The sequence below is a fragment of the Petromyzon marinus genome, unplaced genomic scaffold, assembly GCF_048934315.1.
Source record: "Petromyzon marinus isolate PM22_M1 ecotype Great Lakes invasive population unplaced genomic scaffold, UKy_Petmar_22M1.pri1.0 PM_G_Scaffold_42, whole genome shotgun sequence".
Taxonomy (NCBI): domain Eukaryota; kingdom Metazoa; phylum Chordata; class Hyperoartia; order Petromyzontiformes; family Petromyzontidae; genus Petromyzon; species Petromyzon marinus.
Window position 1 is genome coordinate 1496747 of NW_027422994.1, and position 56420 is coordinate 1553166.

At 44.5% G+C, this 56420-nt stretch overlaps 2 protein-coding genes across 4 annotated transcripts in view; both read left to right on the top strand.

The window, feature by feature from the left end:
* The window catches only part of LOC142917134 (uncharacterized), an 8629-nt gene extending 920 nt beyond the window's left edge, over positions 1-7709 (top strand). The window contains exons 2-7 of one of the 2 annotated variants that reach the window (XM_076061834.1): positions 81-214; positions 3124-3233; positions 3992-4066; positions 4855-4988; positions 5318-5379; positions 5550-7709. In XM_076061834.1, coding sequence (XP_075917949.1) covers positions 3174-3233; positions 3992-4066; positions 4855-4988; positions 5318-5379; positions 5550-6127 — 909 coding nt within the window. In that variant the 5' untranslated portion in view covers positions 81-214; positions 3124-3173 and the 3' untranslated portion in view covers positions 6128-7709. The remainder of the gene's footprint in view (positions 1-80; positions 215-3123; positions 3234-3991; positions 4067-4854; positions 4989-5317; positions 5380-5549) is intronic. The other variant, XM_076061835.1, reaches the window with a different exon arrangement.
* Positions 7710-19676: 11967 nt separating this feature from the next.
* On the top strand, positions 19677-34008 carry LOC142917109 (dead end protein homolog 1-like). Of its 2 annotated transcripts, none has more exons than XM_076061805.1 (2): positions 19677-19925; positions 32389-34008. In XM_076061805.1, the coding sequence occupies exon 2, from the start codon at positions 32539-32541 to the stop codon at positions 33823-33825; it is 1287 nt and encodes a 428-aa protein (XP_075917920.1). In that variant the 5' UTR covers positions 19677-19925; positions 32389-32538; the 3' UTR covers positions 33826-34008. The 2 variants fall into 2 exon arrangements, with proteins under 2 accessions (XP_075917920.1, XP_075917919.1); XM_076061804.1 differs by lacking the exon at positions 19677-19925 and adding an exon at positions 19956-20216.
* Positions 34009-56420: the final 22412 nt, after the last annotated feature.

The following is a 56420-nucleotide window of genomic DNA, read 5'->3' on the forward strand; positions in this document are numbered from 1 at the left end:
CGTGGTGGTGAGTGTACTCGAAGTGAATCTATATTTGTGTGTTTCTCCCTTGTGATGGGACTTTGTTGTTGTTGTTTTAGGCGGCTGCGGGACTGTGCAACGTTGGTGAGTGGCATAGGAGCGGTGGGGGCAACATCCATTGTAGAGTACAATGTCACTACGCTCCCACGTCTACGCTACCCTCCTCCACCAAGCCGCCACACGGACGAGCGTGGTGAAGTATGGTGAAATCATGACCCGGGGCGGCGTGGGGAGACCCTCGTCCGGCAATGGATTAACAAATTGGCTCTTACTGTTTATCTCCATATATATAAAAATATGCAAGGTTGTGATTGTGTGTGTTGTCTGTTCAAAATGTTTAGCGTACTTCCCGACATGCAACAAACTGGAAATTTGCCATGTGGGTATTTCCCAGACTGTACACCGTGCAAACATTATACAAATACACTTTTGTGTTTTTTTTAGGGGTGGGGAGGGGAGCTCAATAATGCCTAGATTTTATGCACGGCAAGTGAGCTGTGACGTCAAATCTGTCACGTGACCCGTGCATGTGGAAGCGTCACGCATTGTAGTGTAGCGGTTAGCGTTGTCTGTGTGTGTGTGTCTGTGTGTTGTGGGGAGCGATAGTGTAGCGGTTAGCGCGCTGCGCTATGAACCTGGCGACCCAGGTTCGATTCCTGCTCACGGCCAACACCAGTGACGATTATCTGAACCGGTCCCGGGCCTCCCCTAGGTCGACTCAGCCTCAAATGAGTACCTGGTGCGGTGTGTAAACATTGCCACTAGGGAGACAAAGGCGGTCGAGCGTGGTGCTGGCCACCCACCCCCTCGTGTACCGTCCCGGCCTTCATAGGTGCTCGCTAACAGCACTTGCTCCTACAGTCTGTTAAGGCTATATGGGGGATCTTTTTGTGTCTGTGTGTGTCTGTGTGTGTGTCTGTGTGTTTGTGTCTGTGTGTGGAAGCCTAATGCATTGTAGGGTAGTGGTTAGCGCTACGCCGCGCTACGAACCCGGCGACCCGAGTTCGATTCCCGCTCACGGCCACCACCGGTGACGATTATTTGAACCGGTCCTGGGCCTCCCCTAGGTCGACTCAGCCTCTAACGAGTAACTGTTGTGGTGTGAACATCGCCACTGGGGAGACAAAGGCGGCCGGGTGTGGTGAATTCAAGCCTGGGTAGTACAGCTAGTCCTGTATATACCTACACAGCCTACATACAACAGAATAAGTAGTATCTCTTGGCCCTGTAGTTGTATCTACTGACTGTACAGTAGTATCTACTGAGCCAGTAGTAGCTACTGACTGTTTAGTAGTATTTACTGACTGTAGTAACTACTGACCGTAGTAGTATTTACTGGCCCTACAGTAGTGTCTACCGACTCTATAGTAGTAACGACTAACTGTATAGTAGTATCTGCTGACTCTATAGGAGTATTCACTGACTATAGTAGTAACTACTAACTCTATATCAGTATCTACTCACTCTATAGTAGTGCCTACTGACTCTAGTAGCTACTGACCGTAGTTGTATCTGCTGACTGTAGCAGTATTTGCTGACTGTAGTGGTATAGTCTGACTGTTTTAGTATCTACTAACTCTATATAGCGGTATGTACCAACTCGATAGCATTATTTACTATTACTACAGCAGTGCATACCGACTGTGGTGGATCCTGCTCTCACTACAGCAGTGCATACTTACTGTGGTGGCAACTGCTATCACTACAACAGTGCATACTGACTGTGGCGGTACTTGCTATCACTACAGACCAATTTACTCTGACAGAGACCCACAGACTCACACAGAGACCCATAGACTCACACAGAGACAAATTTACTCTGACAGAGACCCACAGACTCACACAGAGACCCATAGACTGATAGACTCACACAGATACCAATTTACTCTGACAGAGGCCCACAGACTCACACAGAGACCCATAGACTCACACAAATACCAATTTACTCTGACAGAGGCCCACAGATTCACACAGAGACCCATAGACCCACACAGAGACCAGTTTACTCTGACAGAGACCCACAGACTCACACAGAGCCCCATAGACTCACACAGAGACAAATTTACTCTGACAGAGACCCACAGACTCACACAGATACCAATTTACTCTGATAGAGGCCCACAGACTCACACAGATACCCATAGACTCACACAGATACCAATTTACTCTGACAGAGGCCCAAAGACTCACACAGATACCCATAAGCCCACAGACTCACACAGAGACCCACAGACTCACACAGAGACCCACAGACTCACACAGAGACCCACAGACTCACACAGAGACCCACAGACTCACACAGAGACCCATAGACTCACGACACAGGCGGTCCCCACGAGGTGGTCGTCAGCCGTGCCCGGCGGCTGAGCATTACTCACCCCCCCCCCCCCACCACGTCGCTGTCTCCACAGCTGCCGTGATGAGTGTCGCTGTCTTCCTGCTGTCTCCACAGCTGCTGTGACGAGTGTCGCTGTCTTCCTGCTGTCTCCACAGCTGCCGTGACGAGTGTCGCTGTCTTCCTGCTGTCTCACAGCTGCCGTGACGAGTGTCGCTGTCTTCCTGCTGTCTCCACAGCTGCCGTGATGAGTGTCGCTGTCTTCCTGCTGTCTCCACAGCTGCCGTGACGAGTGTGGCTGTCTTCCTGCTGTCTCACAGCTACCGTGACGAGTGTCGCTGTCTTCCTGCTGTCTCCACAGCTACCGTGACGAGTGTCGCTGTCTTCCTGCTGTCTCCACAGCTGCCGTGACGAGTGTCGCTGTCTTCCTGCTGTCTCCACAGCTGCCGTGACGAGTGTCGCTGTCTTCCTGCTGTCTCTACAGCTGCCGTGACGAGTGTTGCTGTCTTCCTGCTGTCTCACAGCTGCCGTGACGAGTGTCGCTGTCTTCCTGCTGTCTCCACAGCTGCCGTGACGAGTGTCGCTGTCTTCCTGCTGTCTCTACAGCTGCCGTGACGAGTGTCGCTGTCTTCCTGCTGTCTCACAGCTGCCGTGACGAGTGTCGCTGTCTTCCTGCTGTCTCACAGCTGCCATGACGAGTGTCGCTGTCTTCCTGCTGTCTCACAGCTGCCGTGACGAGTGTCGCTGTCTTCCTGCTGTCTCCACAGCTGCCGTAATTAGTGCCGGTGACTCCAGGTTGTCTCTGGCCGCTGCCGTGATGAGTGCCGGTGACTCCAGGTTGTCTCTGGCCGCTGCTGGAGCTCACAGGAACATTCTGGTGAGTCGCTTTTAGGGGGGCTCACCGGTGCTCTGTGTACTACTATACACTGTACACTACTATACACTGTACGCCATACTATACACTGTACGCTATACTATACACTGTACACTATACACTGCACACTATACACTGTACACTATACTATACACGGTACACTATACTATACACTGTACGCTATACTATACACTGTACACTATACTATACACAACTATACACTACATTACTATACACTACACAACTATACACTGTACACTATACACAACTATACACTACATTACTATACACTACACAACTATACACTGTACACTATACACAACTATACACTACAATTACTATACACTACACTACTATGCACTACATTACTATACACTACACTACTATACACTACACTATACCCTACACTACTATAAACTACAGTACTATACGCTACTATACACTATGCACTACTATACACTACAATGTAATATACACTACTATACACTACAATCGGTCCTGGGCCTCCCCTAGGTTGACTCAAAAGAGTAGCTGGTGTAGCAGTGTGTCGTAGTAAACAAAGCCACTGGGGAGACAAAGGCGGTTTGGCGTGGTGCTGGCCACCCACCCCCTCATGTGCCACAGTGCCGGCAGCCTTAATAGGTGCTTCTCTTCGCTAACAGCACTTGCCCCTATAGCCTGCCGTGGCTACACGGGGGACCTTTGTGTCTGTGTGAGTGATGACATGTGGCTCCGTGATGCCTCTGTCCGCTGGGATGCAGCTGAAGCCGGTGCCTGCGATGCTTCGTCTGCTGCAGTCGGTCGGTGTCGAGGGCGACACATTCACGTGGGAGCAGGTGGGTCCCATCACGACCACCAACACCATCATCATCTGCGTGGCTAGGAGATGTTGACTACCACGCCTGGTGTACAGGAGGTCGTGGGACCCACCATCATCATTATCAGGGTGGCTAGGAGATGTTGACTACCTCGCCTGGTGTACAGGAGGTCGTGGATTCCATCGCGAACCTGACACCTGCTGTATAATTTGGATTTGCAGGATTATCACACATGGCTACGTGCGTTGCGAAAGAAGTTCAACATAGTACAGACGTTACACTCACCCACCCACTCACCCAACCACTCGTCCACCCACTCATTCACTGACCTACTCACTCAGCCACCCACTCACCCAACCACTCACCCACTCCATTTACCCACACACTAACACTCACTCATCCAACCACTCACTCATCCACTCACTCACCCAACCACTCACTCGACTCACCCTCTAACCCATCCACTCACCCTCTAACCCATCCACTCACTGACTAGTCCATCTCTTCCGCCCATGCCACTAAATCAGTGATCCACCCACCCACTCACTGATTCTCTCACTGATCCACACACCCACTCACTCACCTACTCACTCACCTACCCACCCACTCACCCACTCAATCACTCAACCACCCACTCACCTACCCACCCACTCACCCACTCAATCACTCAACCACCCACTCACTAACTCATCCACTCACTCACCCACTCACTCACCCACCCACCTACTCACCCACTCAGTCACCCACTCGTGTGTGTGCATGCATGCGTGTGTGCATGTGTGTGTGTGTGTGTGCGTCCCACGTAGGCGCACCACTACGTGGGACAATACATCAAGCGAAGACAACTTTACGATGTAGAGAGGCCGTACCTGGTGAGGTGTGGCGGGGACCCTCTGGGGGAGGTGTTTGGTGTGGAGGGATTCTCACTCAGAGATCCCAGGTGAGGGAGATACAAAGAGGGTGGAGAGAGAGTGGGTGGGTGAGTGAGTGTGGGTGAGCGGATGAGTTATTTAGTGAGTGAGTGGGAAGGCGAGTGGGGGCGTGAATTATTGAGTGGATGGGTGAGCTGTTTAGTGAGTGGGCGAGTGATTGAGTGGGTGAATATTCTTTGGTTCTTTCACTAAAGTCACGTAGATAGAAAAATTATAATAAAGAAAGTGAAATAAAAATAAACAAGCACAAGAGAGAGAGGGGTGGAGAGAGAGAGAGGGGCGGGAGATAGAGCCTGCATCCAAACGCAGCCTGGATCTCCCTGTCTCTCTCTTCCAGACACTCGGTGGCAGCGCTGTTTGTGAAGTCATTCTCCATAGTGATGGCCGACAGCAGGCGAGGTGAAGTTCCCCTCCCTCCTCCTCACTCCCTCCCTCCTTCTCACTTCCTCCCCGGGTTCATAGCGCGACGTAGCACTAACTACTACTACACTACCGCTACCCATATACAGTCACACACTCACACACTCACACATTCACTCACTCACTCTCTTCTTTTTCTTCCCCTTCAGCCGGTGCCAACGTCACCACCACCTCCACCACTTCCTCTCCATCTTGCGCTCCAACCGGTGGCGGTGCTGTTGGTGTGGGTGGTGGTGGTGTGGGTGGTGGTGTGGGTGGTTGTGGTGGTGGTAGTGGTGTGGGTGGTGGTGGCGGTGGTGTGGGTGGTGGTTGTGATGGTGGTGGTGTGGGTGGTGGTGGTGGTGTTGGTGTGGTTGGTGGTGTTGGTGTGGGTGGTGGTGTTGGTGTGGGTGGTGGTGGCAGTGGTGGTGGCGGTGGTGTGGGTGGTGGTGTTGGTGTGGGTGATGGTGGTGGTGTGGGTGGTGGTGTTGGTGTGGGTGGTAGTGTTGGTGTTGTTGGTGTGGTTGGTGGTGTGGGTGGTGCTGGTGGTGTGGGTGGTGCTGGTGGTGTTATCGTGGGTGAGTGCGTGGTGTGCCGGAGTGAGCCGCGTAGCTGCACGTTAGTTCACGGCGACAGCGGTCACCTTGCCACGTGCCGCCGCTGCGCCTTGGAGCTGCAGCGGCGTGGCATGGCCTGCCCACTCTGCCGCAGGGAGATCCACTCTGTGGTGCACACGTTCCTGTCCTGACACGACACACAACAGACACACACAGACACACACACAGACACAACAACAACAACCGCCATTCGCCACTAAGTGGCGGTGACGTCACCACGACGCTTGTGCCAGGCTATGTGTACCCTGAGGCAACGTGAAGTGCAGAACGTCCGCTGGTAGGTCACAGGGCAGACCCAGGTGCCACGGGTCGACTGACTGAGATGACTGGCTGATGCACCACCTGTGCCTCCTACTGTGCCAACCTGCTGTGCTTTAGCCACCCGGCGCTCCGCTCGTTCTGAGCGTCGCTCCTCCGCCCTCCGTTGTTGTTGGAGTGCGACTACCTCCAACTGCCCAGTAGCATCCTTCACGAGCCTCCTCCACAGAGGCCGATCTTGACACCGCTGGTACCAGTCATCGGCAAGTCCACTCAGCTCCACGTCCTCCTGTACCACATCACTCCATTTCTTCTCTAACCCGTGCCGCACCCGCTTAGCCCCCTCAATCCGGCCGAACAAAAGCTGTTTCGGCATGCGGTGGCAGGGCATGCGGGCTACATGACCCAGCCATTGCAGCCTTGCCCGCTGGAGGAGCTCACCGATGGGACCTTGCCCAGATCTTTCAAGGATTTGTGAGCTCCTCACACAATCCAGTCTGGTTAAACCCAGGATGGATCGTAGGCAGGCCAGCTTAAATGTTTCTCACCGGCGAAGATGTTCCATTAGGGGGGTCCACGTTTCGCAAGCGTAGAGAAGGGAGGGAATGACCGTGGCCGAGAGGACCTGAAGCTTAGTGCGGAGCGACAGACCAGGTAGCTTCCACACAGCGTTACGCAACCGATGCAAAGATATTGCCGCTCGACTGATTCGGAGGGAGACCTCTGCTGTTAAACTGGAGCCAGTCATAAGCACACTGCCCAGGTATGGGAAACTCTCCACTCTCTCCACAACTGCCCCATCACCGATTGGGAGTTGTGGGGGTGGAGTGTCCGATGGTACAAAATACACAGACATACACACACAGACACGCACACACACAGACATGCACAACAATAACAACAACTGCCATTCGCCACTAAGTGGCGAATCGCGTCACCACGACGCTTGTGCCAGGACATGTGCACCTTGAGGCCACGTGAAGTGTCGAACGACCGCTGGCAGGAGGTCACGGGGCAGACCCAGGTGCCACGGGTCGACTGACTGAGATGAGATACACACAAAGAGACACAGAGAGACAGATACACAGACACAGATACACACAGACACACACAGACACAGATATACAGAGAGACAGAGAGAGACAGATAGATACACAGAGAGCGTTTGTTAATTTATGTCTCCTTAAGGACAATTTAATGTTCATGTTTTTACCTCAGAATGTAAAAAAAATGTTCCTCGTAATGTTCAAAATATTTTTTTGTCTACCTCAGAATGTTTATAAAAAAAATTAACCTCAGAATGTTATTTTTTTACCTCAATGTAAAAAAGATTTGCTTTTACCTCAGAATATAAAAAAAATGTTTACCTCAATGTAGAAATTCTATTTTTTTACCTCACTCGCACTCTTGAATGCGTTTATTGCCGTTTAATATATTAAACTTTTGCACATTTTACCTCATCGTTTCCTGTCATCACTTTACGAGTTCACCGTGTGTGCGTGTGTGTGGGGAGCGTTGGTGCGCCAAAGCAAACCCCTCCAGTGAAGGCCCCCCGTGTGGCCTCTAACAGACTGTAGGGGCAAGTGTCTCTTAGCAGCTCGCAGCAACTGCGAGCACCGTCACGACAAAATTATCTTACATCCACGTTCACCCTCTGTGAATATTCACACGCACGTGGGAGACGCGCTAACCCATCCCTAGCGATCCGAGCGGTGCGTCTTAAGAGTGCGAGGATTATTCTCCTGGCCGCTCTAACACCGTTGCCACGTGACGAGCGACCTGACGGAGCTGCTTTCACTTGGTGCAGGGCAGGCCGCTCGCGTGGACCAAGATTGGCACAGCAACTCAGTGGGGGGCCCCCTTACACCCTGGTGGCAATACACTTAGTTTAGTTTTACTTAGGTCTCTGTTAGTGTGGGTCTCTGTGGGTATCTGTGTGGGTCTCTATGGGTCTCTGTGGGTCTCTGTGGGTATGGGTCTCTGTGGGTCTGTGTGGGTCTCTATGAGTATGGGTCTGTGGGTCTATGTGAGTGTGGGTGTCTGTGGGTCTCTGTGAGTCTATGTGGGTCTCTATGAGTCTCTGTGGGTCTCTATGAGTATGGGTCTCTATGAGTCTGTGAGTCTGTGTGGGTCTCTATGAGTCTCTATGGGTCTGTGTGGGTCTCTATGAGTATGGGTCTCTGTGAGTATGGGTCTCTGTGGGTCTCTATGAGTCTCTGTGTGTCTCTGTGAGTATGGGTCTCTATGAGTCTGTGTGGGTCTCTGTGGGTCTCTATGAGTCTCTATGGGTCTGTGTGGGTCTCTATGAGTATGGGTCTCTGTGAGTATGGGTCTCTGTGGGTCTCTATGGGTCTGTGTGGGTCTTTCCCTCCCCCCCCCCCTTTATCCCCTGGCCGTCGCCTCCCCCTCGGGTGTCGGCCACGCCCACACCTCATCCAATCAGGAGTCTCTGGCTCACGGATGACGCGTCACCTCCAGCTTCCGGCGCTCAGCAGCACTTCCGGGGCGTGTAGAGTCCTGGGAGTCGGCGGCTGCGTCACGTGACCACTCCCACGTGGCTGCGTGCTGCCCGTTCCGTCCGTAGTTACCGTGAAAGACTTGAGACTTGCTGTATTTAGACTATATCGTGACATATTGAGGCGTTAAAACTATCACGGTTTGTTACTTGAACGATTTCCCTTCCCGCCGTGTAATAATGGGCAGTGTTTGGTAAGACTGTTGTTTTGTTTTTCATCATAACGGGACACATTTTTTACATTATTCCACATGCATAGCGGGGGGTAGGGTGTGAGCTTGAGACGTTTGGAAGCCGGTTTAGCATGAGCACTTTAAGATTTCGTCAATAATGTAATCGGTCTTGCTCAAGCAAATACATGAAATTTGCACACGTGTCAATAACGATTGAATTTTTTTACACGTGGAAAAATGTGTTCTATTTTTTTGCAAAAAATTGCAAATGCAGTTTATTTTCCAAGTGTTGTGAAAGCCTTTATTCTTAATGCTCTGTTGAGCACGAAGTGCCCGTGGGTATAACCTGTGGTAATCCCCATATATACAAAAGGCAAAGTTGTGAATGTGTGTGTTGTCTGTACTTCTCCACATGCAACAAACTGGAAATTTGCCATGTGGGTACTTTCCAGGCTGTACACCATGCAAACATTATACAAATACACTTTTGTATTTTTTTAGGGGGGGGGGAGCTCAATAATGCATTTTATTTTTTGCACGGCAAGTGAGCTGTGACGTCAAATCTGTCACGTGACCACTTGTGTGCACCCAGCACGTGCCTGTCCAAGTAATAAACTCCACTCGTTAACACTTGTGTGCACCCAGCACGTGCCTGTCCAAGTAATAAACTCCACTCGTGAACACTTGTGTGTACCCAGCACATGCCTGTCCAAGTAATAAACTCCACTCGTGAACACTTGTGTGCACCCAGCACGTGCCTGCCCAAGTAATAAACTCCTGAGCACGAGGCGCGAGCGACTAACCAAGACATGGACAGAAGAGAGTGGTGGCAAGGCGAGTTGGCAGACGACATCTACCGCGTCCTTCGAGAGAAGGTATCCGCCTCTCTCGTCAATAGGCCTCCTACACGCAGACGCGAATCCTACGAACTGATTTACACGGCACGTACGTTTGGGTGCTCGACTCGCAGTGAGTGGGTTGCAAGTTCAATCCTGGCCAGCGGATCAACCCAGCCCCCTATCTCTCCGGGGACTATAACATGAGCAATACGGTTCGAAGAATAAAAGTGGCTGTGCTTTGGAGCTACGGATCTCCACACCTCGTGGTTTTGTTTCATCATAGGCTGAGGACTATTCTTAGCTCTTTCGGTAAAGTCACGTTGAAGGGAAACAATAAAATAATAATATATATAAAACAATAAAAAAATATCACGACATTTCAACCATAACACAAACGGTCGTCATCAGGTGTGTCGGTTTGCATAAAGTTATCTATTTTAAAACGATTTATTTATTTATAAAAACGTCAGCGCCACGCGCAGCGATTTGGCAGTTTATTTAGAAGGACTAGTCCATCTATGTTCTGAAAAGAGGAGGGGGGAGACGAAAAATTAATGTATGCTGTCTGAAAGCCACTGTAAGCGTGAACAATCAATTAAGACCTGAAATGGTTTATCAAATCTTTCCGATGATTGCTAAGCCAGAATCCATCTTCTCGGTTGAAATTGTCTCTGTGCTTGTATATGTGGATAACCTCATGAACGAATCTCTCATGGTAGCCAGATGGCTTACAAAGGCTGAGAACTACCGAATTAGTTCTTCGCCATCTTTCACTCGCTTGAAAAGGGAGACAATTTTGGCCCGTGGCTTTTGTCACTCTTGGTTTGCGTGACGGCGAAAGTTAAATGCTGTGGCCCACCGTAACCGGGCACGTCGCCTCCTTCGACCCCCAGAATAATCTATTATCGTTTCAAAACACCTCTTGACCTCTTGACCCAACTCCACAGCGTCCCAACTGCCCTACCAAACCCCGCGTCCTCTTTTTGTTTTTCCCTCGCAGGAGCTGTCGCTGCCTCGGTTTTGCGCTACGCTCGCCCCAGCTGCACCTCCGTCGCCACTTCGTCGACCTCCTGGCAACGCTGAGCGAGCACCTGCAGCTGAGTGTGGCCACGCACCACCTGGCCATCGCGATGTTAGACGTGTTCATGGACCGCCACGACATCACCGTCCTCTGCCTCTACACCTGCTCAATCTGCTACCTCATTATAGCAGGTCGGTCAATCGCTCACATGCCCACCCACCCACCCGATCACCCGATCACTCGCTCATTTCTCGCTCGTACGCTTGGTCGCTTGCTCACCGTCGGCATGCGTGTCCCTGACACCCTGCGCAGCCAAGTTCGAGGAGATGGATGAGCAGGTGCCGCGACTGGACTGGGTGAACCGGCTGGAGGTGATGACCAAGCAAGGGCTAAGTCTGTCCAAGGAGGAATTGCAGCAGACGGAGGTAGCTGCATGCCCCTATTAATTCAGCATGCAATGTTTCACCCCAGAACCGTTCCGTGCATTGTCATGATTCAAGGTCACGATTTGATTCAAGAAACCAATTGTTTCGTCTTGTTACTTTACAATCTTACTCTGTGGGTCTGTCGGTAAAGTCACGTAGATGGAAAAATAATTTTAAAAAATCACGACGTTTCGATGGCAACACAAGCAGTTGTCCTCAGGTGATTGCTTGTGTTGCGATCGAAACGTCAAAGACCCAAAGAGTATGAACACATCATCTCTGTTTCATGCCAACTAATTATTCTGTAAACAATTTGAATGTACAGCCCGAATTTGAATATAGAAGCGTGTCTTCTTACTAGATAACAGGAAGGCAAAAGCTGCAGAATAACATTACCACAGCAGACCTGACGAATGAACGTGGAGTGGTGCAGGAAATTCTCCCTTCCTATGGTGGGGCTCAGTCTCTCCGTAAAACAATCACCCCGTGACGATTTGCTTGCGTTGCGATCGAAACATCGTGATATTTTTTGTTAATTTTTCAATCTACGTGGCTTTACCGAAAGACCCAAAAGAATATGATCGTCTTCTTTGGTTCTTTCGGTAAAGTCACGTAGAATGAGAATAAAATAATCACTTGATGAAATAAATAACACAATAATGAGAATATTATTGTGTTATTTTATCAATGTATTATTTTATTCTCATTCTACGTGGTGACTTTACCGAAAGAACCAAAGAAGATGAATCCTTGCAGTCACGAAAGCTTTAAATCGAAATTTAATATGATGGTCATTGCATTTACCCGTGCAGACGTCTCCCCCCTCCTCTTTTCAAAAAATAGATGGACTAGTCCTGGCAAACAGCCAATCGTTGCGCGTGACGCAAACGTTATTTATATATATAAATAAATAAATATGCCGTTTCCAAAATAAATTTATGCAAACCGACACACCTGATGATGACCGTTTGAGTTATGGTCGAAACGTCGTGAGAATTTTTATTGTTTTATATATATTTTGTTGTTTCTCTTCAACGTGACTTTACCGAAAAAACTAAGAATAAGATGGCAAATATTTTAAACAATATCCATGACGACTAAATGAAGCTGATATGTGGATTCCTGTGCGTGCGAATTTCACGTCCTAGTCCATCACGGATGCCCTGAGACTCGGTGAGGCGCTCCAGCATTACCCATGGTGCCTTGTGACTCATTGGTAGATGGGCCCTTATGGTTGAGGTTTCTCATCACCTTGCTGAATTAAATAAGCAGATGAACGCTAAACGATTAGACATTCCTCTGGTGCTGTTGCTGGCTTCTTAGTATTTTGGGCCTGTGCTTAGCAACCGTTATTTAAACATAACAACATTAAGTTGCACACTCTTAATTTTTAGAGATTGGAGAGTATGGTTTTCAGATTTTGCCCCAGGGTTGTTTCCACTTATGTTATATTGAGGACAAACTACTACAAACGACAGTACTATGCAGTGGTGTTAATTACTGCAGTACATCTTAGATGTTTTTATTGATGTTAAATTATTTTATTGCTGTCAAGGGCACGGTGTGATATTGGGTTCAATGATCACAAGATGGGCGTGAACCTAACATTATTAGACCCACATGCATGGACCTGTGTGTGTCAAGATGGGCTTGAACCTAACATGATTAGACACACAGGCATGGACCTGTGTGTGTCAAGATGGGCTTGAACCTAACATGATTAGACCCACAGGCATGGACCTGTGTGTGTCAAGATGGGCTTGAACCTAACATGATTAGACACACAGGCATGGACCTGTGTGTGTCAAGATGGGCTTGAACCTAACATGATTAGACCCACAGGCATGGACCTGTGTGTGTCAAGATGGGCTTGAAGCTAACATGATTAGACCCACAGGCATGGACCTGTGTGTGTCAAGATGGGCTTGAACCTAACATGATGAGACACATAGGCATGGACCTGTGTGTGTCAAGATGGGCTTGAACCTAACATGGACCTGTGTGTCTGTTCTAACTCTACGTCCTCCCCCTGTGTTCGAACTCTTCAGTAAATACAACTTCAACAGGAAGCAGGTCATGGAGCTTCAGGAAAATCCTGCTGTCCACTCTGAGCAGCCCTCCCACTCAGCCTCAGCCATACCACGTGTGCCTCTTCACCAGTCAACTCTACAGCAGCAGCAGCAGCAGCCACAGCCACTACAGCAGCAGCAGCAACAGCAGCAGCCACAGCAGCAGCAGCAGCCACAACAACAGCAGCAGCCACAGCAGCAGCAGCAACAGCAGCAGCAACAGCAGCAGCAACAGCAGCAACAACAGCAGCAGCAGCAACAGCAGCAACAGCAGCAACAGCAGCAGCCACAGCAGCAGCCACAGCAGCAGCAACAACAGCAACAAATGATGCAGCAGCAGCAACTGCAGCAGCAGCAGAAACCACAGCAGCAGCAGCAGCCACAACAACAACAGCAGCAGGAGCAATAGCAGCAGGAGGAGCAGCAGCAGCCACAGCAGCAGCCACAGCAACAGCCACAGTAGCTGCAGCAGCAGCCACAGCAACAACAACAACAGCAGCAGCAACAGCAGCAGCCACAGCAGCAGCAGCCACAGCAGCAGCAGCAACAACAGCAGCAGGAGGAGCAGCATCTGGTGCCCAAGTCGGTGCAGACGCCACCTGTGGAGGTGGGTCAGGAGATGGAGTCGTCGTCGCCGCCGCTGCCGCCGCCGTTCAGCAACATTTGGGATGACCACGTTTTGGCCGCGCAAGCCGCGTGTCAGCAGGAACCTGGCCATCGAGCCGCACAACAGATAGATCGGCAGGCTGTACGGCGATTGCTGTTGCGTTTTCGGCAGGGCACCGATTTCAGGAATGCAGAACACGGAGCGAGTTGTCGGTCAAAGCTCAGCTCGTCAGAGCTTTGGTCGGCAAGCTGGGGGGGTGGGGGGTGTTCAAGGAGGCTGTAGATCCATACTCTTTGGTTCTATTGGGTAAAGTCACGTAGGTAAAAAATAAAATAACAAAAATCACGACGTTTCGGCCACAACACAAGCGGCCTTCATCAGGTGAAGGGACGAGACTGTCTGGAGGACAGCGCTGGAGTGAGCTGTAGATTACCGGCAACGAAAGCGTCACAGAATCTTCGCGACGATTGCAAATTTAAATTAATGAGGCGTCGTGCCGCACACAATCCCGCGACATCGCAAACCGACTTCCGCTGGTCAAGAGGCCAGCCGAACGCCGACAAATAGTGGGTCGGCCTGCAGTTAAAAGCCACGCTGTTCGGGCCCGGCTCCACTCTGGCCATTTTATGTTTGGCCATGAATTCAAATGGCCAAAGAGACATAGTAAGAAAATGTCATCAAGCCTAAGTGAGCATTGGTTGATGCTTATTTTCACGGGAGTTTCTCAGCCAATGAAGGTATTTTTTAAGGACATGTCTGCGAAGCGATCGTTGCCGTTCCACAAAGCGGCACTTACTGCGTCAATCCCGGCGGAATAATTGGTCGCGAAAGCTTCCGTGTTAAACTGGAATAATTGCAGAATCTACCTCTTGTGTGGGAATTGAACTGGCGACTATCTGGTTATAGGTTGGACACTTTTATCACTGCGCTACACTGAACAACATTACCAAATACACTGAACATAATGTGCCATCTGTTTAGCCATTAAAATAAAAAATAACCATGCGTGGAATTTGTACCAATCTCATGTCTCTGTTTCGGGGCATAGTGTTAGCCCAAAGCCACCCAGACACTTCCATTAAACAGTGTGAACTGTGTCTGCTACTTGTTTTTATATATTGCGACCTTATCACTTATGCACCTCTCAGAAAGAACGTGTATTAATGAAATTACGTGTAATTATAGGGATGGCAAAGTCGGTTTCGAAGTTTTCTGCATCAACATGTGAAAGATGCTGCTACGGACAGGTGTATTGCTGTAATTTCATTGTGGATAATTATTTACACTTTAAATGGGCACATTTAATCCTGTGTGTGACTGGGTGACAGCATTTATATTCAGAATTATCTCTTGCATGTGAGACAAGGGAATCATTAATTGTTTTAGACTATTAATTTAGAAAAAAATATGTTACTGATAAAACTGTCTTCCTGCTCAAACGGTCATGGCAAGATATTCGTATTTGTGGCCCTGATCCAGTGTTGGTAATTCCTTTAATATCACCAACAAAGAGTATTTAAACCTGTAATTGACGAAAAAATCCGATCATAACAGCGCAGGTTGTAAAATCATGTTTTACTTGCAAATAAACGGTTTCTTCTTAAGCAGTGCATTGTGGTTCTCTTACCTTTGGTCACTGTCAAAATAAATCAGAGCAAATCTGACCGACTGCTGTCAGGTAGCACCAATACAGAGATGGGTAACTCTAGGCCCATCTAGTCATTGATCAGACTCATCAGTGTGGTATCACCACCAATACAGAGATGGGTAACTCTAGGCCCATTTAGTCATTGATCAGACTCATCAGTGTGGTATCACCACCAATACAAAGATGGGTAACTCTAGGCCCATGTAGTCATTGATCAGACTCATCAGTGTGGTATCATCACCAATACAAAGATGGGTAACTCTAGGTCCATGTAGTCATTGATCAGACTCATCGGTGTGGTATCATCACCAATACAGAGATGGGTAACTCTAGGCCCATTTAGTCATTGATCAGACTCATCAGTGTGGTATCACCAATACAGAGATGGGTAATTCATAATAAAGGTTTTTAGGTTAGATCGCGTTTATTTATAAATGTGTCGTAACCCTCCACCACCCGACATGGCCAATCAGCAAAAAAAGTGTCACGTTGACAAAAAGACAAATAGTTCACTACTTTAGCCCACCGGTGTGTTGAAGAGTGAATCCACATTTACAGTTTGAGTACGACGTTTCGCTGGTAAATACATCCAGCAATCATCGGGCAATTCGCCAGAATGGTAAAGCCCTCGCTTGCTCCCGGTTTTATATAGAGCAGCAGGGTGACGTCATCACTTAACTCATATCAGGTGCAGTGATTAGAGGCGGAGGGGGGGTATTGTAATTATATAATCGATTGATAATCAGTCAATGGTTATGATTAGTAATGAGTTGTAGATTAGTAATTCTTTAAATCAAAATGTAATGTGTATTATTTAATAATACGCTTCCAGGCCGCACTAAGCCTGTAGCTGTCAGAGCGATTAAAGTTATTCTTGTTCCTCTCAATTTCAATGGATTCTCTAATTAGTCTTTGCCAGTAATAATTCGTTTTACACACCACTGCAACATTGTCAAAATCAATTGAGTGTCCTTGTTGACAAGCATGTTCTGCCACTGCTGACAGTTGTGTTTGAGATAATTTAATATTTATCTGATGTTCTTTTAGTCTTACGCTGATGTTACGTCCCGTCTGTCCAATGTAGCAGCTGCCACATAAACAATTAATCCGATATACACCTTCTGTTGATAATTTAGGTAATGCGTCTTTAGTACAAGATACTAGTTTTTAAATTTTGTGTACTGTACCAAATCTTACTGTAATGTTTTGCTTTTGCAAAACACGGGCTAATTTGTCAGTTACTCCTGAGATATATGGAATTTTTATTGTTTTAACAATCTGGTCGCTTTCAGCAGTATTGCTTTGCGATCGTGATTTGGCATTCAGTGCTCTGTTAATTTGAGCATTATTGTAGCCATTCTGTCGTAGTGCGTCTTTAACGTGTTTAATCTCTCTCACTAGACTCTCACCATCTGACACTGTTTTAGCCCAATGTATGAGCGTCTTGATAAGAGAGGATTTCTGAGCTGGATGATGATGTGATTCTGCATTCAGATAGGTATCAGTGTGCGTTTGCTTTCTGTAAACGCTGTGTTATTTTACCGTTTAGGCCATGTCCAAGCAAAATATCTAGGAATGGGAGTGTGTTATTCACCTCCATTTCCATGGTGAACTGGATGGCCGGGTTTTGTGCATTGAGATGATTTAGAAAATCATTAAGTGTATCTTTACCATGTGGCCAGACAACCAGTGTCATCCACATATCTAAACCAAAAGGATGGTTTCAATGTGCTCGAGGCAAGTGCTCTTATTTCAAAGTTTTCCATGTACAAATTTGGTATAGCAGGGGATAAAGGAGAACCCATTGCTGCTCCTTCCTTTTGTTTAAAGAAATCCCCTCTCCATAAGAAATAAGTGTTATTTAAACAATGGCCAGCAAGTTTCGGAATATCTTTTGGTAAACCGGTATTCTTTACTAGTGTATCAAGTAATTTAAGCGATTCGTCCACTGGAACCTTAGTGAACAGAGAAATCACATCGGAGTAAGTTTAATATCTTTAATCACATTCACAAGATGTTCTGAATTTTGGTCGCGAAAGCCTATGTGTTAAACTAAACAGAGATGGGTAACTCTAGGCCCATGTCATTGATCAGACTCATCAGTGTGGTATCATCACCAATACAGAGATGGGTAACTCTAGGCCCATGTAGTCATTGATCAGACTCCATCAGTGTGGTATCATCACCAATACAAAGATGGGTAACTCTAGGTCCATGTAGTCATTGATCAGACTCATCGGTGTGGTATCATCACCAATACAGAGATGGGTAACTCTAGGCCCATTTAGTCATTGATCAGACTCATCAGTGTGGTATCACCACCAATACAGAGATGGATAACTCTAGGCCCATGTAGTCATTAATCAGACTCATGAGTGTGGTATCACCACCAATACAGAGATGGATAACTCTAGGCCCATTTAGTCATTGATCAGACTCATCAGTGTGGTATCATCACCAATACAGAGATGGGTAACTCTAGGCCCATTTAGTGATTGATCAGACTCATCAGTGTGGTATCATAACCAATACAGAGATGGGTAACTCTAGGCCCATGTAGTCATTGATCAGACTCATCAGTGTGGTATCATCACCAATACAGAGATGGGTAACTCTAGGCCCATTTAGTCATTGATCAGACTCATCAGTGTGGTATCATCACCAATGCTCACTGCAGTGAAGACTGCCTCTGACAAGCCGCACATGTAGAGTTACCACTTTCACACCGCGGGGTCAATTAGCTGGGCTAATTCAAAGCTGCTTGAGAAAAATACAATACAAACTCAGCGTCTGATGTCACACTACTGCTAAGGCAAGATGAGCCCATCATAATAGTAACACTGTGTGTCTGTGTACACCTATGTTAACCACGCTGTGTGTGTGTACACCTATGTTAATCACACTGTGTGTGTGTACACCTATGTTAATCACACTGTGTGTGTGTACACCCCATGTTAATCACACTGTGTGTGTGTACACCTATGTTAATCACACTGTGTGTGTGTACACCCCATGTTAATCACACTGTGTGTGTACACCTATGTTAATTACACTGTGTGTGTGTACACCATGTTAATCACACTGTGTGTGTACACCTATGTTAATCACACTGTGTGTGTGTACACCATGTTAATCACACTGTGTGTGTACACCATGTTAATCACACTGTGTGTGTACACCTATGTTAACCACACTGTGTGTGTACACCATGTTAATCACACTGTGTGTGTGTACACCATGTTAATCACACTGTGTGTGTACACCATGTTAATCACACTGTGTGTACATGTTAATCACACTGTGTGTGTACACCATGTTAATCACACTGTGTGTGTGTGAACACCATGTTAATCACACACTGTGTGTATGTACACCTATGTTAATGACACTGTGTGTGTACACCATGTTAATCACACTGTGTGTGTGTACACCATGTTAACCACACTGTGTGTGTACACCATGTTAATCACACTGTGTGTGTACACCATGTCAATCACACTGTGTGTGTACACCTATGTTAATCACACTGTGTGTGTACACCTATGTTAATCACACTGTGTGTGTGTACACCTATGTTAATCACACTGTGTGTGTACACCTCTGTTAATCACACTGTGTGTGTACACCATGTTAATCACACTGTGTGTGTACACCATGTTAATCACACTGTGTGTGTACACCATGTTAATCACACTGTGTGTGTACACCTATGTTAATCACACTGTGTGTGTGTACACCATGTTAATCACACTGTGTGTGTACACCTATGTTAACTAAATGCCAACGTTGGCTCGACGTTGCATGTTTACTGGGTTTGAATTAAAATGTTGTGTTCTCGATGGAGTAATTTCTGCCCCTCTAAATTTTTCAACGCTTTTACCGAACTTGAAAATGTAGTTTACTTCCTGTCGTCCAATCAATCACACATGTTGCACGCGGTGACGATGCATATCCTGTATTAAAATCGGCATTAATTAATCAATTTATTGCCTCCTTTCCAGCAATTAAAAATAAGATTTATGGACGGCGTCTTAAATTTTGTTGTGCAGGTGGGAAAAACGCCGCGGTCCCTAAACTGCGGAATCGTCTCGCGCGACGAGCAGGCGCCGCGTGTCTGAGGCGCGCCTGCTCCGTGTGCGTGTTAACGAGTTACGGACAGCATCACACGCACACACAAAAAAGTAGCACGTTGAAGATTAATTTATAAAGTAATCAATCAATTAAGCGGCTCTTTTAAAGCAATTACAATTTTTTTTGTATGGACGGATTATTTAATTTAATGTTTTTTTTGGCTAGGTCAATGAAACGCCGCGGTCCCTAAAGTGTGGAATCGCCTCGCCGGGGAAGCAGGCGCCACGTCCTTCTCTCACGGAGGTGAGTTATAAACTATTTAATTATTGTTGTTATTGTTATTAATCTTCACTTCTCTGTGTTTACGTCGCGTTTAAAGCTTGTGATCACTTCCCGTTGTCCACTCGACTTCTTCTTCTTTACCTTTTAGCGCACTTTAAAATAATAAGGCGTTGTTTAATAATAAAACGTTGTTGTTATTGTGTGTAAGGCGTTTCCAGGGTAGTCCTCGACTTACGACGGAGTTGCGTTACAGCGACCAACACCGGAACTCGGAAATATCGTCCTTAGCCTAGCCGGGAGTCTTACAGAATGGTGATTATTTAGCAAAAACAGATAATTTACAGTAGTACTGTATAAACTATATACCGTATGTATTTATTACAATACTGTATTGCTATAACAACTTTAAACATGCATTGAACGTAACGTATCGTATGTTGTACTGTACTCGCCAAGATTCGTACCTCGCGCGCCGCTGCGTTTGCCTGCCGCGCGAAATTTAAAAGATTTTAACAATTTTGTCTTATCGTAAGATCGAAATAGCGTAAGTCGGGGATCGTCGTAAGTCGGGGATCGTCGTAAGTTGGGGACCTCGTGTGCTTCCTGCAGGCTGTCACCACCACGTGTGTTGTCACCACGTGTGATGTCACCACCTCGTGTGATGTCACCACCTCGTGTGATGTCACCACCTCGTGTGATGTCACCACCACGTGTGATGTCACCACCACGTGTGTTGTCACCACCACGTGTGTTGTCACCACCTCGTGTGATGTCACCACCACGTGTGATGTCACCACCACGTGTGATGTCACCACCACGTGTGTTGTCACCACCACGTGTGTTGTCACCACCACGTGTGATGTCACCACCACGTGTGTTGTCACCACCACGTGTGTTGTCACCACCACGTGTGTTGTCACCACCACGTGTGTTGTCACCACCACGTGTGTTGTCACCTCGTGTGATGTCACCACCACGTGTGATGTCACCACCACGTGTGTTGTCACCACCACGTGTGTTGTCACCACCTCGTGTGATGTCACCACCACGTGTGATGTCACCACCACGTGTGTTGTCACCACCTCGTGTGATGTCACCACCACGTGTGTTGTCATCATCTCGTGTGCTGTCACCACCTCGTGTGATGTCACCACCACGTGTGATGTCACCACCACGTGTGTTGTCACCACCACGTGTGATGTCACCACCACGTGTGATGTCACCACCACGTGTGTTGTCACCACCACGTGTGTTGTCACCACCACGTGTGTTGTCACCACCACGTGTGTTGTCACCACCACGTGTGATGTCACCACGTGTGTTGTCACCACCACGTGTGTTGTCACCACCACGTGTGTTGTCACCACCACGTGTGTTGTCACCACCACGTGTGTTGTCACCACCACGTGTGTTGTCACCACCACGTGTGATGTCACCACCTCGTGTGATGTCACCACCTCGTGTGATGTCACCACCTCGTGTGATGTCACCACCACGTGTGATGTCACCACCACGTGTGTTGTCACCACCACGTGTGTTGTCACCACCTCGTGTGATGTCACCACCACGTGTGATGTCACCACCACGTGTGATGTCACCACCACGTGTGATGTCACCACCACGTGTGTTGTCACCACCACGTGTGTTGTCACCACCACGTGTGATGTCACCACCACGTGTGTTGTCACCACCACGTGTGTTGTCACCACCACGTGTGTTGTCACCACCACGTGTGTTGTCACCACCTCGTGTGATGTCACCTCGTGTGATGTCACCACCACGTGTGATGTCACCACCACGTGTGTTGTCACCACCACGTGTGTTGTCACCACCTCGTGTGATGTCACCACCACGTGTGATGTCACCACCACGTGTGTTGTCACCACCTCGTGTGATGTCACCACCACGTGTGTTGTCATCATCTCGTGTGCTGTCACCACCTCGTGTGATGTCACCACCACGTGTGATGTCACCACCACGTGTGTTGTCACCACCACGTGTGATGTCACCACCACGTGTGATGTCACCACCACGTGTGTTGTCACCACCACGTGTGTTGTCACCACCACTTGTGTTGTCACCACCACGTGTGATGTCACCACGTGTGTTGTCACCACCACGTGTGTTGTCACCACCACGTGTGTTGTCACCACCACGTGTGTTGTCACCACCACGTGTGATGTCACCACGTGTGTTGTCACCACCACGTGTGTTGTCACCACCACGTGTGTTGTCACCACCACGTGTGATGTCACCACCACGTGTGTTGTCACCACCACGTGTGTTGTCACCACCTCGTGTGATGTCACCACCACGTGTGATGTCACCACCACGTGTGATGTCACCACCACGTGTGATGTCACCACCACGTGTGATGTCACCACCACGTGTGGTGTCACCACCACGTGTGCTGTCACCACCACGTGTGATGTCACCACCACGTGTGATGTCACCACGTGTGTTGTCACCTCGTGTGCTGTCACCTATTAATAAACTCCGCGTTCAAATCCAATTAAAATTAGTTTTATACATTTGTGGCGGCCCATTGTAAAACGTCAACACACTGAGATGTCTCAGAATATTGAAGTCAGCAACCCCCCCCCCCCCCAAAGTCAAAATCCTGGCTCCTAGCCCACTGACCCTCCTCCACCTACAACACGTGGAGATCCGTTTATACAGCAGAGTTGCAAATCATTCATTAAGGTGGAGAAATAGTTCACGTGTGGAGTTAACGGGGAATAAAAATAGCAGATTATATATGTGTGTGTGTAGACCAGGCGTCTCAATGTCATACTGTGGCCACGAGAATAATACAGAACTGGGCTACTTGTTTACCAATACTGAGTTATATATTAACATTGTTTACCAATGCTGAGTTATATATTAACATTGTTTACCAATACTGAGTTATATATTATCATTGTTTACCAATACTGAGGTATACATTAACGTTGTTCACCAATACTGAGTTATATATTAACATTGTTTACCAATACTGAGTTATCTATTAACATTGTTTACCAATACTGAGTTATCTATTAACATTGTTTACCAATGCTGAGTTATATATTAACATTGTTTACCAATGCTGAGTTATATATTAACATTGTTTACCAATACTGAGTCATATATTAACATTGTTTACCAATACTGAGTTATCTATTAACATTGTTTACCAATACTGAGTTATATATTATCATTGTTTACCAATACTGAGTTAAATATTAACATTATTTACCAATACTGAGTTATATATTAACATTGTTTACCAATACTGAGTTATATATTAACATTGTTTACCAATACTGAGTTATATATTAACATTGTTTACCAATACTGAGTTATATATTAACATTGTTTACCAATACTGAATTATCTATTAACATTGTTTACCAATACTGAGTTATATATTAACATTGTTTACCAATGCTGAGTTATGTATTAACATTGTTTACCAATGCTGAGTTATATATTAACATTCTTTACCAATACTGAGTTATATATTAACATTGTTTACCAATACTGAGTTATCTATTAACATTGTTTACCAATACTGAGTTATCTATTAACATTGTTTACCAATACTGAGTTATCTATTAACATTATTAACCAATACTGAGTTATATATTAACATTGTTTACCAATACTGAGTTATATATTAACATTGTTTACCAATACTGAGTTATATATTAACATTGTTTACCAATACTGAGTTATATATTAACATTGTTTACCAATACTGAATTATCTATTAACATTGTTTACCAATACTGAGTTATATATTAACATTGTTTACCAATGCTGAGTTATGTATTAACATTGTTTACCAATGCTGAGTTATATATTAACATTCTTTACCAATACTGAGTTATATATTAACATTGTTTACCAATACTGAGTTATCTATTAACATTGTTTACCAATACTGAGTTATCTATTAACATTGTTTACCAATACTGAGTTATATATTAACATTGTTTACCAATGCTTAGTTATATATTAACATTGTTTACCAATGCTGAGTTATATATTAACATTGTTTACCAATGCTGAGTTATATATTAACATTGTTTACCAATACTGAGTTATATATTAACATTGTTTACCAATACTGAGTTATCTATTAACATTGTTTACCAATACTGAGTTATCTATTAACATTGTTTACCAATACTGAGTTATCTATTAACATTGTTTACCAATGCTGAGTTATATATTAACATTGTTTACCAATACTGAGTTATCTATTAACATTGTTTACCAATACTGAGTTATCTATTAACATTGTTTACCAATACTAAGTTATATATTAACATTGTTTACCAATACTGAGTTATATATTAACATTGTTTACCACTACTGAGTTATCTATTAACATTGTTTACCAATACTGAGTTATCTATTAACATTGTTTACCAATACTGAGTTATATATTAACATTGTTTACCAATACTGAGTTATATATTAACATTGTTTACCAATACTGAGTTATATATTAACATTGTTTACCAATACTGAGTTATCTATTAACATTGTTTACCAATACTAAGTTATATATTAACATCGTTTACCAATACTGAGTTATTTATTAACATTGTTTACCAATACTGAGTTATGTATAACATTGATTACCAATACTGAGTTATATATAACATTGTTTACAAATACTGATTTATCTATTAACATTGTTTACCAATACTGAGTTATCTTTTAACATTGTTTACCAATACGAAGTTATATATTAACATTGTTTACCAATACTGAGTTATATATTAACATTGTTTACCACTACTGAGTTATCTATTAACATTGTTTACCAATACTGAGTTATCTATTAACATTGTTTACCAATACTGAGTTATCTATTAACATTGTTTACCACTACTGAGTTATCTATTAACATTGTTTACCAATACTGAGTTATCTATTAACATTTTTTACCAATACTGAGTTATATATTACCATTGTTTACCAATACTGAGTTATATATTAACATTGTTTACCAATACTGAGTTATCTATTAACATGGTTTACCAATACTGAGTTATATATTAACATTGTTTACCAATACTGAGTTATATATTAACATTGTTTACCAATACTGAGTTATCTATTAACATTGTTTTACCAATGCTGAGTTATATATTAACATTGTTTACCAATGCTGAGTTATATATTAACATTGTTTACCAATACTGAGTTATTTATTAACATTGTTTACCAATACTGAGTTATGTATAACATTGATTACCAATACTGAGTTATATATAACATTGTTTACAAATACTGATTTATCTATTAACATTGTTTACCAATACTGAGTTATCTTTTAACATTGTTTACCAATACGAAGTTATATATTAACATTGTTTACCAATACTGAGTTATGTATAACATTGTTTACCACTACTGAGTTATCTATTAACATTGTTTACCAATACTGAGTTATCTATTAACATTGTTTACCAATACTGAGTTATATATTAACATTGTTTACCAATACTGAGTTATATATTAACATTGTTTACCAATACTGAGTTATATATTAACATTGTTTACCACTACTGAGTTATATATTAACATTGTTTACCAATGCTGAGTTATATATTAACATTGTTTACCAATGCTGAGTTATATATTAACATTGTTTACCAATACTGAGTTATATATTAACATTGTTTACCAATACTGAGTTATCTATTAACATTGTTTACCAATACTGAGTTATCTATTAACATTGTTTACCAATACTGAGTTATCTATTAACATTGTTTACCAATGCTGAGTTATATATTAACATTGTTTACCAATACTGAGTTATCTATTAACATTGTTTACCAATACTGAGTTATCTATTAACATTGTTTACCAATACTGAGTTATCTTTTAACATTGTTTACCAATACGAAGTTATATATTAACATTGTTTACCAATACTGAGTTATATATTAACATTGTTTACCACTACTGAGTTATCTATTAACATTGTTTACCAATACTGAGTTATCTATTAACATTGTTTACCAATACTGAGTTATATATTAACATTGTTTACCAATACTGAGTTATATATTAACATTGTTTACCAATACTGAGTTATATATTAACATTGTTTACCACTACTGAGTTATCTATTAACATTGTTTACCAATACTGAGTTATCTATTAAAATTTTTTACCAATACTGAGATATATATTAACATTGTTTACCAATACTGAGTTATATATTAACATTGTTTACCAATACTGAGTTATATATTAACATTGTTTACCAATACTGAGTTATCTATTAACATTGTTTACCAATACTGAGTTATCTATTAACATTGTTTACCAATACTGAATTATCTATTAACATTGTTTACCAATACTGAGTTATATATTAACATTGTTTACCAATACTGAGTTATCTATTAACATTGTTTACAAATACTGATTTATCTATTAACATTGTTTACCAATACTGAGTTATCTTTTAACATTGTTTACCAATACGAAGTTATATATTAACATTGTTTACCAATACTGAGTTATATATTAACATTGTTTACCACTACTGAGTTATCTATTAACATTGTTTACCAATACTGAGTTATCTATTAACATTGTTTACCAATACTGAGTTATATATTAACATTGTTTACCAATACTGAGTTATATATTAACATTGTTTACCAATACTGAGTTATGTATAACATTGATTACCAATACTGAGTTATATATAACATTCTTTACAAAATCTGATTTATCTATTAACATTGTTTACCAATACTGAGTTATCTTTTAACATTGTTTACCAATACGAAGTTATATATTAACATTGTTTACCAATACTGAGTTATATATTAACATTGTTTACCACTACTGAGTTATCTATTAACATTGTTTACCAATACTGAGTTATCTATTAACATTGTTTACCAATACTGAGTTATCTATTAACATTGTTTACCACTACTGAGTTATCTATTAACATTGTTTACCAATACTGAGTTATCTATTAACATTTTTTACCAATACTGAGTTATATATTACCATTGTTTACCAATACTGAGTTATATATTAACATTGTTTACCAATACTGAGTTATCTATTAACATGGTTTACCAATACTGAGTTATATATTAACATTGTTTACCAATACTGAGTTATATATTAACATTGTTTACCAATACTGAGTTATCTATTAACATTGTTTTACCAATGCTGAGTTATTTATTAACATTGTTTACCAATGCTGAGTTATATATTAACATTGTTTACCAATACTGAGTTATTTATTAACATTGTTTACCAATACTGAGTTATGTATAACATTGATTACCAATACTGAGTTATATATAACATTGTTTACAAATACTGATTTATCTATTAACATTGTTTACCAATACTGAGTTATCTTTTAACATTGTTTACCAATACGAAGTTATATATTAACATTGTTTACCAATACTGAGTTATATATTAACATTGTTTACCACTACTGAGTTATCTATTAACATTGTTTACCAATACTGAGTTATCTATTAACATTGTTTACCAATACTGAGTTATATATTAACATTGTTTACCAATACTGAGTTATATATTAACATTGTTTACCAATACTGAGTTATATATTAACATTGTTTACCACTACTGAGTTATATATTAACATTGTTTACCAATGCTGAGTTATATATTAACATTGTTTACCAATTCTGAGTTATATATTAACATTGTTTACCAATACTGAGTTATATATTAACATTGTTTACCAATACTGAGTTATCTATTAACATTGTTTACCAATACTGAGTTATCTATTAACATTGTTTACCAATACTGAGTTATCTATTAACATTGTTTACCAATGCTGAGTTATATATTAACATTGTTTACCAATACTGAGTTATCTATTAACATTGTTTACCAATACTGAGTTATCTATTAACATTGTTTACCAATACTAAGTTATATATTAACATTGTTTACCAATACTGAGTTATATATTAACATTGTTTACCACTACTGAGTTATCTATTAACATTGTTTACCAATACTGAGTTATCTATTAACATTGTTTACCAATACTGAGTTATATATTAACATTGTTTACCAATACTGAGTTATATATTAACATTGTTTACCAATACTGAGTTATATATTAACATTGTTTACCAATACTGAGTTATCTATTAACATTGTTTACCAATACTGAGTTATATATTAACATCGTTTACCAATACTGAGTTATTTATTAACATTGTTTACCAATACTGAGTTATGTATAACATTGATTACCAATACTGAGTTATATATAACATTGTTTACAAATACTGATTTATCTATTAACATTGTTTACCAATACTGAGTTATCTTTTAACATTGTTTACCAATACGAAGTTATATATTAACATTGTTTACCAATACTGAGTTATATATTAACATTGTTTACCACTACTGAGTTATCTATTAACATTGTTTACCAATACTGAGTTATCTATTAACATTGTTTACCAATACTGAGTTATATATTAACATTGTTTACCAATACTGAGTTATATATTAACATTGTTTACCACTACTGAGTTATCTATTAACATTGTTTACCAATACTGAGTTATCTATTAACATTTTTTACCAATACTGAGATATATATTAACATTGTTTACCAATACTGAGTTATATATTAACATTGTTTACCAATACTGAGTTATCTATTAACATGGTTTACCAATACTGAGTTATATATTAACATTGTTTACCAATACTGAGTTATCTATTAACATTGTTTACCAATACTAAGTTATATATTAACATTGTTTACCAATACTGAGTTATCTATTAAGATTGTTTACCAATACTGAGTTATCTATTAACATTGATTGTTTACCAATACTGAGTTATATATTAACATTGTTTACCAATACTGAGTTATATATTAACATTGTTTACCAATACTGAGTTATATATTAACATTGTTTACCAATACTGAGTTATATATTAACATTGTTTACCAATACTGAGTTATATATTAACATTGTTTACCAATTCTGAGTTATCTATTAACATTGTTTACCAATACTGAGTTATATATTATCATCGTTTACCAATACTGAGTTATTTATTAACATTGTTTACCAATACTGAGTTATATATTATCATTGTTTACCAATACTGAGTTATATATTAACATTGTTTACCAATACTGAGTTATATATTAACATTGTTTACCAATACTGAGTTATATATTAACATTGTTTACCACTACTGAGTTATCTATTAACATTGTTTACCAATACTGAGTTATATATTAACATTGTTTACCAATACTGAGTTACATATTAACATTGGTCAAATAGCCCAGAAATCCTGTCCTGCTAATCTTCCAGCAAATGGAAGAAGCACTGTGTACTTTTTTTTTATTTAAAGCTTTCGTGAGCAGTAATTCATATTATTAGCTCTCTCCGTAAAGTCACGTTAAAGGGAAACAATAAAATCATACAAATATATAAAACATTATATATTTTATTACTTTATTGTTTCCCGTCACTGTGTACTTGTGAACGCAGTCGTATTTGTTTTGTGTGTATGGGCGAACTTCTTTCGCACAATACGTAGCCAACCATGTTAACCGGAAGTGCGGGTTGGGGCAAGGATGATAACAACTAACTAACTAACACACACACAGAGCACTTATAACCAAGTTAAGTTTTCAATCTAGATGTAAGAAGTGAATATAGCTCCAGTATCTATACTCTTTGGTTCTTTTGGGTAAAGTCACGTAGGTGAAAATAAAATAACAAAAAATCACGACGTTTCGGCCACAACACAAGCAGCCTTCATCAGGTGAAGGGACGAGACTGTCTGGAGGACAGCGCTGGAGTGGAAGAAGCCACGCTTAGATCACGACCTTTAAGCTGTGTGAGAAGAAAAAGACCACGCGCCTTGATAAAGGAATTAGCATATAATTTAGCATTGAAATGGCTCATTGAAATAGCTAAGTTAAAGTATACACATCTGCAGAGGCACCCCTTGACAAAGGAATTAGCATAGAATTTAGCATTGAAATAGCTGAGTGATGTTCTGTTTGAGAGGAGACCTGATGGCTCATTGGGGCATTCTGTCTACAGGAAACCCACCCACACAGATTCCTACTTGAAACCTGATTCCCACCACCACCCAGCCCAAAATAATTCTCTCATCAAAACTTTATACCATAGGCCTCATTGCATTTCGGACCAACACCACCTGACCAGTGAATTAAAACATGTACACCTGGCCCTCAAAAGGAATGGTTACTCTGACCGTACCATCCGCCAAGCTGTTTCTCCCTCCATACAGAAACAACCACTTGATACTCTGGTCAAAACCATCACACTACCATATATAGCAGGCGTTACTAAAAAGATTTCCAAAATTCTAAACAAACACAAGATCCAGGTCCGGTTCAATACAGTACACAAAATGAAGGATGTCATTCCTGACTTACAGTACCCCGGGGTTTACAAATTGAGTTGTACCTGCGGTGATTGCTATATCGGGGAGACAAAGCGACATGTTTCTGACCGAATTCCCGAGCACAAATCAGATTTGAAATACGGAAAAACGAATTCTTCTGCCGTGGCTGATCACTGTTACAACGCTGTGGGTGATCACGATATAATTTTCTCCGATACCAAGGTTCTTTGCAAACCCATGGGTTTTTATCAGAGATTTGTTCACGATGCAATTCAGATCTACAAAAACAGACACAATTTCAACCGAGAAGATGGTTTCAAATTAAGCAACCATTGGAAAGATGTTCTAAATCGAACTAAACATTAAACTAATTTCAATGGTACAGTATATTTTTCAAGTAGTGGTACCCCAAACTTTCGCAGCTCTTATAAATTCCCTTTTCACACCATCAATAGGTAAACTCCCCCCCCCCCCCGCGCCAAACGGCAAGTCCACCGGCACGTACACCACCTCTTTTCTGAAATCGGCCAATCAAATGCTATTTTTTATGCTAATTTCTTTGTCAGGACACCTTGTTTGCTCGCACACAGTTTAAAGGCCCGCGGTCTGAGCGTGGTTGTGTTTCGCTAAATTCTCCTGTTTGATTTGTACTAGGTGCCTCGGTGAATGTATTTGCTCTGACTTTAACATAGCTATTTCTGTGACCAGTTACAAGCTAATCACTCATCTATTTCAATGCTAAATTCTATGCTAATTCCTTTGTCAAGGGGTGTCTCAGCGGATGTGTATACTTTAACTTAGCTATTTCAATGAGCCATTTCAATGCTAAATTATATGCAGATTCCTTTGTCAAGGCGCTTTGTTTCTTCTCACACAGCTTAAAGGTCGTGATCTGAGCGTGGCTTTTTTCACTCCAGCGCTGTCCTCCAGACAGTCTCGTCCCTTCACCTGATGAAGGCCGCTTGTGTTGTGGCCGAAACGTCGTGATTTTTGTTATTTTATTTTTTTAGCTACGTGACTTTACCCAATAGAACCAAAGATTATGGATCCTAGCAGTCACGAAAGCTTTAAATCTAGAACTGTGAATCCATTTGCAAGTAAACTCACATTTCAACAATGAGGGTTGAAAGCATTAAGCATTAGCTCTGTCTGCATGTCTGTTCTGTTGTAAAGATGATCCAATATGAACACAATTGTAGCACAACAGCTCTGTTGCTATTAGGGACCTAACAATGTTGAAAACTGGCCAACATTGATTAAACGGCCCACTCATGGTCCAGAGCAGAACTCGGTACCACCTAAGGTAGCAAAACTTAAGTCGTACCCATTTATTTGGATGGAAAATGAAAGTAAATTACTTGATAGTCTCACTCATTGCATTTGTTTATCACTGGCCACGTAGAGAAATTGAAACTGCTCAATTTAGGCCACCTCATGTGGTACCGACAAAGGAGACATCTCATGGGCTATGAAAAAATAAGAATAGGTTGTATCCTTTCTGGCAATAAAACAGATCTTAAGATTCATTGAAAAAGGTTTCTGTTTGGTGTTTGAACATGTAAACACCCGTTTTATTGCCAAAAAAGGATCAAATCTATTCTTATTTTGTCATACTTTGATACCGGCAAAACGGTCTCATTTTGAAGCGTCTCATGGACTATTGGATGGGGAGAAAAAAACGGCGCTAAAAGTCAGCGCCGACCTCTCCTGTCGTACCCAGTGACGTCATCACGGGCGAAGTTCACCGCGCGAAGTCAAACGCCGCCTCGTGAGCGCTGCTCGAAACACAAAATCATCGCTCGGTGAACATTTCCGAGGACAAACAAACGCATGCCGGGAACCGTGTGAGTTTGTGTTTCTTGTTTCCTCTGCGCAATGTGGGGGAGGGCTTCATCCAGCAGTGGATTGACAAAAGCGCTGTATTCATACTGCACAGGCTACGCTAATGTCACATTTAGGCCCATGGACCGAACAAACGCGTCTCTCTTTCTCCATCTGTCTCCATTTTCTCTCTCTTTCTCTCTTCACTGCTGGCCTGTAGGTTTGGGCCGAGCGAGTTCCTGCCGGGGATTTGGCTCTTCAGGAGTTGATTCCCCCCGTGGCTTTGTCTTCACGAGGCGACCGCGCGGAGTGTCAAGGGCTCCGCCGCTGCCCCAGCACCACCGTAGTAGCCAAACCACCGGTGCTCGGCATGGCCTGTATGAAGGTCTTGCTGGACCTCATGTTGAGCACGGGGTACAACATCGTCCAGGAGAACGGACAGAGGAAGTTCGGACCGCCGCCCGACTGGCAGGGGCCCCCTCCCGCCCGTGGCTGCGAGGTGTTTCTGGTGAGGATCCCGCGCGACCTCTACGAGGACGAGCTGGTGCCCGTGCTGGAGACGGTGGGGAAGCTCTACCAGCTCCGCCTCATGATGGAGCATAGCGGAGAGACCCGCGGCTATGCGTTCGCTACCTACGTGACGCTCGCCCAAGCCACGGATGCCGTCAAGAAACTCGACAAATTCGAGATCCGTCCCGGACGCCGCATTGGAGTCTGCTTCAGCGTGGACAATCGCCGCCTCTTCATTGGGGGGCTGCCAGAGGACAAGAAGCGAGCGGAGGTGATGATGGCGATGAGCGGTGCCACAGAGGGCGTGGTGGACGTCAAGATGAGCGTCTGTCGCCGGGACAAAACCCTCAACCGAGGCTACGCGTTCATCGAGTACGGGAGCCATCGCGCGGCCGCCATGGCCAGGAAGAAGCTCCTTCGAATCAACTTCCGGCCATGGGGCCGGACCATCAAGGTGGGCTGGGCCATCCCGGAGTGGGACACGGTGGCTGCGGCCGCGGCAACGGAAGACGAGGAGATGGAGGCGGCGGTGCCAGACCTGCGGCAGCCGGAGTGCACGGGCACCGGCAAAGCCGCACACAGCCTGTTTGAGGGCTGGGGGGCACGCACGTGCCTGTGGTGGGTACCTCGCCACCTGCGGCCCATGCCCGTGGCTCTCGAGGCGGTGCCGGAGGCGGCCGTGCTGTCGTGGGCGGGGCGGCTGCGGATGCTGTGCCGGACCGCCGGCATCAGCTACCCAATATTCGAGCTGCACGCTTACTCGGGGCCCGGGATGCCCGCGGGCCTCCTCTATAAGGTGTCGATTCTCGGGAAGGGAGAAGGCGCCGGCATCTTCCCCGCATTTCTGAGCTCCAGCGACGAGGGAGCACGGGAGGTGGCGTGTCAGCTCGCCTACAACATCCTCAGCAATGCGAATCCCCCGCCTCCGGCCACGCCCTCTCGTGGAACCTTTGAGCAGGTTACACGAGAGGGCGTGGCCAGAGGCGTGGCTAGGCCCCGCCTCTGGCCACGCCCTCTCGTGGAACCTTGGAGCAGGTTACACGAGAGGGCATGGCCAGAGGCGTGGCTAGGCCCCGCCTCCGGCCACGCCCTCTCGTGGAACCTTGGAGCAGGTTACACGAGAGGGCGTGGCCAGAGGCGTGGCTAGGCCCCGCCTCCGGCCACGCCCTCTCGTGGAACCTTTCGAGCAGGTTACCGGAGTAACTCGGCTAGCCCCACCTGTTGCCTTTGCCCCAGATGCGCCTCCTTCCCTGATTGGTTGTTACCTCTGTGGCCGTACCTTTGAAGCCCTTGCCAGGCCAGCAGGTGTCACCCTGTCATGTCAGCAGGTGTCACCCTGTCATGTCAGCAGGTGTCACCCTGTGATGTCAGCAGGTGTCACCCTGTGATGTCAGCAGGTGTCACCCTGTCATGTCAGCAGGTGTCACCCTGTCATGTCAGCAGGTGTCACCCTGTGATGTCAGCAGGTGTCACCCTGTGATGTCAGCAGGTGTCACCCTGTCATGTCAGCAGGTGTCACCCTGTGATGTCAGCAGGTGTCACCCTGTCATGTCAGCAGGTGTCACCCTGTGATGTCAGCAGGTGTCACCCTGTGATGTCAGCAGGTGTTACCCTGTGATGTCAGCAGGTGTCACCCTATGATGTCAGCAGGTGTCACCCTGTGATGTCAGCAGGTGTCACCCTGTCATGTCAGCAGGTGTCACCCTGTGATGTCAGCAGGTGTCACCCTGTCATGTCAGCAGGTGTTACCCTGTGATGTCAGCAGGTGTCACCCTGTCAAGTCAGCAGGTGTCACCCTGTGATGTCAGCAGGTGTCACCCTGTCATTGCACTTTAATGAAAACCGACAACAGAATCCTTGAAGATAAAAAACTCATTCAGGTGTTTGACATGTCAACGCCATTTCGTTTTGAAAATGTAGCAGAGAAAAATATATATTGTTCACATCGCATTCTGTTTTGTCAATGATCTCTGTAACGTGCGACTGCTCTGCAAGCCATGCATTAACCCCTTTCTGTCTCAATTTAATTCCCAGCATGCAATTCTCCAAGCCTCAGATTTTATAAAATCTTTCGCGCAACTTTAATCCTAGTAAATATATTTTTTTCTTTTAAAACACAAGCATTATATTTAGTCTATTGCATGGCTAAAGTATTCTAAGTAAAAATATAAATTGTATTAAACCAATGTTAGATCATCGCTATGATAAATATATTTCTACCCTACAATATACAAATCTACATTGTGCTAATGTTTCAATTCTACTTTTATTAACTTACAAATATATATAGTCTAGGACACATTTTCAAAGGAATATTTTCATGTACCCAGACAATATTTGCACGTGCCCACATAAAAAAACTTGCAGACTGCATACGTAGCTACGACAACAGAATCCTTGAAAAAACGAATTCAGGTGTTTGACATGTCAACGCCATTTCGTTTTGAAAATGTAGGGGAGAAAAATATATATTGTTCACATCGCATTCTGATGTCAAAACATTTGAATCTTTATAAAATTGAAAAACCCTTGAACAACTTTGCTGCACATGGAGATGTCCGTGCACCACCTCGTTTCCACAGCCTCTATCCCGGTGCCATTTGTATTTCATGCACATACCGCCGTTAAGAGTTTGATGTTTTATTGATTTTCAATTTTGGTGTTTTTTTGCTGTAATGTTTTTTTGTTACTTTTTTAGTGGAAATAAAGTCCTGAAAAGTCTCTTCCTCTCTCTCTCTCTCCACTCTCTCGGCCGGGTCTCTGCCACTTTTGGTTCTGAGTGTCGCATGCTTGGGATCCTTCTTTCCCTCCTCTGTGGATTTAATTTGATTTGCTGATTTACACGTCAACATATTTCAGACTTTTTCCTAATCATTACCAACGTTTCCATGGCCATGTACTTTAGAGTAACTTATTACCTTTTACCACAGCATCATAATATAATTTTTCTGGATCATCGCCTTCATAGCTTTGATCAATCACCAATGGTTTACTGGTTCGTTTGTGTATTTACTTATGCCACCGTCTTTCCCCGTGGGACCATGTGGCGTGAAGTTGTGTCGCACATAAACAGAATCGGTGCACATCACGATTTTCCGTACTCGACTGTCAGTTGCCATCCCCGGGGCGATGTGCACATTTGTCGACTCGACGAATCGATTTGATTTCGGGGCCCCGTTGGGTCGCCCCTTTTGTGCTTTTGCGTGAGCCGGATTTCAGCGCAATTCCCGATCCGCTGTGGTGCCACGGTCTCGGAGCAACTCTGCCATCGCCTCGACTCCCCCGTGCCCCCCCACACCGAGCACGCACCTGCAGCGCGCGCACGTAGCGTCCTGGCGGGGGATTGCCCGGCACGACGGGTTTTCATCCGAAGGGTCTCTGGGATGAAAGTCCCGCGGTTTCCCGGTGCCAGGAGAATGGCCGACCCTCGCAGAGCGAGTCACATTGCGGCGCCCCTGAGTTGGCTTCAAATTGTTTGGGCGCGCGAAGTTTCGCCGGGTCGGCGGCGACGAGTCGCACGCGACGCTCCCCGCCTTCTCGAGCCACTCGCGGAATCCGTGGGACGCCGGCGAGCGCCGCTACGAGGCGGCGATAGGCAAAGTTCCCTTTCGTCTTCGTCCCTCCGACTCTCACGGCGTCTGCGCGACGCCGTGAGCACGGCCGCGAGGTACGTGATGGGGCCTGCGAGCATTTGCGGACTTGGGTAGCGGTAGACCTAGGGTCGGCTCGTAGAATATTCCCTCCGGGCGGTGCGGGGTTTGCGCCACGAATAAAAGTTAGCAGAGAGCATCGGTGTGGTGCGTGTGTGATTCCTGTGCGGAGCGGCTCCGTGGGCGGAGAGCGAGGGCGGAGCCGCGGCCGGAGCTCGCGCGTTGAGATCATCGCCCGTCGGCGGGGCCGCGAGTGGGCCGCCGCGTGCTGCGTCAGCGTCAGCCGTAGTGGGCGCGCGGCGTGCACGGACGCGCGTTGAGATAATCGCCCGCAGGTGCGAGACCGTTCGGGCCCCGTGTTAAGGACGGCTGCGGTGCGCGCGGGGGTGCGTGGGTTTACTCCGTGCGGCTGTGAGCCAGCAGCACGAGTCTGTCCCTCGGAGAGGGCGCTGGCGCGGGGGGCCCGATCGCTCGGTCGGCGGGGGCCCGGCGGGAGCCGACCGACGCGGTGGAGGAGGCGGCGGAAGGGGCGGACGTCACGCCCCACCTGCCCAGCGAGGGCGGTGGGGTGGACGTCGGCCCCCACACCGCCATGGCCCTGTACACGTTAAAGTATTGAGCACAAACTCAAGGAGCAGGGAAAATGGTAATGTTGCTTGGATTTAATTTTAATATCATTGCAACTGTATAGTTTTGATATGTTTTATTGAAAAACATTCACGTGCATTGGCATGTCCCTCTGTCTCAAACATTAATAATGTATCATCTGCAAATGTCCTTTAGCAATGCAAATGTTTGTTCAACATTGGTATGCAGCTTGAAGAATGATGGAGTCTTATAACTGAAGACACTTCGGATTTTCAATCAAAATTTACAAATAATCCACTCTACCATAAACATGCTACATTCCAGCTAAAGTATAGTAGTATATTACTGTAAAGTAGTATGGTGTATAGCACAGATATTTTGTACAAACCCAGTGAGATGGGAGTGCTGCTTTGATGCATTACGCTTGGATCCGATCTCATTGGTTCAATTCAGGCTAACCCCTAAGGGTACAATTTTATTTTTACAGTTTCAATCGGACCAAGTACCTGGGGAGGTTTATTCCAAGTCAACATGGCTTAAAATCTGCCATGCTGAAATAAAATAGCTGGACGTTATTGCTTCTGACGTGAGTGCAGGACTCGCTATCCATGCCAAGGTGCGGAGGCTCATTTGGGCGACCAAAGGAATTCCGAATGCATGTTACAATAACGTTAATTTCAGATGACTGGATTCATTGGTAGAGTGCTCCAACTTGGGCAGAGATTTCTGGCTGGAAAGTGATGTGGTTAAAACGTTTGTCTTGCAGTTTTAAAGGTTGCAATTTCAAAATACAGTTTGGGCATCAGAGCTCAATAAATTGAGTACTACTCTGTGTGAGGTTAAAAGGAGTCATCCAATGGAGAGACTGGGCTACGCCATATAAATGTGGAATTTATATCAGTTGACAGGTCAAACGTACTCTTTGTCCTTTTTGGTCACTTTATTATTATAGGCTAGTGGTGTTTGTGTGTTTTAATCACAGAGATGGTGGGGGGGGGGGCGGCATTGCACCTCGCTACACCCATCCACTGCTGACGGTAGAGGTTGTGTCTGTGTGTGTACACACAGACACAGTGTAAACACACACAGTGTACACACACACACATTGTACACACACACAGTGTAAACACACACACAGATTGTACACACACAGTGTACACACACACACACATTGTACACACACACAGTGTAAACACACACACAGATTGTACACACACAGTGTACACACACAGTGTACACACACACAGTGTACACACATACACACAGTGTACACACACACAGTGTACACACACACACAGTGTAAACACACACAGTGTACACAGACACAGTGTACACACACACAGTGTACACACACACAGATTGTACACACACAGTGTACACACACACAGTGTACACACACACACACACTATACACAGACAGTGTACACACACACAGTGTAAAGAGTGTACACACACAGTGTACACACACAGTGTACACACACACAGTGTAAACACACACAGTATAAACACACAGAGTGTACACACACACAGTGTGTAAACACACAGTGTAAACACACAGAGTAAACACACAGTGTAAACACACAGAGTGTACACACACAGTGTACACACACGCATTGTGTACACACACACAGTGTACACCCACAGTGTACACACACACAGTGTGCACACTGTGCTCACACAGTGTACACACACACAGTATATACACACAGTATACACACACAGTGTACACACACACAGTGTACACACACACATTGTACACACACATAGTGTACACACACACAGTGTACACACAATAATGTCCACGTTGTTGTTGTAGCTGCGCCCACGCACCCAAGGGAGGGAGAAATGAAAATGAATCTAAATCAACTTAAACTCCAATCCCGCTCTGTGACGTCACCACTCAGCATTACTTCATCGGCGTGAAACGCAGGGGGAGGTGTACCTTGCTCGTGACGTCATGTCACCAAGGTAATACACCGCGCTCTTGAGCGTGACGTCACCTCCGCTTGTGTCACTGCCGATTGCGTTCCAGTGCCAATCCTTATTTGGGCAAAGCTACGCCCAGTGACGGCAACTCATTAACATAATTTATTCGTTTAAGCCGACGAGTTCATTGCCCACGACACATGGGACGAGTACCATTAACATAATTTATTTATGCTCTATTTAGTTACGGAGCCGCTCATTGTTGGAGGAGCATGTATCGTTCCCCGGATGTGACGTCATGTCACCTGCTGCCGCGTGACGTCACGATGTAACTGCACTGAAATCCGAGGTGAGAACTTCTCATTGCGATTGTGGTTGTTGTGATGGTGGTCGTTGTGGTGGTGGTGGTTGTGGTGGTTGTTCTTGTTGTTTACCAAGGTAGAGCCTCGCTCTCTCTCGTAGGGATGTCAGTTGAGTAGCAGCGAGCATGGGAATCGATGTCCAGGTTGGAACTTTACAACGCGGGGCCTATCACGCGGGGCCTTGCCTCCTGCCCTCGCCTGATTGCGTTCACTTTAATTATCTCGCTTAAGTTTAATTTGTCTTCACCCGGCTCGCCACTTTGTAACTTTGTTTTATTGTAAATATTCACGCAGTTTTTATTTTTTTCACCAGGCCAAGCCCGCTTGAGCTGCTATACCGCTCTTGTTATCAGAAGCGACCTGCCCACAACAACACAAGGTGAGGCTTTGTCAACGTGTGTGAATGTTTTGACTTAAAACTTTGGTGACTGCAGGAATTAATATTCTTGGTTCTTTCGGTAAAGTCACGTAGATAGAAAATAAAATAAAAATAACAGATAATAATTTTTCTTTTTTACAATGAAGCAAAAAACTCCACAACGTTTCTATGGCAACATTAATGTTGAAGATGCGAGGGCTTACAGGAATATTTATGACATTTGCCCTCTCATTGCGTGCCATGACGGTGCTGTTTGCACAGTCACACATAGTCACTGTAAGATGTTTTTCTTGGTCGTGTTTTTGTTTTGTCGCTTGTTGTGGTTGCACCCGATTCAAGAGCCGAATGGCTCACGGGACTATAACCAAAATAAATCAAACTGAAAATCAAAAAACTGAAACCGCGTGATGAATTTGGGAAAGTTTTTCACTGCATCTCCAAATATATATAAAAAAGGCAAAGTTGTGATTGTGTGTCTGTTCAAAATGTTTAGCGTACTTCCCAACATGCAACAAACTGGAAATTTGCCATGTGGGTACTTTCCAGACTGTACACCGTGCAAACATTATACAAATACACTTTTGTGTTTTTTTAGGGGGGGAGGGGAGCTCAATAATGTATAGATTTTTTGGACGGCAAGTGAGCTGTGACGTCAAATCTGTCACGTGACCCTCGCATGTGGAAGAGTAACGCATTGTAGTGTAGCGGTTAGCGTTGTCTGTGTGTCTGTGTGTGTGTGTCTGTGTGTATGTGTCTGTGTGTGTGTCTGTGTGTGTTTGTGTCTGTGTGTGTGTATCTGTGTGTGTGTGTCTGTGGCCTCAGGGTGCACATAGCCTGGCACAAGCGTCGTGGTGACGTCACCGCCACTTAGTGGCGAATGGCGGTTGTTGTTGTTGTGTGTGTCTGTGTGTGTGTGTCTGTGTGTGTCTTTGTGTGTGTGTCTGTGTGTATCTGTGTGTGTGTAAGCGTAACGCATTGTAGTGTAGCGGTTAGCGCTACGCTGCGCAACGAACCCGGCGACCCGAGTTCGATTCCCGCTCACGGCCACCACCGGTGATGATTATTTGAACCGCTTCTGGGCCTCCCCTAGGTCGAGTCAGCCTCAAACGAGTAACTGTTGTGGTGTGAACATCGCCACTGGGGAGACAAAGGCGGCCGGACGTGGTAGATCCAAGTCCCGGGCGAAGCCGGGTTGTACAGCTAGTCATGAATACATGAATGAATATAGACGTGTAAGTCACGTGTGACTATATATTAATTCCTCCATGGCTCGATACTGACGTGTCGATGGTGTGGATATTCTTATTTTCTGTCTGCAGCTGACGCTGGTCTGATGGAGCAAAGGCAGTCAGCACAGCAGCTGGGTACGACAAGTCAACAATGCGACCAGCGTGCATACGGCACGGATCGGACTGGAAATTTGACACAGCACCAGAGAACTCGCACAGGAGAGAAACCCTTCAAGTGCACTGTGTGTGACAAGGCATTTTCAGATTCATCGACTCTTAAAAAACACCAGAGAACACACACAGGAGAGAAACCCTTCAAGTGCACTGTGTGTGGGAAGGCATTTTCACAGTCATCTGCTCTTAAAATTCACCAGAGAACACACACGGGAGAGAAACCCTTCAAGTACAGTGTGTGGGGGAAGGCATTTTCAGATTCATTTGCTCTTAAAACACACCAGAGAACACACACGGGAGAGAAACCCTTCAAGTGCAGTGTGTGTGGGAAGGCATTTTCAGATTCATCTCATCTTCAAAGACACCAGAGAACACACACGGGAGAGAAACCCTTCAAGTGCAGTGTGTGTGGGAGGACATTTTCAGATTCATCTACTCTTAAAAAACACCAGAGAACACACACAGGAGAGAAACCCTTCAAGTGCAGTGTGTGTGTGAAGGCATTTTCACGGTCATCTGCTCTTAAAAAACACCAGAGAACACACACGGGAGAGAAACCCTTCTTGTGCAGTGTGTGTGGGAAGACATTTTCTGATTCATCTGCTCTTAAAAAACACCAGAGAACACACACGGGAGAGAAACCCTTCAGGTGCAGTGTGTGTGGGAAGACATTTTTAGATTCATCTACTCTTAAAAAACACCAGAGAACACACACGGGAGAGAAACCCTTCAAGTGCAGTGTTTGTGGGAAGACATTTTCACAGCCATCTGCTCTTAAAAAACACCAGAGAACACACACGGGAGAGAAACCCTTCAAGTGCACTGTGTGTGTGAAGGCATTTTCACAGTCATCTGCTCTTAAAACACACCAGAAAACACACACGGGAGAGAAACCCTTCAAGTGCAGTGTGTGTGGGAAGGCATTTTCACAGTCATCTGGTCTTAAATCACACCAGAGAACACACACGGGAGAGAAACCCTTCAAGTGCAGTGTGTGTGGGAAGGCATTTTCACAGTCATCTGCTCTTAAAACACACCAGAGTATACACGGGAGAGAAACCCTTCAAGTGCAGTGTGTGCGGGAAGGCATTTGCACATTCATCAAATCTTCAAGTACACCAGAGAACACAGACAGGAGAGAAACCCTTGAGGTACACTCTGTGTGGGATGATGTTTGCACAGTCATCACATCTTAAAGTACACCAGAGAACACACACGGGAGAGAAACCCTTCAGGTGCACTCTGCGGAAAGGCGTTTGCACATTCATAAAATCTTCAAGTACACCAGAGAACACAGAAGCATCAGAAGGTCTGCAAGGAGTGGAATCTGAAATCAGCTTGTGAAAGTCAAAGTGCCACAATAAGCCCATCCCTCATGAAACAAGAACCGGACGAAAATCCCAGCTTGGACACTTTTAAAGGTATCGAGGTGAAATATGAAGAGGTGATGGTGAAGAGGGAAGAAGTGATGGTAAAGATGGAAGAAGTGAAGGTGAAATGTGAAGATGAAGATTCAACTCCAAAATGGGACCTTCACATCGATGGAGGCAACGTGAAGCAGGAGGAGAATTCTGACTGTGAGGCAGAGCGAGGCAACTCCCAGCAGTTTGTGGAAGTGGAGGTGTGGGTGGACTTCCTCCGAGACAATCCAAAGTCAAGTGGAGACCCGGTAGATGTGTAAGCCAGAGACGATGTCGCTACAATAGATGCACCTTTGTCACAGGCCTTTAATGACAAGAATGTGAAGTTGAACACTTTGTGGGCCCGTGGGTTGGGTAGATCTCTAACCAGGAGCAAGAGCCAATAAGCTCACAAGCATTCACTATGTCATAATAATTGCTTTTACACGGTGCTTCCTCAACCGCCTCGGCAACTCGGAGTTTTGTGTCGTACCTCGCCTGAAACACTCAAAGAGCATCCCCAAGTAGCAGCTGCCCCTGTGTGGCACAAGGTGGGCCTGCATGTGGACAAGAGCCTGTCAGTAGTGGGCGATGATTGATGTGTCATCTCAGTTGTGTAGTTTGTAGGTAATGTTTAGAATTTGCTACATTTTCACTCAGACGCCAGCATGCAATGGCCTACTCGTTTTGAATGACACAATAGTATGTTTTACATACACGGTGAAGCAGACTGCAACTTTTTTAAAAAGCTTCTTGTTAATACGATGTAACGTCATGCAGTATATTTCACTGCAGTAATCCAATTTTGTTAATATGCCTGTCAATAATTTAGAATGTATACTTGTCTGGTTTTGATCTATAAGGGTCAAACATTGATTAAGTGATGTTAGGACAAAGTGTGTGTGTGTGTTTGTTTGAAAGTAACCTGTACAGAGAACTCAGGTGAGACCCGTTGTTCTTGTGATACTGGTCAAAGGGTACTTTTGTGTTCCACGAAGCATCTGGAGAAACTCATCGTCTTTGAAATAGGGAGCATGCTCGGATCATTCATCAATTACAAGGCATACCACTTAAAAGTTACACGTATAGGAGGAGGTACATTCTCTACAACACGAATTGTAGTTTTGTCTTACGTGTTGACGTAGATTTTGTCTAACTAGGACTAGAAATGCTCCTTGCTGATTCACGTCTGGATGTTCGTAACCATCGGTTGAAGCAAACCCCACTGCTGTTGTTGAGACGCTGTGCACCAATAAGGGTCCAACACATTGACGGCCTTCAGGCCAGGAAAGTCACAACATTTGCACACGAAGGACGCATTCACGCAGGTACCCCATGCTCCGTTTTTGAAGTTTTAAAATGAAACATCTTTGAATTTTGTTGTGTTTTGAATTAGATGATTTTATTTCCTCATTAAAAGCTTGTATCAATTTACATCTGGAAGACTTCATTGAAAAGGACATTTCCTGTGAATTTTCTCTCGTCATTAAGTAGATGGCCTTGCCGGAGGTTTGGTTCAATGTGGACACAAACAGGGTACATACACAGTGTATACACACAGTGTACACAGTGTACACACACACAGTGGCACGCAGTGACACAGTGACACAGTGTGCACACACAGTGTACACACTGTGTCACAGTGTACACACAGTGACACAGTGTGTAAACTGTGTGTGTGTGTACACACACAGTGTACACACTCAGTGACACACAGTGACAGTGACACAACAACAACCGCCATTCGCCACTAAGTGGCGGTGACGTCACCACGACGCTTGTGCCAGGCACAGTGACACACAGTGACACACAGCGACACACAGTGACACAGTGACAGTGTACACACACATAGTGTACACACACACAGTGTACACACACACACAGTGTACATACACACAGTGTACACACACAGTGTACACACACACAGTGTATACACAATAATGTCCACGTTGCTGAGCCCACGCACCCAAGGGAGGGAGCAATGGAAAATGAATCTAAATAAACTTAAACTCCAACTCTGTGACGTCACCACTCTGCATTAAATCATCGGCGTGAAACGCCAGGGGGAGGTGTACCTCGCTAGTGACGTCATGTCACCAAGGTATTCACCCCAACCCCGTCCACCGCGCTCTTGAGCATGACGTCACCTCCGCTTGGGTCACTGCCGATATCGTTCCAGTGGCAATCCTTATTTGGGCAAAGCTACGCCCAGTACTCTTTGGCTCTATTGGGTAAATTCTAGATTTAAAGCTTTCGTGACTGCTAGGATCCATACTCTTTGGTTCTATTGGGTAAAGTCACGTAGGTGAAAATAAAATAATAAAATTAACAAAAAATCACGACGTTTCGGCCACAACACAAGCGGCCTTCATCAGGTGAAGGGACGAGACTGCCTGGAGGACAGCGCTGGAGTGGAAGAAGCCACGCTTAGATCACGACCTTTAAGCTGTGTGAGAAGAAAAAGACCAAGCGCCTTGACAAAGGAATTAGCATATAATTTAGCATTGAAATGGCTCATTGAAATAGCTAAGTTAAAGTATACACATCCGCAGAGGTACCCCTTGACAAAGGAATTAGCATAGAATTTAGCATTGAAATAACTGAGTGATTAGCTTGTAACTGGTCACAGAAATAGCTATGTTAAAGTCAGAGCATATACATTCACCGAGGCACCTAGTACTCATCACGCCCAGTGACTGGCGGCTCATTAACATAATGTGTCCGTTAAAGCCGTCGCGAGTTTAATGCGACGGGTTCAGCGCCCACGCCCCCATCCCTCCACATATGGGCCGGCCTCATTAACATAATGTATTCAGTTGGAGAGCCGCTCTTGGGAGAGAAGTGACGTCATACTACTTCCTGCTGTCGCGAGGTAACAGGAAGCTGCCGTGTGCGCGCTTGCACTGAAATCCGAGGTGAGAAATTCTCATCGTTGTGGTGGTGGTGGTCGTTGTGGTGGTGGTCGTTGTGGTGGTGGTTGTTGTTGTTGTTTACCAAGGTAGAGCCTCGCTCTCTCTCGTAGGGATGTCAGTTGAGTAGCAGCGAGCATGGGAATCGACGTCCAGGTTGGAACTTTACAACGCGGGGCCTAGCCACGCGGGGCCTTGCCTCCTGCCCTCGCCTGATTGCGTTTACTTTAATGATCTCGCTTAAGTTTAATTTGTCTTCACCCGGCTCGCCACTTTGTAACTTTGTTTTATTGTAAATATTCACGCAGTTTTTATTTTTCATTTTTTGTTACCAGGCCAAGCCCGCTTGAGCTGCTATACCGCTCTTGTTATCAGAAGCGACCTGCCCACAACAACACAAGGTGAGGCTTTGTCAACGTGTGTGAATGTTTTGACTTAAAACTTTGGTGTCTGCAGGAATTAATATTCTTGGTTCTTTCGGTAAAGTCACGTAGATAGAAAATGAAATAAAAATAACGGATACTAAATTAAATGAAAAATTAAAAAAAAATTAAAATGAAGCAAAAAACCCACGACGTTTCAATCGCAACACAAGTGGTCTTTAGCTTATTGAATTTAATCTGTTATTTTTATTTTCTATCTACGTGACTTTACTGAAAAAAACAGCAATACGTGTGTCAATGTATCTATCGGTCAAAGTCACTAAGCGCGTGCCGCTGTTGACTCTGAATGTGTGGAGGGGAACACCTTCACCACGGGGAGAGAGACACTGATAGCCTCGGCTATGTTGATTGATCCTCGATTCATTACTTGGTGGAGTGAGGAAGAATTAATGCTGAGCAGATGAAGGTGGCCAGGCATGGTTCTGGTCACACCACCACCTGTTTACTCATGGCAGTGTGTGACAGTGTCAAGTTTGTGTTTGCAGTCAAGTCTATTAACTCTATTGCACACGGAGGTTATATCAAAACAATAATTTATTTTTGTTTTCCTCTGGAACTCTTTATAAGAATGGAAACAGGAGGTGAACACAGCACACACATTCAGCTGAAGTCGGAACTGTTCATCCCAGCATTCAAGGACATCTGAGCCTGGATTCACACCTCTAAGTTGTGATTGAACATTAATTTCTGCATAACACAAATAGTATTGTTTTCAACACCCTTTGCTATGTCAGCTGAATTTAGCTTTCATAAATATTCCTTTTGTAGTCAGACAGCCGAAATTGTGTGCTTAGAGTTTTGAGTTAACATTCATCTTGATGATATGAAGGCTTCCAGGCATATTAATGACATTTTCCCTCTCATTGTGTGCCATAGCAGCCCGTGGAGAGAAACCCTTCAGGTGCACTCTGTACGTGAAGGCGTTTGCAGATTCATCAAATCTGATGAATTTGGGAAACTTTTTCACTACATCATGAATATATTAATAAGTATAGACGTGTAAGTCACGTGTGCATTCCTCTGTGCCTGACGTGTAGATGGTGTGGATATTCTTTTTTTCTGTCTGCAGCTGACGCTTCCTCTGCAGAATTGGTCTGATGGAGCAAAGGCACTCAGCGCAGCTCGGTACGACAAGTCAACAATGCGACCAGCGTGCATACAGCACGGACCGGACTGGAAATTTGACAAGGCACCAGAGAACTCACACAGGAGAGAAACCCTTCAAATGTACTGTGTGTGGGAAGGCATTTTCATGGTCATCTGCTCTTAAAAAACACCAAAGAACACACACGGGAGAGAAACCCTTCAAGTGCACTGTGTGTGGGAAGGCATTTTCAGATTTATCTACTCTTAAAAAACACCAAAGAACACACACGGGAGAGAAACCCTTCAAGTGCACTGTGTGTGGGAAGGCATTTTCAGATTTATCTACTCTTAAAAAACACCAGAGAACACACACAGGAGAGAAACCCTTCAGGTGCACGATGTGCGGGATGGCGTTTACACAGTCATGTAATCTTGTGACACACCAGAGAACACACACGGGAGAGAAACCCTTCAAGTGCAGTGTGTGTGGGAAGGCATTTTCAGATTTATCTACTCTTAAAAAACACCAGAGAACACACACGGGAGAGAAACCCTTCAAGTGCAGTGTGTGTGGGAAGACATTTTCACAGTCATCTACTCTTAAAACACACCAGAGAACACACACGGGAGAGAAACCCTTCAGGTGCACTCTATGCGGGAAGGCGTTTGCAGTTTCATCAAATCTTCATGTACACCAGAGAACACAGAAGCATCAGAAGATCCACAAGGAGTGCAGTCTGAAATCAGCTTGTGAAAGTCAAAGTGCCGCAATGAGCCCATCCCTCATTAAACACGAACCGGAAGAAAATCCCAGCTTGGACACTTAAAGGTATCGAGGTGAAATGTGAAGAGGTGAAGGTGAAATGCGAAGAGGTGATGGTGAAGAGCGAAGAAGTGAAGGTAAAATCTGAAGATGAAGATTCAACTCCCAAAATGGGACCTTCACATCGTGAAGCAGGAGGAGAATTCTGACTGTGAGGCAGAGCGAGGCAACTCCCAGCAGTTGGTGGAAGTGGAGGTGTGGGTGGACTTCCTAGACAATACAAAGTCAAGTGGAGACCCGGTAGATGTGTAAGCCAGAGACGATGTCGCTACAATAGATGCGCCTTTGTCACAGGCCTTTAATGACAAGAATGTGAAGTTGGACACAGCTCCTAGGTTCATCCTGCAGAGTAAGGGCGGCCAGTCTTTGTGGACCTGTGGGTTGGGTAGATCTCTAACCAGCAGCGAGAGACAATAAGCTCCCAAGCATTCACTATTTTATTATAATTGCATTTACACAGTGCTTGCTTTATCGCCTCGGCAACTCGGAGTTTTGTGTCTCGTCTGAAGCACTCGAAGAGCATCCCCAAGTAGCAGCTGCCCCTGTTTGGCACAAGGTGGTGGCCCTGCACCGGCCTGCATGTGAACAAGAGCCTGTCAGTATTGGGTGATGATTGATGCGTCATCTCAGTGTGTCGTTTGTAGGCAATCTTAATTCGAAGCTTTCGTGACTGCAGGAATTCCCACTCTTGATTTCTTTCGGTAAAGTCACCACGTGGGTAGAAACATAACAGGTCACGGTGTTTAGATCACAACACAAGCAATCGTCATCAGGTGGGACAACCACAGCAAGAGAAACTGCTGAAGTAGTAGGCGCCTACTCCAGCAGTTTCTTCTTCTTGCTGCTTGCTTGTCCCACCTGATGACGATTGCTTGTGTTGCCATCGAAACGCCGTGATTTATTATTTGTAGTGTAATGTTTTAAATTTCCTACATTTTGACCCAGACGCCAGCATGCAACGGCCTACTCGTTTTGAATGACGCAACAATAGTACGGTGTTCATACACTTTTGATTTAAAGCTTTTGTGACTGCAGGGATTCATTTTCTTCGTTCTTTTGGTAAAGCCACGTAGAAGGGAAACAAAATAATAAAAATATAAAACAATAGAATTCTCACGACGTTTCGACTGCAGTGAGAATTTTATTGTTTTATATTTTGATTATTTTATTGTTTCCCTTCTACGTGACTTTACCGAAAGAACCAAGAATATGTACATACACTGTTAAGCAGACAGTGCGTATTTTTAAAAATAGCTTCTTGTTCATACGATGTAACCTGATGCAGGATATTTCACTGCAGTAATTCAATTTTGTTAATATGCCTGTCAATAATTAAGAATGAATACTTGTCTGATTGTGCGTGTACATGTAACATTTTTTCTATGAGTGTCAAACATTGATTAAGTGTTCAAATCTAGATTAAGTGATGTTAGGACAAAGTGTGTGTTTTGGAAGTAACCTGTACAGAGAACTCTGGTGAGACCCGTTGTTCTTGTAATACAGGTCAAAGGGTACTTTTGTGTTTCACGAAGCGTCTGCCTCTGGAGCAACTCATTGTCTTTGAAATAGGGAGCACGCTCGGATCATTCATCAGTTACAAGGCATACCACTTGAAAGTTACACGTATAGGAGGAGGTACATTCTCTACAACACGAATTGTAGTTTTGTCTTACGTGTTGACGTAGAGTTTGTCTAACTGGGACTAGAAACGCTCCTTGCTGATTCACGTCTGGATGTTCGTACCTATCGTTTGAAGCAAACCCCACTGCTGTTGTTGAGACGCTGTGCACCAATAATGGTCCAACACGTTGACGGCCTTCAGGCCAGGAAAGTCACAACATTTACGGCACACGAAGGACGCATTCACGCAAGTACCCCATGCTCCGTTTTGAAGTTTTAAAATGAAACATCTTTGAATTGTGTTGTGTTTTGAATTAGATGATTTTATTTCTTCATTAAAAGCTTGTTTCACTTTACATCTGGATGACTCCATTGAAAAGGAGATTTCGTGTGAATTTTCTCTCGTCATTAAGTAGATGGTCTTGCCGGGGGTTCGGTTCAATGCGGATACAAAGTGTACACACACACTGTACACACACACAGTGTACACAGTGTACACACACAGTGTACACACACAGTTTATACACAGTGTACACACACAGTGTACACACACACAGTATCCACACAGTGTACACACACAGTTTATACACAGTATACACACAGTGTACACACACAGTGTACACCCACACAGTGTACACACACACAGTGTGCACACAGCCTACACACAGTGTACACACACAGTTCATACACAGTGTACACACAATGTACACACACACACAGTGTACACACACACAGTGTACACACACAGTTTATAAACAGTGTACACGCAATGTACACACACTGTACACAAACAGTGTACACACACAGTGTACACGCACTGTATACACAGTGTACACACACACAGAGTGTACACACACAGTGTACACACTGTATACACAGTGTACACACACATTGTACACAGTGTACACACAGTGTATATGCACAGTGTACATACAGTGTGTGTGCACACACACAGTGTGCACACACAGTGTACATACACACAGTTTACACACACTGTACACACACAGTGTACACACACAGTTTACACACACTGTACACACACAGTGTACACACACACAGTGTACACACACAGTGCACACACTGTACACACTGTACACACACAGTGTACACACAGTTTACATACAGTGTATACACAGTGTACACACACACACAATGTACACACACAGTGTACACACAGTGTACACACACAGTGTACATACACACAGTTTACACACACTGTACACACACAGTGTACACACACAGTGTACACACACAGTTTACACACACTGTACACACACAGTGTACACACACACAGTGTACACACACAGTGCACACACTGTACACACTGTACACACAGTGTACACACAGTTTACATACAGTGTATACACAGTGTACACACACACACAGTGTACACACACAGTGTACACATACACAGTGTACACGCACACACAGTGTACACACACAGTGTATGCACAATAATGTCCACGTTGTTGTTGCTGAGCTCACACACCCAAGGGAGGGAGCAATGGAAAATGAATCTAAATCAACTTAAACTCCAACTCTGTGACGTCACCACTCTTAATTACCTCCTCGGCGTGAAACGCCAGGGTGAGGTGTGCCTCGCTAGTGACGTCATGTCACCAAGGTATTCAGCCCTCCCCTGTCCACCGCGCTCTTGAGCGTGACGTCCCCTCCGCTTGGGTCACTGCCGATATCGCCACAGTGGCAATCCTTATTTGGGCAAAGCTACGCCCAGTGACTTGTAGCTCATTAACATAATGTGTCCGTTAAAGCCGTCGCGAGTTTATTGTGACGGGTCCAGCGCCCACGCCCCCATCCCTCGACATATGGGCAGGCCTCATTAACATAATTTTTTCATTTACAGAGCCGCTTGTGGGAGGGAAGTGACGTCATACTACTTCCTGCTGTCGCGAGGCAACAGGAAGCTGCCGTGTACGTGCTTGCACTGAAATCCGAGGTGGAGAAATTCTCATCGTTGTGGTGGTCGTTGTGGTGGTGGTTGTTGTTGTTGTTTACCAAGGTAGAGCCTCTCTCTCGTAGGGATGTCAGTTGAGTAGCAGCGAGCATGGGAATCGATGTCCAGGTTGGAACTTTACAACGCGGGGCCTAGCCACGCGGGGCCTTGCCTCCTGCCCTCGCCTGATTGCGTTCACTTTAATTATCTCGCTTAAGTTTAATTTGTCTTCACCCGGCTCGCCACTTTGTAACTTTGTTTTATTGTAAATATTCACGCAGTTTTTATTTTCTTTTGTTACCAGGCCAAGCCCGCTTGAGCTCCTATACCGCTCTTGTTATCAGAAGCGACCTGCCCACAACAACACAAGGTGAGGCTTTGTCAACGTGTGTGAATGTTTTGACTTAAAACTTTGGTGACTGCAGGAATTAATATTCTTGGTTCTTTCGGTAAAGTCACGTAGATAGAAAATAAAATTAAAATAACATAATAAATTATATTTTTTTAAATGAAGCAAAACACCCCACAACGTTTCTATGGCAACATTAATGTTGAAGATGCGAGGGCTTACAGGAATATTTATGACATTTGCCCTCTCATTGCGTGCCATGACAGTGCTGTTTGCACAGTCACACATACTCACTGTAAGATGATTTTCTCGGTCGTGGTTTTGTTTTTTTGCTTGTTGTGGTTGCACCCGATTCAAGAGCCGAATGCCTCACGGGACTATAACCAAAAGAAATCAAACTGAAAATCAAAAAACTGAAACCGCGTGATGAATTTGGGAAGGTTTTTCACTGCATCTCCAAATATATATAAAAGGCAAAGTTGTGATTGTGTGTTGTCTGTTCAAAATGTTTAGCGTACTTCCCGACATGCAACAAACTGGAAATTTGCCATGTGGGTACTTTCCAGACTGTACACCGTGCAAACATTATACAAATACACTTTTGGTTTTTTTAGGGGGGGGGAGCTCAATAATGTATAGATTTTTTGCACAGCAAGTGAGCTGTGACGTCAAATCTGTCACGTGACCCGCGCATGTGGAAGCGTCACTCATTGTAGTGTAGCGGTTAGCGTTGTCTGTGTGTGTATCTGTGTGTGTGTCTGTGTGTGTCTGTGTGTGTGTCTGTGTGTGTATCTGTGTGTGTGTGGAAGCGTAAAGTATTGTAGTGTATCGGTTAGCGCTACACCGCGCTACGAACCCGGCGACCCGAGTTCGATTCCCGCTCACGGCCACCACCGGCGACGATTATTTGAACCGCTTCTGGGCCTCCCCTAGGTCGAGTCAGCCTCAAACGAGGAACTGCTGTGGTGTGAACATCGCCACTGGGGAGACAAAGGCGGCCGGACGTGGTGGATCCAAGTCCCGGGCGAAGCCAGGTAGTACAGCTAGTCGTGAATACATGAATGAATATAGACGTGTAACTCACGTGTGACTGTTTATATTCATTCCTCCATGGCTCGATACTGACGTGTAGATGGTGTGGATATTCTTATTTTCTGGCTGCAGCTGACGCTGGTCTGATGGAGCAAAGGCCCTCAGCACAGCAGCTCGGTACGACAAGTCAACAATGCGACCAGCGTGCATACAGCACGGATCGGACTGGAAATTTGACACAGCACCAGAGAACTCGCACAGGAGAGAAACCCTTCAAGTGCACTGTGTGTGGGAAGACATTTTCAGATTCATCGACTCTTAAAAAACACCAGAGAACACACACGGGAGAGAAACCCTTCAAGTGCAGTGTGTGTGTGAAGGCATTTTCACGGTCATCTGCTCTTAAAATACACCAGAGAACACACACAGGAGAGAAACCCTTCAAGTGCACTGTGTGTGCGAAGGCATTTTCACGGTCATCTGCTCTTAAAACACACCAGAGAACACACACGGGAGAGAAATCCTTCTTGTGCAGTGTGTGTGGGAAGACATTTTCTGATTCATCTGCTCTTAAAACACACCAGAGAACACACACGGGAGAGAAACCCTTCAGGTGCAGTGTGTGTGGGAAGACATTTTCAGATTCATCTACTCTTAAAACACACCAGAGAACACACACGGGAGAGAAACCCTTCAAGTGCAGTGTGTGTGGGAAGGCATTTTCACGGTCATCTGCTCTTAAAAAACATCAGAAAACACACACGGGAGAGAAACCCTTCAAGTGCAGTGTGTGTGGGAAGGCATTTTCACAGTCATATGGTCTTATATCACACCAGAGAACACACACGGGAGAGAAACCCTTTAAGTGCACTGTGTGTGACAAGGCATTTGCATGGCCATCAGTTCTTGAGACCCACCAGAGAACTCACACAGGAGAGAAACCCTTCAAGTGCAGTGTGTGTGGGAAGGCATTTTCACGGTCATCTGCTCTTAAAATACACCAGAGAACACACACAGGAGAGAAACCCTTCAAGTGCACTGTGTGTGGGAAGGCATTTTCAGATTCATCGACTCTTAAAATACACCAGAGAACACACACGGGAGAGAAACCCTTCAAGTGCAGTATGTGTGTGAAGACGTTTTCAGATTCATTTGCTCTTAAAACACACCAGAGAACACACACAGGAGAGAAACCCTTCATTTGCAGTGTGTGTGGGAAGGCATTTCCAGAATCATCTAATATTAAAAAACACCAGAGAACACACACGGGAGAGAAACCCTTCAAGTGCAGTGTGTGTGGGATGGCATTTTCATGGTCATCTGCTCTTAAAGCACACCAGAGAACACACACGGGAGAGAAACCCTTCAAGTGCACTGTATGTGGGAAGAAATTTTCAGATTTATCTACTCTTAAAAAACACCAGAGAACACACACGGGAGAGAAACCCTTCAAGTGCAGTGTGTGTGTGAAGGCATTTTCACGGTCATCTGCTCTTAAAACACACCAGAGAACACATACAGGAGAGAAACCCTTCTTGTGCAGTGTGTGTGGGAAGACATTTTCTGATTCATCTGCTCTTAAAACACACCAGAGAACACACACGGGAGAGAAACCCTTCAGGTGCACTGTGTGTGGGAAGACATTTTCAGATTCATCTACTCTTATAAAACACCACAGAACACACACGGGAGAGAAACCCTTCAAGTGCAGTGTGTGTGTGAAGGCATTTTCACGGTCATCTGCTCTTAAAACACACCAGAGAACACATACAGGAGAGAAACCCTTCTTGTGCAGTGTGTGTGGGAAGACATTTTCTGATTCATCTGCTCTTAAAACACACCAGAGAACACACACGGGAGAGAAACCCTTCAGGTGCACTGTGTGTGGGAAGACATTTTCAGATTCATTTGCTCTTAAAACACACCAGAGAACACACACAGGAGAGAAACCCTTCATTTGCAGTGTGTGTGGGAAGGCATTTTCACGGTCATCTGCTCTTAAAACACACCAGAGAACACATACAGGAGAGAAATCCTTCTTGTGCAGTGTGTGTGGGAAGACATTTTCTGATTCATCTGCTCTTAAAACACACCAGAGAACACACACGGGAGAGAAACCCTTCAGGTGCACTGTGTGTGGGAAGACATTTTCAGATTCATCTACTCTTATAAAACACCACAGAACACACACGGGAGAGAAACCCTTCAAGTGCAGTGTGTGTGGGAAGGCATTTTCACGGTCATCTGCTCTTAAAAAACACCAGAAAACACACACGGGAGAGAAACCCTTCAAATGCAGTGTGTGTGGGAAGGCATTTTCACAGTCATCTGGTCTTAAATCACACCGGAGAACACACACGGGAGAGAAAGCCTTCAAGTGCAGTGTGTGTGGGAAGGCATTTTCACAGTCATCTGCTCTTAAAAAACACCAGAGTACACACGGGAGAGAAACCCTTTAAGTGCAGTGTGTGTGGGAAGGCATTTGCACATTCATCAAATCTTCAAGTACACCAGAGAACACAGAAGCATCAGAAGATCCACAAGGAGTGGAGTCTGAAATCAGCTTGTGAAAGTCAAAGTGCCGCAATGAGCCCATCCCTCATGAAACATGAACTGGAAAAAAATCCCAGCTTGGACACTTTTAAAGGTATCGAGGTGAAATATGAAGAGGTGAAGGTGAAATGTGAAGAAGTGATGGTGAAGAGCGAAGAAGTGAAGGTGAAATGTGAAGATGAAGATTCAACTCCAAAATGGGACCTTCACATCGATGGAGGCAACGTAAAGCAGGAGGAGAATTCTGACTGAGGCAGAGCGAGGCAACTCCCAGCAGTTTGTGGAAGTGGAGGTGTGGGTGGACTTCCTCCTTGACAATCCAAAGTCAAGTGGAGACCCGGTAGATGTGTAAGCCAGAGACGATGTCGCTACAATAGATGCACCTTTGTCACAGGCTTTAATGACAAGAACGTGAAGTTGAACACTTTGTGGGCCCATGGGTTGGGTAGATCTGTAACCAGGAGCGAGAGACAATAAGCTCCCAAGCATTCACTATGTTATAACAATTGCATTTACACGGTGCTTGCTTTATCGCCTCAGCAACTCAAAGTTTCGTGTCGTACCTCGTCTGAAACACTCGAAGAGCATCCCCAAGTAGCAGCTGCCCCTGTGTGGTACAAGGTGGTGGCCCTGCACCGGCCTGCATGTGGACAAGAGCCTGTCAGTAGGGGGCGATGATTGATGCGTCATCTCAGTTGTGTTGTTTGTAGGTAATCTTGATTCGAAGCTGTCGTGACTGCAGGAATCCACACTCTTGAGTTATTTCGGTAAAGTCACCACGTTGGTAGAAACATAACAGATCACGGCGTTTAGATCACAACACAAGCAATCGTCATCAGGTGGGACAACCACAGCAATAGAAACTGCTGAAGTAGTAGGCGCCTACTCCAGCAGTTTCTTCTTCTTGCTGCTGTGCTTGTCCCACCTGATGACGATTGCTTGTGTTGCCATCGAAACGCCGTGATCTATTATTTGTAGCGTAATGTTTAGAATTTGATACATTTTGACCCAGACGCCAGCATGCAACGGCCTACTCGTTTTGAATGACGCAACAATAGTACGTTGTACATACACTGTTAAGTAGACGGTGCGTATTTGTAAAATAACTTCTTGTTAATACGATTTAACGTGATGCAGTCAATTTCGCTGCAGTAATTCAATGTTGTTAATATGCCCGTCAATAATTTAGAATTAATACTTGTCTGATTGTGCGCGTAAATGTAACATTTTATCTGAGGGTCAAACATTGAATAAGTGATGTTAGG